General features: G+C 36.9%; 1 protein-coding gene and 2 non-coding genes across 3 annotated transcripts; 2 read left to right on the forward strand and 1 right to left on the reverse strand.

The window, feature by feature from the left end:
- The first annotated feature begins 13,938 nt into the window (after positions 1-13,938).
- Positions 13,939-14,045, forward strand: LOC120262584. Its single transcript, XR_005536850.1, has one exon. It is a non-coding gene; the product is annotated as a small nucleolar RNA R71 (small nucleolar RNA).
- Positions 14,046-17,765: 3,720 nt separating this feature from the next.
- Positions 17,766-19,038, forward strand: LOC120262216. The gene is made up of 2 exons (XM_039270294.1): positions 17,766-17,834; positions 18,703-19,038. The coding sequence occupies exons 1-2, from the start codon at positions 17,766-17,768 to the stop codon at positions 19,036-19,038; spliced, it is 405 nt and encodes a 134-aa protein (XP_039126228.1).
- Positions 19,039-29,009: 9,971 nt separating this feature from the next.
- LOC120262643 lies at positions 29,010-29,116 on the reverse strand. The gene has a single exon (XR_005536904.1). It is a non-coding gene; the product is annotated as a small nucleolar RNA R71 (small nucleolar RNA).
- Between the last annotated feature and the right edge of the window lie 38,080 nt (positions 29,117-67,196).

Below are 67,196 nucleotides of genomic sequence, written 5' to 3' on the forward strand. Positions count from 1 at the left end.
ATAGTTACACATGCATTGCTATATATATAATATAAATGGGGCTTGGATGGTGAATCAAAGATCGATTCAAACAAGCAATGATTTATTCCAAATAATTTAACCCTATTTTTCTCCTTAACTAATTTATTTCAATCTCCAACCAAACATTACTCAGTACTAAAATTACTTACAAAATAAAATATAAATTTCTCATGCTATATGAGAGTCAAATTTATCTATTTTGGCACTCTATGTTTTATTTAATAAATAACATAATTCATCCATTTCATTTTATTTCAAATCCAACATCTTGTCGTGCTCATTCCATTCTTTTTCTTCGAATACATGAATACATGTGTTTGAGCCACACTCAAATGAAGAAAAAGCAATATAAAAACAAATTATCCTTGATTGAAGGTGTGTGTGTGTATGTTATATATACAGGCAGTAACTTTTGTGAGGGATGGTGAAACATATTAGACATGAAATGGCAGGGAATTTCATAATGTGGGTCTTGGCATGGCCATGAAAGCCACTGTGTGGTGCTCTCTAACATGCCAAGCATGCATGTATCTCATTATTCATATTATACTATATTATATTTATATTTAATATATTATATATATTTGAACAATTTGATAGTTTGAAATGGATGGGAAGAAAAGAGATGATGAGGAGGAAGCTTGTGGTGGGTTGTCATTCAAATAGATTAGAGTGAGACAAGTATGTTCATGTTGTTTGTTATTTAATCGTTGGAATATTCACATATATAATTTTGGCAACCATGTGATGAAGCTTCCAAGCATCTTCTTTGTTTCTTTTCAACCTCCTCGATTGAATCCTTTCTCAACTCAAAACTACGCCTTCACGTTGTGTTGCCTCTCACTAAAACAATGCTAACAACATAGCTATGTCACAGATGATAATTCCATGCTTCACAATAATAAGTAAAAATAGAAAAACACTAAAACTATTCAATGTGAAAGGAAAAACTATGAGGCATAACAAATAATGAAATAATGAACCCATTATTAATAAAATAAGCAACTACAATATTTAATCACTTATGGGCTTAAGACTCGACAACTGAAATAAAATACAAATATCATTGCCCTTGAACACCAACAAATCAACCTCAAATAAAGCCTATTTTGATACAAGCTTATCTCTCAATCTCTCTCAATTTTGGAATGACGAGTCACTAATTTTTACTTTGCGAGAACCTCCTTTCTTTTTTTTTTTCTTGTTGGGTTAAAAAAATCTAGTAAGAATTCGACAAAAAATTGTAATATTTTTATTTTAACTGTTGATAAATCATATCCATTTGGCCAAGTAGTGAGAATGAATCTTAGCCATTTAATAATAACGTACTATATATGGTTTTGGACCCATGAGTAAATCATATACCCAACACCCTGCAATAGGAGTAGGAGAATTAGTATTTTATTTATCTATCAACTCAAATATTGAAGGTTTAATAATATGATTGCTAGCCACATTTATTAAAAAATTTATTTTAGACACATACCGGTAAGTTTGAAAATTTACACAAATTACATTGGTCTATTAAAGAGGAAACCGGTAATATGAAAAAAAAATTGATTTATTTGTTGATTTTTGTGTATATTATACGTGATCCATTAAAAAAATTAGGGTTAGGGTCAGGCAGATTAGGGTTAGGTTTCACTCCTTCATGATTATATATGTTTATGTTGATTTGTGTTAGTGACTTATCTAAAAGAATAAAAAAGTAAGAAGGAACCAAGAAACATGATTATCTTTAAACTTTTTTTTAATGATGAGTTGATTGAATAGGAAAAATGGCTTTTTTTCTTTGGGAGGTAAATCATAGTTAGATGCTTAATTTTATATTAATTATTAAGTTTGAGATTAGCATGGGACATAGTGCTGTTTTATTATATTGATGATCAAATATGCAAAAGAGATGGTCACATGCTTGAACACATTTGATTTGATTAACAAGCTTGCCATGCAAATTAACAAGACATGAAACTTTTTTTTTAATAAAAAAATATATTTTTTGAAGTTAATTCTATTTGAGACAGTTAAATCTTGGACTACAAACATTTTATTTAATTAAATAAAAATGTATTAATAACCAAAAAAATATCTCCAAATTGATTTGCATCAATTATCTAATTGATTGTAATAAGTTATAATTTGTCTATAATTTGTCTAAAGGTTATTAATCATATGACCGTGCATATAAACATATATTTGAATGGAACTAATGTAAAGGTTCTAATCAAATTATTAATGTCTAATTTGGTGAAAACAACAAAAGAAAACATTTGCAAAGAGGGCCCTTGTGGGCATGTTATCTTCATGGTTTTATTTATTTAGTTATTTATTTAATTATTTTAGAAGTGTTTGATGTGATGGGAGCAAGGTAGTTTGATATTGTTGTTTGGTAGCATATGAAATCATATAATAAGTTTGGTGCATCAAGAGCCATTCCATGTGAATGTCTACAAGAATATAATAAATATGTTTTTATGAGTGTGTTTGGATTGAAGGAAAATTAATGGAGAAAATGAAAAGAGAAAGAGGGTGGAAAATGTTTTCTTGTGTTTGTGTTTGCTTGAATGAAAGACAATAAGATTAGTGCCTATAACTTTTTTTTTTTTCTTTTTCTTCATTTTTCTTATACATATTATTTTTAATGATTTTTCCATCCTTTATTTCATTAAAAAAAATTTGGAGTCAATTAAAAACGCGGCTTTATTTCCTGAAATATTTTATATATTTTTTCAGAAAATTGAAATTATACATATATATATACGGTTGTAAATATTAAATAATGTATTTGTGTTTATACTTCACAAGGCCTATATTTTTTCATCTATAATTTATTATTAAAGACGAGTTAAAATGAGTGAAAACAAAAGCATGAAGCATGCAAAATATGTTGGAATTGAGTTGGCCCAAGCCCATAGATAAAGCTGGGCCGGGCGTATATCTTATGCAACAAGACCACTGTCCACTTTGTTTGCGGTCTATTTAAAAAATAATAATTTTTTAAATCTCCAAAAGGCTATTTTTAAATTTTTATAACTTCTAGGTCATGAATTTTCAATGATTTAGCATTTAAATATGTATTTTACGACGGGCTGTTTTAAAAAAAGTTTGTTTTTGATACAATTAATTATGCCAAAAAAAAAAAAAAAATTTAAAAATAAAAAAAATTGACTCATGTATATGATTATGGTCGGATAAATTTAGTTCATCTAGAAATTTCTGAATTTGGGTCAATTACCCAATCCATACCCGCTAGAAATATATATATATATATATATATATATATAGACTTTTATTTTACCTTTTTTTTGTAAAAAAAAAATTACTTGAATACACTACAAAAATTTATTATCTAGGGATTAAAATATTGTAGTAGTAGGAGGGAAACAAACTTGGAGAAAAGAAAAGTTTCCAAATAAATCATACGTAAATCCTTTGTATGTTTAGTTATAAATCAGTGTAAAAATTTGGGATACATATATAATCTCATGTGCATATGAAATATCATTAATAAATCATGAATGATTTTTTAAAAAGAGTTTCATAGTAATTATTTTCAATATAAATAATTATTTTTGTTCATCCGAGCATATAGAAATATTTTCTATTTAATTTATTTAGAGAGAATTTCAGATACCACCCTTACAATTAATTAATTGGTATTTATTTTTTTCTTTAAATTGAAATGCATGTTCAAGTCCTACCCACGTACCACAATTTGAAGAGTTACAAGTTCTCAAGAGTATTCAATTTAAAAACTCTCAGGATGTATTATATAAATCAGTGAACAAGTCCAATTCAAGCTATCTAAAAACAAAAAAAATAAAATAATAAAGAAGCTCCAAAATTAAAATATAATATTTGAAAGTTGCATGAATATGTACTATAACAATTTAAAACCTTCATGCATAGTCATGAAGTCAAAGGATTCTATCACTCCATTCAATGAGTTTATCTCTGAGATACCGGAAGGGACAACGGTCGGTGGTGCTTGTTCTAAGTGTATTTGTTGTTGTTGGTTCGGTGTTCGTTGTTGTTGTAGTGGTTGTTGTTGTAGTCATGGTAGTTATTGATGGAGGTGATTGTTGTTGTGGTGTTTCTTGCTGTCGTTGTTCATCTCGTCGCTCCATGTTAAGAATAGCGATGACGATGGCAATAGTAATATTTGTGCTTGACATGATTCTATCTGCATGGAGGACAAAATAGCACTGTATCAAATATATATTATAATTTGAATTTGATTTGATTTGTCTTAATAAATTTATGGTTTATCCACTATATTAAAAAAAAATTGATTTGATTTGATTACTAATGATATTAATTTAATTTTAATCCAAATTGAATAGATTAATCCATGACTTTATTATTACAGTCTTATATTAATTCTGATGGTGACTGGTTGAAATTTTGGATTGAGTAAAAAACCCGACCCATACTAATCTACTCAAGCATATATATATATATATATATATAACATTCATTTTAAAAAATTATTTGAATGCATGTTGAACAAAAGCGCACATCCTTGGTACGCGCAATACTAGCACGAATCTTAACGAACAGTCAAAGATGGGCTCAGAAGTTGTCAAGCACATCCACCTTTCATATATACATATAATAGTATTAGTATATTCACAGTGATCGATTTAGATAGTTAACTATGCCCGCAAAGGCTTTTCGTGGCAGTGAATGTTGAAATTGTGAGAACATACAATGTATAAGCATATCATATTCTTACATAATAATTAGTAAACCATACATGAAAATTAGCGAAACAATAATACTTACCTCCAACTAGAGCTATTAGACCAAAGAACAACAAAAACTAAGACCTCAAGTTCTCTCTTGTCAATGGTTGTTGTTTATATAGAAAATTTTCATTCCTAATCCTATTAGAAATTTGGCATTCTACTTCGAATTAAAATCAAAACAAAAAATAAATAAATAAAAAGAATGATGATGATGAATCATATTCTCCTATTCCAAATAGGAGTAAAAAGAGGGACAGAAGGGGGCATTATCCTATTTCAAATAAAAGTAGGGGCTAAGTAAAAATAATAATAATAATATAAAAAGAGGAGAGAGAATATATGTATATGTATATTTGAAGATATATATATATATATGTCGTTTGAAATTTTAAATATATATATATATTTATATAATAATGAATAAAATATAATAATAAAAAGAAGGAGGGAAATTCAAATATATATGAAAAATATATAAAGAAGGAAGAGATTATAGATAAGATTGGAAATTTTGAATTCAAAATTTAAAAAAAAATCTCCGGGGAGTTGGAGATTCTTGAGGATTTCAAGGAAAAAAAAACAAGGGATTTGGAAAAGAAAAAAAAAGACAAGAAAAAAAAGAGGGGAGACTGAGAGAAAACAGAGAGGAGGAGAAGAAGAAGAGGAGAAGAAAGAAGAAGAAGACAAAAGGAGCTTGACAGATAAAAAAAGGGAGAAGAACGATTGGATTCGAAAAAAAGAGAGAGGTAATATTACTATATATACAATTTGGTATGCATTTAAAAAAAAATTCACTCACATGCATGCAACCATGACACAAAGTTAGCATGCATTTTCTCTCTCTCGTTCATGTTCTCTTTCTTTCTCAAATATATATATATATATATATATAATTTAGGGGAAATTACTGTTTACCCCTCAAGAATTTCAAAACTTCCCAAATATCCCCTGTGAGTTTTGAATACCTCAGACATCCCTTCATTTATTGTTTCACTTCCTTTTTGCCCCTGCATTATGAAATTTTATCATTGCCCTTAAATCTTTTTGCATACATTTTTTCATTCTTTTTGCATTCCATTTTGCATATACTCATTTCTTAAACAAAGAACTCATTTTTTAAACAGAGAGTTCATTTCTTAAACAGAGAGCACAGAAACCTCATTTCTTAAACAGAAAACTCATTTCTTAAACAGAAACTTCATTTTTTTAAACAACAAAATCATTTTTTAAACAGAACATTGATATTTAAACAGAAAAACCAATATTTACATGACAAATTAATCATGGGTATAAAAACTAATTAATCTTGGCCACTCGTACATATTTAAATAGAAACAATGATATTTAAGCACTTTTTTAAACGTAAACGCAATATATTAAACAGAAGCATCGATAGTTAAACAAAGACAACCAAGCATAAAGACTATCGTTCTTTATTATATGGAGTTAACGATATTTACATTAAAAATTTAATAAGTTTGTGGAAAAAAATTTAATTTAGCATGATTACATTATAATTACAAACAAAAGAATTTAGGTTAGCATGAAGAGTAATACATGTACTCATTTCTTAAATAGAGAACTCATTTCTTAAACAAAGAACTCATTTCTTAAACAGAGAGTTCATTTCTTAAACAGAAAGCTCATTTTTTTAAACAGAAACCTCATTTCTTAAACAGAAAACTCATTTCTTAAACAGAAACCTAACAGAAATCTCATTTCTTAAACAGAAAACTCATTTTTCAAACAACAAACTCATTTTTTAAACAAAAACATTGATATTTAAATAGAAAAACTAATATTTATGTGACAAATTAATCCTGAGTATAAAAACCAATTAATCTTGGCCACTAGTACATATTTAAATAGAAACAACGATATTTAAGCGCTTTTTTAAATGTAAACGCAATATATTAAACAGAAATATCTATAGTTAAACAAAGACAAACAAGCATAAAGATGGTCGTTCTTTATTATATGGAGATAACGATATTTACATTAAAAATTTAATAAGTTTGTGGGAAAAAATTTAAGTTAGCATGATTACATTATAACTACAAACAAAAAAAATTAGGTTAGCATGAAGAGTAATGCATGTACTCATTTCTTAAACAGAAAACTTATTTTTTAAACAGAACCTCATATTTTAAATAGAAACATCATATTTTAAACAGAAACCTCATGTTTTAAATAGAAACTCATTGCACCCAAGGGCATTATAGTCAAACCCTGTCACACTTGCCACAACTTCCCACGCAAGGGACAATTTCGTCCAAAAAAAATCCAAATTAACTCTATCAATCACTGTTAGATGCTTGGGGGGGTTTAAAAAATCATTGTATTCAAAAGAAAGGGGTTTTTATGGATATTCAAATTTAGGGGGAGAATATGTGCATATTGCAAACTTTGGGGGTGTTTTTAGCAATTTCCACTATAATTTATCCATGCATGTAAAGAGAAATACATGCACATACATTAGCATGGATTTTTTTATGCATTTAATGAGAAACACATGCACAAGTACATGTACTGGCATGGATTTTGTTTTCTCTCTCGTTCATGCTTTCTCTCTCTCTAAAAAAAGAATATAATTTCTTTTCATAGATGCACGTACATACATTAACATGAACTTTTTTCTCTAAAATATATATATATATATATACACATATATAATTTCTTTTTCATGCATTTAAAGAGAAATACATGCACGTGCATGCATGAGCATGAACCCCCTTCTCTCTCTCGTTCGTGCTCTTTTTCTCTCTTTCCCATTTCATCAAATACCTTGAGATTTAGTCCTCGTCTCCTGGCTTCAACGGGCTACTTTTCCTGCCGTGCCGAGTCCTCCGTCATGACTCATCGCTTCGCCACCGCTCGTCACCGTGTTTCAAACCTTAGACCTCATCGCTCCGATTTCTCTCTCTAATACTACTTCCCTTCATCTTAATCCGATCTTGAAGCTGTTTCTCTCGGTTGTTTGTTCTCCGGTTGTATTCTTTGGGTGGCTGGTGATGTCTAGTGGCGTTTCTACCGTGTATATTCATGTGATCGATGATGTTGTGAGTAAAGTTCGCGAAGAGTTTCGTTAATTCAAGTGCTGATGAATCGGTGTTGATCGAGCTCCAAGCGTTGTGAGAGATGAAGATGGTGCATTGCAGGGTTCTGTCTGGGATGATAAAGCGAAAATCAATTCCCAGGTTTGGTGGTGCTATTATCTGTTAAAGCATGATTGAAGGTATGGTGACACAGGCTCACTGGCACGAACTGCAAGAGGATGGTGTTGTGCATGTGCCTATTCATAAACAAGGATGGGTATATAAGTGTTATTTGTACTGTGTGTATGTTTGAGTTCAGAGAAGGGGTGTTGAAAAGTCTTGTAGTATGGTAAGCATTGACCGTGCTTTATGTCTGTGTGTATGCTTGTGTCTGGCTAATAGGGTTGGTAGGTAATCTCAGGAATGGCCAATAGTTATGGTCATTCTGTGTGTGCCCAATGGGGTACTCGCTATGTGTTACTTTTTGTCTGGCAATTACTTTTTGGAAGATAAAAAGGTGTGGGTCTGAATGCTGATGAATATAGAGCATCCTTTGAAAATTCCTCTTCCACTAAACTCATTACTTATTTGTTGTTTCCTAAGAGGCATTTCTACAAACAGTTGTAGTTCTGCTAATATTGTGAGGTTGTTCTTCATCTTTGTTCTTTCATTCTGGTATCAGAGCATCTGATATGGCGGCCAACAACATTTCGGTCATACTCTCGCAACCTTCTGTACTGGTGTTCAAGGGTCACGACTATGGGAGGTGGAATCTTCGAATGAAGACGGGTTCCAGTCTTAAGAATTGTGGGACCTTGTGGAGAAAGGTGTGGCTGAGACCAAAGATGAAGCAACTGACATGAAGAAGAAGAAGAAAGACGCCAAGGCACTGAGCATCATCCAGCAGGCTATGGATGAGCCCATTTTGGATCGGATTGCTGAGGTAGAGTCAGCCCATGCAGCATGGGAGGTGATTCGAAAACAATATCAAGGGAGCACCAAGGTGGCGTCGGTTAGGAAGCAGTCTCTTAGACAAAACTTCAAGACCCTTCAGATGGATGATAGTGAGAGCATCCAGGATTATTGCTCGAGGGTGGTGTCCATAGTGAATCAAATCCGTGGACTAGGATATAAGCTTGGTGAAGAAGAGGTGATGGCTAAAGTGTTGAGGAGTCTGGATCCAAAATTCGATTTTATTACAGTTGCAATAAGAGTCGAAGGACATAACAACGCTCACATTGGATGAGTTGAGTGGGTCACTACAAGCTCATGAACTTCGAGTGAATCGAATTGGAGTAAAGATTGGTGAAAGAGCATTATACATAATGGGTGAGGCCACTGGTTCCTCGTATAAGAAAGGGGCAACCTCCAATTCTGGGAATACATGGGGTGAGACTAGAGGTCGTGGAAGACCATTTGCTCGAAGTAGAGGAAGAGGTAGAGCTGGTCGTGGTAGGGGCTTCGAAAATAAAAGCAACGTTCAGTGTTTTCATTGCAAGAAGTTTGGGCATGTGAAGGCTGAGTGTTGGGCAAGAGAGAAGCAACCAGAGAGAGGTGTCACTCTCATTGCTGAAGAAAAGGAGGCCAATAATTTATTCATGGCAAGTAGCAGCTCAGAAGATGCAGCAACATTGGTCTGGCTTGTTGATTCGGGATGTTCGAATCACATGACCGGAGATAGAAGCTTGTTCAGTTGTTTGGATGAATCACAGAAGGTAAGCGTAAGGCTAGGCAATGGTAAAGAAATGTTGGTGCATGGAGTGGGCACTGTTAGCATTAACACTCAAGGTGGAGAACAAAAGCAACTTCAGGGTGTCCAATTCGTTCTAGGTTTGGTTCACAATTTGCTTAGTGTTGGACAATTACTCACTAAGGGTTATACTGTTGTATTTAATCATGATAAATGTATCATTAGTGATAATCAAAACATAAATCCTGTTATCACAATTCAAAGGACAAGAAACAATATGTTTCCATTGAATGTTACAAGCATTGGAAGACTAAATATAGCTGTAACAAGCCAGACAGCAGCAGAACTATGGCATCTTCGCCTTGGACACCTGAACTACATAAGCATGCAACTCATGGCTCAGAAAAGGATGGCAGTTGGCCTACCAATGTTGAAGCAAGACAGTGATTGTATGGAGTGTGTGCTGGTAAAACAGTCAAGAAACAGCTTTCCTATTGGAGTGGCCCGAAGAGCAATGACCAGTTTTCAACTGGTGTATATGGACCTATGTGGTCCCATGAGTGTAAACTCTTTAGGTGCTAACAAGTACTTCTATTTAATTGTTGATGACTACAGCAGGTGGTGCTGGGTATACTTTCTCAAAAGCAAGGCAGAAGCATTTCAAAACTTTGTGAAATTTCATGCAATGGTGGAGAGGCAAACAGGAAGAAAATGAGCAATCACGGGGGATGGGGGGCGAATTTACCTCTACGGAATTCCAGAAATACTGTGAAAGTCTTGGAATCAGAAGAGAGTTCACAGCATCGTATACACCGCAGCAAAATAGTGTAGTAGAACGCAAGAACAGGATGGTGGTAGAGATGGCGCGAAGCTTGCTCAAAAGTGGACATCTTCCAGTTAAATTCTAGGAAAAAGCTGTATCAACGGTAGTGTACCTGATCAATCGTGCCCCTACTCAGGCATTGCAAAACAAGACTCCCTATGAGGCTTTTTATGGTGTCAAACCATCTGTAAGTCATCTTAAGGTGTTTGGGTGCATTGCATTTGCACTCATTTCAGCTCATAAACTTCATAAGCTTGATGAGAAATTTGAAAAGTGTGTATTCATTGGGCATGCATCAGAATCAAAAGCTTACAGATTGTATAACCCAGTTTCTTGCAAGGTTATAGTGAGCAGGGACATGGTGTTTCACGAAGGCTCTAGGTGGAGCTGGGATGCTTTACATGGAAAAGAGCTGGTGGTCGGAGTTCAGGATGATTGTGAAGAATCTGAAGCGGTTCTACATGATACTGAAGATGCTGGGAATGCTGCAAAAAAAGCTGATGAAAGTTCAAGGCATTCGGGGCCAATCTTGGTGAACGAGAATGTTGAAGTTGCGCCTACTGACGGGTCGCCACCTAGGAAGACCAGGCTACTTGCAGACATCTACAACACCTGTACCTTTGCATTGAATGTAGGTGACCCAATTGAGTACAAGGAAGCAGTCAAGTTCAAAGAATGGCAGGAAGCCATGGATGCTGAAATTAATTCAATTAAGAGCAATGATACATGTGAGTTATGTGAGTTACCAAGTGGGAAGAGAGCAGTGGGCCTTAAGTGGATTTTTAAGACCAAGGTGAATACAGAAGGGCATATAGTAAAGCTTAAAGCAAGAGTTGTGGCAAAAGGGTATTCTCAACAACATGGTATAGACTATGATGAGGTGTTCTCACCAGTGGCTCGGTTGGAGACAGTGAGGCTCATACTTGCTCTTGCTGCTCATTCAGGATGGGAAGTGTTTCATCTTGATGTTAAATCGGCTTTCTTGAATGGAGAAATTCAAGAAGAGGTGTTTATTAATCAGCCAGAAGGATATGAAATTGAAGGAGAAGAACACATAGTCTATAGGTTGAAGAAGGCACTTTATGGGCTGAAGTAGGCACCCAGGGTATGGTACTTTAAAATTGATCAAAACTTCAAGAAGAGTAGATTCAGCAGGAGTGAGAGTGAGTATACTCTCTATAGGAAGGAAGGAAAGAATGGAAAAGTTCTTTTGATCAGTCTCTATGTTGATGATATCGTGTATACCAGTTCTTCTTCCAGTCTACTAGAAGAATTCAAGAAAGAAATGATGGGAACCTTCAGTATGACTGACTTAGGAAAGATGAGTTACTTCCTAGGATTGGAAGTAAGGCAAGGTTCAAGTGGTATATTCATTAGTCAAAGAAAGTATATTGAAGACCTGTTGAAGTTTATGAGCATGGAGCATTGCAAACTCGTGATGACTCCAATAGCTGTGAATGAAACATTCCAAGGTGGTGATGACTCCAATGGCTGTGAAAGAATTAACGTCATGAGCCTGATGTACCTTTTCACTTACCTTACGGGGGCTCGAATAATTTGAAATTGCCCCCGGTAATCTTTGAATTGTTGGTGTTTCTTCCCAGTAAATCCAAGGACATCAATGAATGGATTTCACATTTTCATGAATGACAGGAGGCGAAGATTGTACCTTCTTTTCTTGGGGTGTTGGATGAGAATGACTGCTACCTTTCTTCTTCTTTCCCCGGACCTCCCTCCAAATTTTTTTTAACATTGAATCTTTTTTCTCTTTTTCTTTGGCATTGGTACACATAATTTTCTCCTTTAGCTTCTTCAAATTAGAACTTGGAAGAGGAAAGTGATGTTCCTCTTGATCTTCATCTTCTAGCTCTCCCAAGTATTCATCCAATGGGTTTAATGATAGCACCTCCTGCACACAATCAGAAATTAAAAGTTCAGTTTCATCAACAAAATAAAGCATGTCATCATGGTCTAAAGAGTGTTTCATGGCCGCTGGTAGAGTGTATACTGCTTCTTCCTCTCCAACCGTTAGTGTTAATTTCCCTCCTTTAAGATCAATTAGGGCACCAGAGGTAGTGAGGAATGGCCGACCAAGAATCAACAGTGTCTCCACATCTTCATCAATATCCATGATGATAAAATCCACAGGAAACACAAATTTGTCCACCCAGACAATCACATCTTCTACAATCCCACGAGGCTTCCTTGTTGATCGATCCACCAATTGTAGAATCATTCTCATGGGTCTAAGTTCATCAAGGCCAAGCTTCAAAAACATGGTATAGGGCATAACATTAATGCTTGCCCCCGAGTCCGCTAGTGCATTTTCTTGAACTCCACCCTCAAGTACACATGGAATTATGAAGCTTCTCGGATCTTTCAATTTTTGTGGGAGCTTCTTCTCCAAAATGGCTGAGCAATTTCCCGTGAGTGCAACTGTGCCCTCTTCTTCCAATTTTCTCTTGTTTGTTAGCAATTCTTTTAGAAACTTGGCATACTTGGGCATTTGAGTCAAAGCTTCCACTATTGGGATATTTATGTGGAGTTTCTTGAAAATGTTGATAAATTTTCTGAATTGAGCATCCTTCTTATCTTGCTTCAATCTAGCTGGATATGGAATTGGAGGTTTATATTCAGACTGCTTTGATGAACCCTTTGGTGGAATTTCCTTATTTTCACTTTGCTTGCTTTTCTCAATAACTTTCTCCACTATGTTAGGGTCTTCCACTTCGGCTACCCTAGTTTCCTTGACACTTGGGTCAACTCCGACCCTTGTCTCAACCTGTTTCCCGCTTCTAAGGGCGATGGCCTTCAAGTGCACTCTTGGGTTCTCCTCTGTGTTGCTAGGAAGACTGCCTGAAGGTCGCTCAGAATTTGCTTTAGCAAGCTGCCCCACTTGGTGCTCAAGGGATTGTACAAAAGCTTGGAGGTTCTGCAAAATTGAGCTTATCTCATGGAACTGTCCGGCGTGTTAAGCAAGCTGAGCATTCACCTTACTAAACTGAGTATCCATACTGCTAGTTATGCTGTTGAACCTTGATTCAGTGTTAATCATGAACTTGGCGAGCACATTTTTAGTAGTGAATCTTTTCTCCAATATTGGTTGTTGCATTTGGGAACCTTATTGAGGTGGTGCAGCTTTCTGTTGTTGCCCCTGATTCCATGAAAAGTTTGGGTGGTACTTCCACCCCGGATTATAAGTTGCGATGTAGGGATTCCCTTGTGGCCTTTGTCCCCCCAATATAATCAACATTCTCAGTTGGGGCGACGGAGGAACTAGAAATAGGACATTGGGCGACTCCATGCCCTCCACCATAAGTGCTACAACTCATCACCGACTCTGACTTCGAGCTACTACCCATGAGCATATCTAGCTTTAGAGACAACACATCAACCTTCACGGCAAGAGCATCATTAGCACTGACTTCATAAATTCTAGCCCCCTTTTGTGGTGCACCTCTTGAGGCCCAATGAGACTCATTGCTTGCCATTGATTCATGTAGTTGCTCGGCTTCGTCAGGGTACTTGTTGCTAAGAGATCCACCCATTGCGGCATCAATTAATTGACGAGTTGCATAGTTCAACCCGTTGTTGATGACTTGAACCCGCATCCAAGAAGCAAAGCCATGATGGGGGCATCGTTGAAGAAGGTCTTTGAATCTCTCATAAGCTTTAAATAGTGTCTCCGACTCTCCTAGTTTGAATGCCGAAATTTCTTGCCTTAGCTTCACCGCTTTGCTAGGAGGAAAATACCTTCCCAAAATTTTTTCCACCATATCTTTCCATGTTTTGATCGATCCCGGCGGTAAGGATGTGAGCCACCAGTATGCTTCATCTCTCAAACTAAAAGGGAATAATCGCAGCCAGATCACATCGTCTGTCATCCCGTTTATCTTGAAGGTAGAACAGATTTGAAGAAAACGGGAAAGATGATCATGGGCATCTTCATTTTCAAGGCCATTAAATTAGACTGAATTTTGGATCATGCCGATGGTGCTTGCCTTGATCTCAAAATTGTTTGTGGCGATGGAAGGCGCTTGGACACTAAATTCTTCGCCCGTGAATTACTGCCTTTCACATTTGGATAAAGTACATCTTTCTTCAGCCATGATTACCGATTCTGTGTCCTCAATTTCAATGTTTCTTTCACTAATGCTTTCACCCACTTCTCTAAGTCCTCGACGCAAGGTTCTCTCAATTTCACTGTCTGGTGTAACTAGGTTTGATGGATTTACTCGTGTCATGCACAATACCTTGCAAAGTCAATAAAGATAAAGAAAGTTAAGCTAAAAAAGAAGTAAAACAAAAGAAAAGAATAAATAAAAGAAACAAAAAATGGTTAGAGCAATAAGCTAGAAGTTTCCTAGAATTCCTTAATGTCCCCGTCAAAGGCGCCAAAAACTTGATTGCTCACCCGCAAGTGTACGGGGTCGCCAAGTAATACCTATTACTCCTCCATCACTTACTTTCTAACCTTAAATATTAAGCATGGTATACTACTCTAATACATGCAAGCATGTAAATAAAACACAAGTATAACAATTCCAAGGCAAGCAAGAAAATCACAAGAGCAATGATGATAAGAATAGGCCTAAGGATGAGGATTCCCAAGAGGGGTCATCATGATGTATGGATGCATAAGAATAAAATAGCAAGGGTGGTTTAGACCGACGGACCTCAACATTAGTTCAACCCCAATTTCTCAGCTGTTAAACCCTAATCCCATACGAATGATGACAAGGATCTCTCCCTAATCATATTCCTACGATTGCATTAAGTAAATGGAGATCACACGATAAGGATACACTTAACCTAAGTTTATCCTCATAGTTCGAAGGGGCTACCTACATCCAATTTCGCGGTATGTTGATCAAAGATTACCCCTTTTAGCTCATTAAAGATCTAGTACATGCGAGTAGGTCACGTCAACATGTACAACTCAAACAAGAGCTAAGGATATCTCCAACTAACAGTTCTAGGCATGAAAAATAATAAACCAAACCATAAATCATACCAATGCATTCCAAATATAAGTGTAGCATCCAAAATACATGATGAACCCCCAAGGTTCACCTACATCTGGTGGCCTTGGGGGTCTAGTGCGCCATCATACAAACAAGTATGTCAAACTCAACAAAAACAAGAAATAAATGCATAAATGACACTCCCTAGTCCGAATGATGATGAAGAAGAACAATGCCGGCCGAATGACGCTTCCTCTAGCCCAAGGAATGCCGAATGCTCCTTCTCCTTTGATGATGAAGCTCTCCTCTTGAAATTCAAGCTCTTGATATCCTCCAAGATGATGTCCAAACTCCACCAAGATGATGTCCAAACTCCACCAAGATGATGTCTTCTGTTCTCTTCTTTTTCCCAAGTGTAGGCTGCCAAGAACTCTTTGAATGGCCTCCCAAAAAATCCCCCATGTACCCCCACAACATCTCTCAAAATGGCCTCCATTCGGGTGGTATACTGGCTCAATGAGGACCTCATTGAGGTGATGTACTGGCTAAAAGAGTACCTCATTGAGGCCGTTCGGGGTAGGCATAAGTGCACTCAAGCTCTCATAACAGTATCCATACTGGCTCAATGAGCACCTCATTGAGCCAGTATGCCTTCAAACAATCTATCCTCTTCTATGGCTACAATATTTATCCCAGGCTCATTCGATGGCAGCATTGGTGCCGTATGCCATGTTTTAATTTTTGACTTGAAAACTCTCCAAGTGCTATAGTGGCAGCTATAGTGATCTTGCTATAGTGTCGATGCTACTGTACCACTGCAACAGTACTCCAGTTACAATATTTTGCTACAGTAAATACGCTACAGTACCGTGGCCTGGTTTTCTTCTCTTTTTCACCAAAATTATATCTTCGTGTCCTCCGTGGCGTTTTCGTGCTCTGCAAAGCAAATAATACACGATGAAGCTCAGAACGGGCATCAATTCTTATAAAAACACATGCTAGAAGTATAGAATACATATATTGAAATACGTACATTTAGACACTTATCACACTAACACCATGGTTATTCATGAACAAAAGGTTTCCACAATAGAGATCACTTTGGTGACGATGCTGCTTCTACCAATTGCAATAAATACTCATGAAAGTTTATAAAAGCAACTCTATGTTGTTATTTTCCTAATGATTATTAAAACAACTTTATATTATGAACAAAAATTAAATTTATAATAATTAAACTAAAATCTGAATATTATCCTAATTCAAAATCAAAGCAATATAAATTATTAATTACTCTCATGTGCTTTGATTTTGATAATTATCATGATTAACTTAATTTAAAAAAATAAATCTAAACATGTATTCAAATCTGTCAACATGTGTGATTTATAAATCAATCCATCTATACTTGAATTGTTATGAAGTAATTAATATATATAATATATACATAAGGCCAACCACTATCTCAAAATCCGTGGGCATATATGCATGATGTATAAATCAATGCAGCACAATCACAGAAACAATATTATCTTAATATCAGATTAAATAAACTTAATCACAATGAAATTCAATCCAATCATGCATGATTTCGATCTATGTTATAATTCAAAAACAACAACATGACACGGTTTTCAATCTATTAGATTTACACAAATTATGGATGAACGGATAAATCAGCACTTGGATTTCTCTTCGATTAATACACACACACAGATATATATATATATATATATATCAATTAAACATCCAATAAATACCAATATATATATATATATATACATATTAACATGAAAAATCTCAACCTGAAGCATGCATAACAAAATCACAAACACCCACACATACACACACACACACACATATGCATACATATTAATCAATAAATTCAAAATTTAATCAAAATAAATCCTAAGCAATTCCAAAACAAAATGACTTTGGTACCACTTGATGGATCTAATGGGTATAAATACTGTGAAAACCTTGGATCTTCTTATTTGGAGATTGCTTAGGAACAAAAAAAGTGACGGAAACATACCTAAACTTGAATCCATTAATAATGATGAAGATGATTGAGCCTTGTGATTCTTCTAACATATCACATGCAGAGGAGAGGAGATGGAAACCTTGATTCAGAAAGCCCTAATTCTGAATCTCAGATCATTGCATGGTTAGTCAGGGATCACACCTTATTTATAAAAAATCATTATGGGCCAATCACAAGTCTGCCCATCATAGATTTGACGATTTTACCCCAAAAATTCTACACATCATATCCCCTATCTCGGTTCCTTTCTAATGTTGAAGGATAAGTTAGTTCGTGCACCAATTGTGAAGGCTCTGAATTGGGAGTGACCCTTTGAGCTTATGTGCGATGCTAGTGACTTGGTAGTTGAGGCAGTACTGGGGCAAAGATATAATAAGCAATTCCATCCAATTAATTATGCTAGCAAAACTTTGAATCCTGCCTAGGGGAATTACACCACGATGAAGAAAGAGCTTTTGGCTATTGTCTACGCCTCTGACAAGTTCAGACCCTACCTTGTCCATTGGAAGGTAATTGTGTACACCGATCACGCGGCTATTAGGTATCTTCTTTCAAAGGCAGATGCCAAACAATGGTTAATCAAATGGATTCTCCTCGTACAAGAGTTTAATCTTGAGATTCGAGACAAGAAAGAATAAAAAAATGTGGTGGCTGATCATTTATCATGCTTGGTACACACTAAAGAAGATAGTGGCATATCTCAATCAATTATCGATGCTTTTCTAGATGAGCATCTTTATTTGATCCAAAGGGGGCCGACAACAGACAACGAATGCCCTTGGTTTGCCGATGTTGCAAATTATTTGGTTGGACAAATTATCCCTTCGCAGTTCTCCTACCAACAATGGAAGAAATTCTTGTCGAATATTAAATATTACTTATGGGAGGACCCATTCTTATACAAACTTTGTGCTGGTTTGGTTGTGCGATGATGTGTTTCTCATGCTGAGGGATGAAAGATCTTGGGGAATTTCCACTCTGGCACAGTGGGGGGCCATTTCAGTGCAAATCACACTGCCAAAAAGGTTTTAGAGGTAGGATTTTTTTTGGCCTTCACTCTTCAATGATGATCGGAGGTTTGTCACATCATGTGATCAATGCCAAAGAAGTGGGAATTTGTCTAAACTAGATGAAATGAAACAGTGTGAAGTTTTTTTATGTTTGGGGCATTGATTTTATGAGTCATTTCCTGAACTCTAATGGTAACATATATGTTTTGGTTGCTGTTTATTATGTATCTAAGTGGGTTGTAGCTTAGGCCCTCCCAACAAATGATGCATGGGTGGTTATCAAATTTTAAAAAAAAATTATTTTCTCGTTTCGGCACTCCAAGAGCCATTATCAACAATAAGGACACTCATGTTTTGTAATTCTCAGTTTGAAAAGGTGATGAAGAGATATGGAGTAACCCATCGCGTCGCCATTGCATATCACCCTCAAACCAATGGTCAAGTTGAAGTTACCAATGGGGAATTAAAACTCATTATTGAGAAGACAGTTCATCAGGGCAGGAGTGATTGGTTGAAATGGTTAGATGATGCTCTTTGGGCCTACCGAATAGCATATAAGACATCGACTGGGCATACTCCCTATCGTCTTGTCTATGGTAAAGCATGCCACCTACTTGTTGAACTAGAACATCAAGCATATAGGGCTATCAAGTTGTTGAATTTGAATACACAGGAAATGCAGAGGAAAAGGAATTTCAATTGAATGAATTGGAAAAGCATAGGTTGAATGCATATGAGAATGCATGTGCGTATATGGAGAAAATAAGAAGGACCCATGATACTCCTCTTAGGAAATAAAAACAATTTCAGGTAGGGGAACAAGTTTTTCTTTTCGATTCCAGGCTAAAGCTCTTCCCTGGGAACTTAAATCACGTTAGTCAGGACCTTACACAGTTACTCAAGTATTTCCTCAAGATGAGGTCAAAATTTCTCATCCCACCAAGGGAACATTCAAGGTCAATGGCCACAGGCTAAAACATTACATCATCAGAGAGGATACACTTCAATCATCAGGGTGTGGAGCATTATCCTTGCACAATCCACCCAGTTAGGTAGGTACATCAAGCTAGTAACGTTAAACAAGCACTTCTTGGAAGGCAACCGAAGTCTCAATTCCCTTTATTTCTTTTAACTCTTGTTGCCTGTGCGTTCCTTTTGGGTTTCCTTGTTTTTGTGTAGTTATTATCTCATGTTGTGGCTATTTTTCACTAGTTTTATGCTCTCTTGATTTGTCCTTGTTCTGTTTAGTATCCTATTGGTTTTCAGGATAAGCACATGCATAGCATACCTTTGCTTGCCCACTGAATTTCACTAGTGCCAGTTTTTAGAGATTTTCAAGCTTAACACGGGCTGAGCACGAGCGTGTCATGAGCGTCAGCAAGTTGAGTATGATTGGTACACGCTCGTGTTCACCATTTTGTAATTTCGATCCATGTCCTAAAATTTTCAGGGGGTGTCTCATGCTGATATCACGGTCGTGTTTCCTAAGGGTTTTCCCCTCCAATTCTCATGTCCTATACACGATTGTGTTGTGGCCATGCCCATGTGGCTATTTGCATTTACCACATTCATTCTCGGGACGCGAGCCGTACCGATCACACTGACCGTCACCGACTCGTGTCCAGTCATCTAACCCTCCCTTTTATATTCTCTCATATCCTCTCTCTCCTTCTTGGATACATGAGCTGCCTTTCTTTGCAACCTCAGCACTGACCTTCCTCCCTCTCTAGTCATCCTCTGACCTTCTTCATAGCTTTCATACCCAACGATAAGGCCCTCGGGCTCTATCTCCGTCCTTGTAGGATATTTAGGGTTCTTGTTTGTAAGTGTTATGATGTTTGGTCATCATGGTTTCCACCAGGGCCCTTTGCATTGTTGTTTAGAGCCATTGTGATTGTCAGAATGATTTTGGCTCTACAGGTGCTTGGAAAATTTTGTTGAGCACGATCATGTTCTTTGCCGTTGTTCATGTTCAAGTTGTCTGACTAAGCATGACCTGCATTCTGTTTGCACGCTCGTGTCCGCTATTATGACATGCTTTTCCTACTCCTTACACACTTGTGTTCCACTTGCTTCTTTTTCCTGTGTAGTACTAACTCCACCCATTTTGCATTGCAGATTATGCCAAAATCTAGCAGTTCCTCGGGGCCCGTAAAGCACAAATGTCAGCTCTTTCTGGCGTCCCAAATTCACCAAGAAAGACTCACCTACCTGTTACATAATAAATTTGGATCATGACATACTATCGATTGGGAGGTACTGCAGTTGTGCAACCTACACATAGATGTCGAGCTTTTACTTAATGTTGGCTCTAGGCAACAGGTCTTGACTCTGACTGAGCCCTCCTATCATGAGCCCACTCTGGAATTTCTCTCCATTTTCAAGTGCATTCCTTGTGTCAATCATTGGGACAACCTCATGCCATCCAGTTCATGCTTGGAGGGCAAGCCTATCAGCTGAGTTACACAGAGTTTGCTTTGACCCTCAGCCTATACACTAATGATTACACTCTCACAGAGGAGTACCACAGTTTGACTTCTTTTTATCCACTTATGGAGCCCCCTCACATCCGTTGGAGGTGTTTGAGTGACTGTAATCATCTTTTTCGTCTGAGTATTACCTCTGCTACAGCACTAAGATCGTGTGCTCTTCATTTTATCCATGCCTTACTGAGCGGCACTTTATCGACCAGAATCGCTGTACTAGTAACATTTCTTTAGCCGAGTTTGAGTACCTATTGAGCATGCAGGCCCGAGTTCCTCTCCATATGGTGTTCATTGTTGCTTTCACTCTACAGAATCAGGCCGTTGATACTCGCAAGCATACCATCTTTGCGGGCCTATTAGTCACTCACTTTATTCAAAGCATGAGCCTCTTAAGGTGTGTGCATCATTCAACCCTGTGGGAGGTCAGTCTTCCTTCACACTTCGCAGCCTACAGAAGATGGGCATTGTTACCCCATAGTAGCCCGTGGATTTTGATGTTCCTTAGGAGGATGAGTTATTACTCCAGATTAAGGATCCTGGCATTGTTTGGCTAGGGATGAGCCTCTAGCGTCTTGCTGATCACTTAGTAGTCAGTTCCTCTATTTCTATTGGTGGTGTTATGTAGTCAGAGGGCGATTCTATTTAATGGCCATAGCATGTGTTTCTTTTTGTTGGACTTGTTTCGGTTGTCTCATCATGTTATGTAGTCAAAGTCCCCTACTACATTTTGGTTTGGTTATCTTATTATTACTATTATTGTAGTTTCTATTAGTCTTTCTTATCTTTTATATATTTTCATATTTTGGGAGCTTTGTTCGTGTCCTCCATTGTTTTCAGGAATTGTGTGGATGCTTGGAGTTGAGTAGCACACATGTTGAGAGCGGCAACATCACTCTCCGTGTTTTGTAAAGTTTTTCTAACCCTATCCACTTTATATTGTCTCAAGTTTGTTTTCCATGTTCATCATCCTACATTGAGGACAATGTATCATTCAAGTGTGGGGGAGGGTTTCATGCTTGCTTTGTTAGAGATGAGTGTTTAACTGATGATGGTCTATGATCGATGACATGTCGTGCCTCTTAACCTTAGGGAAACACTTGTGTGTTAGTTAATTATTTGAGATCCATATTGTAGTCTCGCTCTTACTTCAAAGGCTCACGTTTATCACTCAACCGTGGTTGTTGTGGAGCCACATGTTTCCTTTAAAAAAAGACTAGAAAATTGGATCCCATGTGGGATGCCTTACAGGTCATTTCTTAATTCATTGTGAAAAGATGGTAGAAAGAGCTATCACCCTGGAAGAGTGAAAGCTACTCTCGAGTAGTCAAATTTTGGGCATTACAAGTGTACATTTCATGACCTACCGAGAGAAGGCTACCTCTAGGGTGTATGAAGCTACTACCCATTATGAATAGTCAATTGTAGGTTTATGTTTACCTACTTGAAACATGAGAACTGTGGGGCACTTAATTTAAGGTTTGCACACACATATCCTTAGAAGTAAGAGTGTAGCCATGCTTTGAGTATCCTTATTGTTCCTAACCCTTGTTGCTTTTCTTTTGTTTAAGAAGCCCAAGTTTGTCTTAAGATCAGAGGTGATGCACTCATCCTTCTTTTCAATTGAGTGATGTGAGATTGCTTGAGGACAAGAAATGATTCAAATATGGGGCATTTGATGAGTGCAATGCATATCATGTTTTCTTACCCTCAATTTATACTTTTACTTGTCTTTTAGCACATCTTGGTATATATTTGGTGCTATTTTGGGTATGTTTGTTAATGATGCAGGAATTGGGGAGCTCAATTTAATTTGGAGTGAATCAAGTCATTGAATGATAGAAATTAGAAGAAATGCTAAGTATTCATGCTCAACACGGGCAGAGCATAGTCATGCTCTGTCCCCCTAAAATTTGCCAGCCTGGTGCGAACCAAGTGAAGAAACTTGCAGGGGAGTGATACCAGGGTGAAAACAGTCAAAGCACAATCATGTCCATCCTCTTGAATCTCTCAGGCTAGAATTGCTATTCTTCTCAGCGAGGAGAGTACGTGTAGGAGGCTCCTAGCACCATCATGCTTATGGAAACATGTGTCAAGCGTAACCTTGCTTCCTCCCACTGAAAATCCCAAGCGAACAATTAATCAATTCACTCAAAAGTGGTACATGGAAACACAATTTAAGCATTATCATGCTTAGACAGTGTTGAGCTCGAAGACAGCCCTTTTAACTCCAGTTTTTAGGGTTTGCTCTCATCTTTGTTTGGGGACTCAACTCTCTACCTGGAGGACAATGAAAAGGGTGAAGATCAGGCCTCACCACACACTCAAAGGGGATTATCTTGAGTCAAAGGGGTTATGCCTTCTTTCTCTTGCTCTTCATTTATGTCTTTCTTGTTGTACCCATCCATGAGGGGCTAATCGTCCACGATGCCCTGTGGTGTTGAACTATGTAGTTTTGTATGCTTTGATTACTTGATTATTAATGATTGCAGAGTTCCTTGTATTTCTTGTGTTTAATCTTGTGTTTGCTTATCTTGATGGCTTTAATTGCACAGTTGCCTTGGTAATTTAGTTATCTTGGCATAACTTGGTGTGCTTGAGGTCCATAGACGCAACATTGCTTTAGGGCACACACTTGAATCTTGGAATGTACCTGGTAATCATTGGGAATGGGAAAAGTAAAGAATGGAGTTGTGTTAATATTACCCTTTTACGCGTCTTGTAAAGAAATGATATTTATTTGACATAATTTTATTTATAAAATAATTGAAATATAATTGTTTATGTTATTGTTATTGATTAATGCTAATTTGAAAATTAATTTGAAATAACTAACTTCATGGCTTACTTAAACTTTTTAATTAGTTATATTAAATTTTATATTACGATTATTAGTTGAATTAATTAAAATATTTTGGTCCTATATATATTATTATTTCTATATTATGATTATTAGCGAATAGCTTCTCATGTGTAAGTTCATGCTTTAGGAAGCATCCATTTTTCACATGTTATTGAAGATTAAGTAAATGGAAGCCTTCAAGGGCTGTCACTAACAAACACAAGAGCAAATAATTCTAGCTTGACAATGTTTAGTGAGGCTATAACTATTTTTTCTTTGACGAAAGCTCTATGTTGCAAAATATACATGTATTTAAAATTCAAGGAAGAATGAATTACAATACACTGATCATTGTATAATTTACTCAATCATTCTACTCATTCTAACATCTCATCTAGACAATTTAAAGACCAAGTAGAAGATGCTAAAAAAAAGCACCATTTTCAGATAGGCCAATCTTATAACGCAATGCAAGATCCGACCTTGATACACAATCTAATCTTTGCACTGGGAAAAATCATGACTTTTTCCATCCATTGATTTATCAAACAGAGCAATACATTATGCCTTTCCATTTGCAAACCAAATGAAAGTAGGTATCAAGATCTACATTATGAGAGACAGAAAAATACCATCAAGGGTTGTTTGGATTGGCTTTTAGAAAGCCCAGAAGTGCTTAAATTATAAAAAAAACACTTCTTGGATAAAAAAAAAACATGTTTGTATTAGCTTTTCTACAGACATAGAAGCTGGTAAAAATACTGAAAAACATTTTTAAGAATCTAGCCATGTGGTGCTTCTAGAAAAAGAACTTCTCAAAAGCTGTTTTGGGCTTGTTAAATTTCTAAGTTACCCTTATGAAATAGAGGAATAACTATGTTTTTATACTTTTTGTTTCCCTAATTTTCTCCTAATTTCCACTTGACAGAAGAAAGTCTCGGGATCCCAATAATAATAATAATAATAATAATAATAATAATAATAAACATTATTATTATTAATATTATTATTATTATTATAGTAATAATAATAATAATAATAATGGCCCATTTGGTGGATATGATAAGGAAGATAGGATATGATATACTATCATATCCTATCGTTATCCTTTGTTTGGTGTGTCAATTGGATATGATAGTCTTATCCTATTGACCCACTTTATCCTACCGGCCACATGATAATTAATCCTATGGGGGATTTAGGATAGAAACATGTAGGATATGATAAAAAATTAAATTTACATTTTTGCCCAATTATTTGGTTTCTCTCTCTCATCTAGGGTTTCATTGTATCTCTTTTTTATCTTTTAAACCCAATGCTTCGGACAAGAAGCTCTCGTCAACAACTAGATATGACACTAATTTCAATATTTTAAGTAGGGTTTTTCACATCTGGAGTGGTTAATAGGTTTCTCCATCGATCTCATGAGCAAGTTATTTTTCATCTAAATCTTTTTTTTATGATGTGTTATTTTTAGTTTCTCTAATAATATGAATTTTTTTAAATTGATTTTGTTATGATCTATTTATTTTCTATTAATGAGTTTGTTACTCTAGTTTTATGCTATATTGATAACTTTGTGTTTGATTCTCTCCAAGGAAATAGGTATGAACTATAATTTTTGCAAGTTAGTGATATTGCAATCTATATATTCGTTGATATTATTTAAAGGTTATCTATTTTTTTAAAAGTTTAATAGAAATAATAACTATACAGATAAGTAAATAATTAAGGAAAAAATTCAAAAATAGTCTATTTAAAAAAATTATATATAAATATATTATAAAGGGTAATTTTGTCTATTTACATACCATTTATATCATATCTCGTCATTATCTGGTCCACTTTAAACATAAAATAGGATAACAAAATGCTATCTAATGGTTTATCCGGTTCACATCAAACATAAGATAGGATTTGAGCTTATCATGCCCATATCCTTTCCAATCCCTATCTAGTCCTCATATCATATTTGTCCATATCATATCCTGTCCACCAAATAGACCCTAATAGCAATAATAATAGTAGTAGTAGTAGTAGTAGTAGTAGTAGTAGTAGTAGTAATAATAATAATAATAATAATAATAATAGTAATTGTAATTATAATTATTATCATAATACATTTAGTTATTATTATTATTATTACTATTATCATTAGTGTTGTCATTATCATTATCAATAGCAAAGTATAATAGTAACTCAATGAAAACTCAATGAATGCCCATTATCATTATCCTGTCCACCTCTAAAAGTCCTTTTAAAAATCCACATCCAAACAACTTCACACATTAAAAGTACTTTTGCATTAGCTTATACAAACATGAAAATACAGAAAAGAATTTAACTTACTCTAAAAAGCACTTTTTTCAATATTGCTTCTACAAATAAAAAAAAAAACAGTTTTTTTAAAAGCCAATCCAAACAAGTCCTCTGAACGGCGTTTGAAGACGAAACTCTCCATTTGGAAGTTACAGTTCTTTTTCCTGAGATGAACATTGGTTGCGAGCATCATTTGGATGTCCAGCTCCATCATCTTTAGCATTATCGCTGCCAAGGCTGCTACTTGAACTAGGGGCTCTTCTCTTCTCCGCCTTGAGTTTTTTTTTCTTTTCATAAGAGTAAAAAAGTAATTTCAAAGGGCGTAATGGCTATTCCCCCACCATGGAGGAATGAAATATAACTCCCTTTAGGGTTATGGTGACTTATAGGGAGAACCATTACTTCTCTAAAATGCCATCCAAACAAGGGCATGAAGTTATGTAAGCAATGGTTCCACTTTGTAGGCGAATCATTACTGCCATCCAAATAACCCCTTAGTTTATTTAGAGAGAATTTCAGATACCACCATTAGAATAAATTAATTGGTATTTGATAAGTGCTTGTGTATTAGTAATACGAAGTATTCTTTTCTTACATTGAGCACTACTTTTCTCAGATTTTATCTCTGATACATGTGTATTTGTGTTACTTTTGTGCATGTAGGGTTGTGGAGACAATAGTGGAAGAAATTAGCCAAAAGTAGATCATAGATGCACTCTGTTGATGAAATCTTAGAGTGAACAAACGCGAAGACACAAGTTGTCTCAAAGACACGTGATTGTGTGCCAACCTTCATTGTGCTCAAGCAAATACATGGTTTGGAGGGGCATAAAGGCAGTCACATTTGTGTGTTCTGACTTGTGCAATGCTAGCAAGATTTTTGTCAATGTGACTTTTATTGAAGACGCAATGCGATCTACCGCATGAGTATGTGCCCATTCATGTGGCCTCGATGAAGAATGCAGATTCAGGAGTATTTTGGTGGAGCACTGTAGATAAGCACTATAGCAGTTTCTGTTCACAGCTCGCAGAAACTGAATAACTGGAGATTCACACGAGCATGTGGAAATTCCACATGCCCGTGTGGATGCCTGATTCTAACCCTATTTAAGTCACGATTTGAGGAGTTTTGAAGATCTTTTTCTTATCTTTTCCCCAACTTTGGAGGCGTTAGCGGCTAGGGTTTAGAGAGGCTTTGGCAAGGTTTTTGGAGTGGTTCTACTGCCTTCAACACCGCATTCCTTCGGAAGATAGTTATTGGAGGAGCTTTCATCGGCATCGATTCGACGTGTGCCCTAGGCGTGACGAGGGAACCCTTAGAGAAGACAAGGCTACTCCACAAGACTATCGACACAGAACATGAAGGGGTTTTGCTTATGGATTGCATGCTTTTACATTCGATTTCATTATTGATTGTATTATGCTCCTTGGAGAGCTAAACCCCTAGTGGGTGCTTGGACTTGTAAACCCTAAGATGTGTTTGTTTCATTGACCTTTTATTATGCTTCCTCAACTGATGTCTTTAACTAAGTTCCAATCTTGAATGCTTATTGAATTGATTTTCCCTTAGAGTGACACTAGGGTTGAGAATCTACATTTTTAATTCTTGTGAGTGAGTGACACACCATGAGAGTTAGACAAAGTAAGATTGGAGATGGTCAAGAGGGTGAGTCGAGAGGTAGCAGAATGTCCACTTTCCTTTCCGGTGTGATTTATCCTACCTCTATGCTCCAAGAGTTTTTTGCGGTCATAAAAGAGTGAAGTTCTAAGAGAGAAACTGCGCTAATGCTTAGTTGTGCAAGCAACAGAGTAAAGAGTTGAAGTAATCTTTAGTGTTGGTGCTTAATTGTGACTAGGGGTCTTTCGCCTGGACCAAAGGGTTAGATCTATATTAGGGAATAGGGTTTATCACTTGGAGTCCCTAGAGCTTCAAGCATCTTTACACAGTGTGAGGTGTTGAAATTGAGCTATTTCTCCCCCGGGCATAGTGTAGGGTTAGTCACGGTTGACCTTAAGTTTGGGACTGTGTGTTTTAGGATTTCCCCAACTCATTAGACGTCAGTTAGGAGACATAATGATTGGTATTGCACTTAAATTAATAGTTCTAGGGTGAGCAATGTCTGGGTGCCCCATTTTCTATCCATTGCCTTTCCTCTCATTTTATTGCATCTCTCTTTCTTATTTTCTTTATTTCTTTTCCCATTGATATTGTTCACACTATTTTTGAATCATCATCATCATCATAATTAAATAGCAATTCTAGTGTTTCTGATTACTATTTCCTGTGGATATGACTACCCACTCACCAGGGTAATTATTACTTTGACAACCCGTGCACTTGCGGTACACACGCAAGGGATGTGTCAAGTTTTTGGCGCCATTGCCGGGTAATAGGCGTTTTAGAAACACTTTGCACTTTGTTATCTTAGCTATTCATCACTTATTCTATTTCACATTTTCTTATTCTTCCATCATTCTAATTTGTTTTTCTTTCTTTGGTTTTAGACCAGGTTATGACCTGAGATATTCTTTCGACATTGGTTGAAGGTGATCCTGAACTTGAACGAACACTTCATAGAAGGGGTAAAGAACCTGTGTAAGAATAGAATCATCCAACTAAAATAGTGGTTAAAGAATCAGAAAACATGGCCGAATAAGAGGGGCAACACACTTTCAGATTTTATTAAACTGACTATTCATGGGACACAATTGAGCATTGTTAGGCCACCAATAGTAGCCCAGAATTTTGAGTTGAATCCGGCTTTCATTTAAATGGTCCAACAATCTGCACAATTCAATGGGCTAGCCGATGAAGACCCAACCATTCATATTGAGAACTTCCGTGAAGTATGCGACATGTTGAAGATCAATGGGATTTCTGATGATGCAGTTCGCTTGAGAGCTTTCCCATTCTCATTGAAAGGAAAAGCCAAATAGTGTCTCCATTCATTGCCAAGAGCTTCATTCACAACATGGAATGAAATGGTCGAAGCTTTCCTCACAAGGTACTTCCTTCTGGGAAAATCGGCAAAGCTTCGTAATGAGATATCTTCATTTGTTCAGATGGAGCTTAAATCCTTGTTTGAGACTTAGGAATGATTCAAGGACATCTTGTGGAAGTGTCCACAATATGGGTTCCCCAAATGAATGGTCATTTACATATTTTATAACGGGTTAAACTCAAGCACCAAACAACTTCTTGATGCCTCCGCGTAAGGAACAATGGGAAATAAGACCCTCGAAGAAGCCCAGAAATTGATTGAAGAAGTGGGTTTGAATAGCTACCAATGGAATGCAAGAGGAAAGAAGAAAGTGGTCGGCCTCCATGAGATTGATGCGGTTACATCTTTGGCGGCCCAAGTTGAGTTATTAAGCAAGAAGTTAGACACTCTAACTTCTCCTATATTGGCAGCCGTAACAAGTTATAACGGATGTGGAGAAGGACATGCTCCATCCGATTATCTGATTGCCATTGGCGGTATATCCTCAGTGGAGCAAGTTGACTTTGTAGAGAATGCAATGAGAGGCCAAGGGAATCCATATAGTAACACCTATAATCCAGGGTGGAGGAGCTATCCGAATCTTTCATGGAGTGCCCATGGGTAACAAAAGGCCTTGGCACCACCGAGTTTCCAACAACAACAAGCCCCGAACATAGATAATCAAGTTTCAGGTTTAGGGACCTGGATGACTGATCAAGAGAAAGCTTTGACCAAATACATCCAATCATCCAATACAATGTTTCAGTTGATTAAAGCTACACTTCGCAACCACACCGCATCATTGCACAATTTGGAGAATCAAGTGGGGCAAATTGCGAAACCATTATCAGAGAGGCCTCAAGGGAGCTTATAAAGTAACATAGAAACCAACCAGAGAGAACATGTTAAGGTGATCAGTTTGAGAAGTGGTTGTGAAGTTGAGGGTAGGCTCCCGAGTGAGAAGACCAACGTTGAAGGGCACGAGATTGTGGAGGTTGAGGAAAAAGCAAAAGAAAAGGTGGTGGCACCCCTACCCTACAAACCAAGAATTCCTTACCCTTTGAGATTGAAGAATGACCAAAATGATGAGAAATACAAGAAGTTCTTGGGTCTATTCAAGAAGTTCCACATAAACATCCCATTTGTGGAAGTGTTGTCTCAAATGCTTCGTTATGCAAAGTTTCTCAATTACCTCTTGACCAACAAGAGGAAGTTGAAGGAGAGTGCATCTGTGATCTTAGATGCTTCATGTTTGGCAGTGTTGCAAAAGAATATGCTGAACAAGAAGTAGGACCCCGGAAGCTTTATCATTCTATGCAACATTGGCAATTTGGGTAAAGAGAAAGAATAGGCGGACTCAAGGGCTAGTATCAATGTCATGCCTTACACATTCTTCCAAAAGCTAGGCTTGGTAGAGCCTAGGCCCACTCGGATGACACTTCAATAAGCAGACCGAACAGTTAGACATCCGAGGGGCATCATTGAAGACGTACTTGCAAAAGTTGACAAATACATATTTCCTGTGAACTTTGTAGTATTGGACGTTGATGAGGATGCTGATGTTCCTTTGATACTTGGGAGGCTGTTCTTACGCACTTCCAAGGCTCTTATTGACATGGACAGCGGGGAGTTGACCCTACGAGTAGGTGATGACAAGTTGACATACCGCCTCGCCGAAGCCACGAGACATTCTCTCGACTTTAATAATACTCTATATTTTCTTGACATTACTGATGAGTTGATTGATGAATATGTGCAGGAAATGATGTGTCAAGACTCGTTTGAGGGCTTGCTAGATCAAGAAGTGGAGAATGAAGAAGTTTTGACACTTGGTCTAGCGGACAAGTTGCAACCTACCCCAGGGATCATAAAGAGGATGATCCAAAAGATGAAGTGAGCAAGGAGACGTCATAAGAAGTGCCCTAAGGCTAATGCGGATGTGCAATCACGGAGTAAGTGAGACGAACCCTTGTGTGGTAATAATCTTAATAACTCCCCATCTACCTTGAAAAGATTATGTTCATCATGTTTTCAGGTTGTTGGTAAGAGGGAAACCTTCATCCATGAGCCCCGTGAGGTAAGGTTAGGTACATTAAGCTTAGTGACATAAAACAAGCGCTTCTTGGGAGGCAACCCAAGTCTTTAGCATTTTTCTAGGTTTTAGTTTTGTATTTGTATGAATAAGGCTTGAGTATTGGTGTCTTGATTTTTTACATGCTATTGCTGTGTTTTTCCTCATGGATCATTGGTGTTTCCTTGTGTTTAATTGTGATTGGCGAAGTTTCTTGGTCGTTTGAGCGTGTTTTTCATGATTCTCTGGTCAATTTTTCATAGGATAGGCAGGCTCTGTGTGTATGAGTGTGCAGAAATTTTCTACAGAGTCTGTAATTTTTTCTCATCCAGAGAAGATACAAGGCCGTGTGGAATTTCCATACGGGTGTGTATTTCCGTTCAGAGCTCATCCTGAGAGGACACAGGGGTGTGTGTACGCCCCTATGGACGGCCTTGTGACGGTCACACTCCCGTGTGTAATTTCCACATGGGCATGTGTTTCTCTGCAGAGTTCTCAAAAGCTATCCCGAGAAGACACAGGGGTGTGTGTCATCCCTTGTGGATGACCCTGTGAATTCCACACCGGCGTGGGTAATTTCCACACGCCCATGTGAAACTCTATAGAGGCTTCTCCTATATCCCGAGTGCACACAGGGGCGTGTGGGTGCCCTTGTGAGTACCCTTGTCAAGATCCACAGCCGTGTGGAATTTCCACACGGGCATGTGAAACACTTAGCCAAATTTTTCGGGTGTATAGAGAAGCCACAGGAACGTGGTGCCTCTGACATTCGGGCACACGGGCATGTGTTATTTCCACATGCCCATGTGAGTGCATTCAGAGGCAGGATGTGGAATCTCGAGAGCACACAGGGGCGTGTGGGTGTCCCTGCGAAGCTCTCCTGTGGAGTCACACGGGCGTTCGTAATTTCCACACGCGCTATGTGGATGTACAGAACACCTAAAGGCATGGCTTTTCTTTAAAACCTATTCAGGTTTCTTCATTTTTTATTCCCAAACTCTCAGAGAGCGCATCCTCTCATTCTCTCGACTTCTCACCTTCGATTGAGAGGGATTTCATTCGAGTTTTCTGGCCATTTTCAAGTTTTTCATTCTCATTTTGTTGGTAAGCCCTCATTTTCTTTTTCTTCGTCAATCTTGATTTATTTTGATTTGATTTGGTGATTGCTACTTCGTTCACATGTTAAATAGATCGTGCGTGCTTTAGAATGAATTTAGAAACTAATTTATGATGTATTTTTGGATTTTAGCATGGTCGCCATGCGGCTTTCACGCCCCGTGGATCAACACGGGCGTGTGGAATTCTGCAATATTAATGTGTGAGTTTATTTGATCAATTTCTTGTCAATTCTTGAAGACATGGCCCCCAGGACAAAGAAGCAAGCATGCAAGCGTCCTTGTAAGGATTCCCCAGAGATCGAGCTCATGGAATTTGTGATTCCCGAGCATCAGGCTTGTTTTGAGAGATTGGCGAAGCTTAAGTTTGGACAGACTCGTTTTCCTGACGTGGGTGCTTTGAGAGAGGTCCAGCTTGAAGATGACATGGCCGATGAGGTTGAGGAGCTCCTTACCATGGGCAGTTGGTACAAATTGTTGTCTATTCGTGAGCCTGCCATTCGTATGCTGACATTGCAGGTGTTAGCATCCTTTGAGTTCGACCGGTCTTATAGCAGCTTTGACAGTATCAATGCCATATAGTTCAAAGCATTTGGGCAGTATCACACTATGAGCATCACAAAATTTTTAGTCAGACTGGGTTTATATGATGAGACGTTTACAGACACTGAGGAATACGATCAACTATGGGCCGATTATCCGGTAGTTTGATACCTCAGAGAGCATACAAGATACTATGTGGTCAGGGCCAGTATGAGCCGGGACTGTCCAAAGCTACTTGCCTTTCTCAGCCAGCATACAGGTATATCCACGATGTTCTTAGCCGATCGGTAAATGGGCATGGTGATGGCATAGGGTACTGAGCAGACATGAGCTATTGTACTTATACTCCATGGTATAGAGCGAGCCAATTCATCTTGGGCACATCTTGGCCAAGTACTTGCACCACCAAGGCTAGTATGACAGAGTTGAAGTCATTTTCTTAGGCCTGTATATTATGAGACTCATTATGGGTATGGGACTCCTGGATGCGATCATGGGGCTGAGAACATTGTAGTACTAGCACCCCTCGGCTTGGATACTATGCGACTGATGGGTATGTTCAGGAGGTATCAAGACGGGGTGTATGTGATGAACATGCCCCCACCGGAGCAAGTCAAGGCCAAGAGAGATGCAGCCGAGGGCTCACAGCCAAAGCTAGAGCCACAACATTAGCAGGTGCAGACAGAGGTACCACCCACAGCACAGGAGCCACCTCCAGTACAGATATTTTCACCGACTCAAGCCCATGATCGCTTTGAGAGGCTCGAGAGTGCGGTGGGGTACTATAGTCTGATTTAGCTAAGGTTCGCGCCACACAGGCTGCGAACCACACGGAGGTGATGGCGCTTCTTGATATTTTACAACAGTTACTCGAACGAGACGTGACCTCACCATTTGTGATGAGACCCCTCACCCATCAGGCATTACCAGCACTACCGTTACCACCAGCAGCAGCACCAGCATCTTCACTAGCTCCACCCACTTCACTAGCAGAAGCAGCAAAGCAGACAACAACAGACATCGATGCTTGATCCACCTTTACTTTAGTTTTTTAATGATTTTTATATCTTTATTTCTACATTATATTTTGGACTTGTATCACTCAGAAAGGATCCTCCTTCTGAGTTTATCTTTTATTTTTAGTTTTCTCGAGTTGTATTTCATTTTCATATCTTTATATACTCGAGTTTATTTTGTTTTGTTGAGCTTCACTGAACCCCCTTGTGTATATGTGTAGATGGTCTTGTGAGTATGGAAATTGAGGACTAGTCATGAACATGGTCAATGTGACATTCACATGACCGTGTGTGCTCCACAACCCATTGGAACTCAACTCTCAATGAATATAGCTCCATCAAACATACCATTAGGAGTTTAGGGGAGTATTGTTTCAATTGCCCACCTACACATATGTTTTTGATTGCTTTATAATTTATTGAGCTTGCATGCGTACATTGAGGGCAATGTACATCTTAAGTGTTGGGGAGAGTTCACATTACACATGTTCTATACTTATGCTTTTATTGATCATGCTCATATAGCCAATGGTATTTCACCTTAGTTTCAATGTTTGTATTCTTAAGCTTAGGAGAATTTTTAACATTGAATGTTCTCATGCTCTAGTTTCGACTTGAATTTTTAGGAATTTTTGCCCGATTGACACTTGTTGCACTACTCATTCATTAAACCTTGTGGAAACTCAAGTTCAATGTTTAAGGGACTAGTGTAGTTTGTTTTTATTTTTTATTTTTTGCTTTACTTTCTTCAAAAAATGAAAAAAAAAGTATGTTTGTTTTGCTTGTGCATTGGGGGTGGACACAGCTACCACCTATGAAGTATGGAGCTACTCTTATAAGTCGGATACTAGTTATGCCCTAATGAGAGAAAGAGCTATCTCATGGGATGAGTGAAAGCTACTACCCTGGTAGAAAGAGCTACCACCTCGAAAGTGTGAAAGCCACCTTAGCGGCCGCTTCGGAAAGGGCTACCTTAGAGGATGTGTGAAGCTACTACCATCTCTTTTCTTTTCTTTCTTGGTGTACATAAATAAGTCCTTTATACTTAGAGCTTTGAGGAGTATACAGTGGATTGACTTGAGTGAGTTTACACACACTTACACTATATCTGGTTTGTTATCCTATTTTATTCTACTTTTTAGCTAGAGCATTGATTTTTCGTATTCAGTGTTGAAATTTTACCTTGCTTATAGAATGCTTGCCTTGCATGCTTTGGTAAACCTAAGGCCAAGCACTTTTAATTTTTCTTCTTATGTGATTTAATGCTTTATTTTGCTTGAGGACAAGCAAAAGCTTAAGTGTGGGGGAGTTTGATTAGTGCTTGTGTATTAGCAATACAAAGTATTCTTTTCTTATATTGAGCACTACTTTTCTCAGATTTTAATGCTCATACATGTGTATTTGTGTTACTTTTGTGCATGTAGGGTTGTGGAGACAATAGTGGAAGAAAGAAACCACAAGTAAATCATGGATGCACTCTGTTGATGGAATCTTGGAGTGAACAAACGTGAAGACACAAGTTGTGCTCAAAGACACGTGATTTTGTGCCAACCTCCATTGTGCTCAAGCAAATACATGGTTTGGTGGGGCACAAAGGCAGTCACATTCGCATGTTCTGACTTGTGTAATGGTAGCAAGATTTTCGTCAATGTGACTTTTATTGAAGACGCAACGTGATCTACCACATGAGTGTGTGCCCGTTCATGTGGCCTCGATGAAGAATGTGGATTCGGGAGCATTTTGGCAAAGTACTACAGCTAAGCACGGTAGCAGTTACTGTTCACAGCTCGTAGAAAATTAATTCCTGGAGATTCACATGAGCGTGTGGAAATTCCACATTCTCGTGTGGATTCCCGATTCCATCCCCCTTTAAATCATGATTTATTGCATTTTGAAGGATCTTTTTCTCATCTTTTCCCCAACTTTGGAGGTATTTGTGACTCGGGTTTAGAGAGGCTTTGGCAAGGTTTTTGGAGTGGTTCTACAGCCTTCAACACCACTTTTCTTCAGAAGATAATTATTGGGGGAGCTTTCATCAGTATTGATTCGGCGAGGTGTGCCCTAGGTTTGATGAGGGAACTCTTGGAGAAGACGAGTCTACTCCACAAGACTATCAGCACCAAGAATGAGGGGGTTTTACTTATGGATTGCTTGTTTTTACATTTGATTTCATTACTGATTTTATTGTGCTCCATGGAGAGCTAAACCCCTAGTGGGTGCTTGGACTTGTAAACCCTAGGATGTGTTTGTTTCATTGACCTTTTATTATGTTTCCTTAATTGATGTCTTTAATTGAGTTCCAATATTGAATGCTTGTTGAATTGATTTTCCCTTAGAGTGACACTAGGGTTGAGAATCTACATTGGTAATTCTTGTGAGTGAGTGACACACCATAAGAGTTAGACAAAGCAAGATTGGAGAGGGTCGAGAGGGTGAGTCGAGAGGTAGCGGAACGTCCCCTTTCTCTTCTGGTGTGATTTATCCTACCTCCATGTTCCAAGAGTTCTTTGCGGTCACAATAGAGTGAAGTGCTAAGAGAGGAACTCCACTGGGGTTTAGTTACGCAAGCAACATAGTAAAGCATTGAAGTAATCCTTAGTGCTTGGGCTTAATTGTGACTAGGGGTCTTTTGCCTGGACCAAAGGGTTAGATCTATATTAGGGAATAATTTTTATCACTTAGTGTCCCTAGAGCTTTAAACAGCTTTACACAGTGTGAGGTGTTGAGATTGAGCAATTTCTCCGCAGGGGTATTGTGTAGGGTTAGTCACGGTTGACCTTAAGTTTAGGACCATGTCTTTTAGGATTTCCCCAAATTATTAGATGTCAGTTAGGAGACATAATGATTGGTTTTGCTCTTGAAACAATAGTTCTAGGGTGAGCAATGTTCAAGTGGCTCACTTTCTATCAATTGCTTTTTCTCTCATTTTATTATGTCTCTCTTTCTTGTTTTCTTTATTTCTTTTAACATTGATATTGTTCACACCATCTTTGAATCATTATCATCATAGTTATATAGCAATTCTAGTGTTTCTGATCACTATTCCCTATGTATACGACTACCCACTCACTAGGGTTATTATTACTTCGACAACCCGTGCACTTGCGGTAGACACCCAAGGGGTGTGTTAGTATTTAATTTTTTCTTGAATTCAAATGAATGTTCAAATCCTACCCAAGTACTACAATTTAAAGAGTCACAAATTTCTCATAATAGCATTCAATTTAAAAAGTCATATGGTGCATAATACACATCAGTGAACAAATCCAATATAATTTATCTTAAATAAAAAAAATAAGTAAACAAACTCAAAAATTAAAATATAATTTTAAAAAATTGCATAAATATATACTATAACTGTTACTTTTGGTGGGTTTATTGTGCATTAGAATTCACTCAATATCTCATGCAAACATTTACACACCCACACAAACCAAAGAGAAAGGAGACACCAAATTGGTAACCTAGTTTAGCATAACACTTATCTACATCTGGGGGGCCAAGCTCAAAGATAAAACTCCACTAAATTAAGGGAATAAAAATGAGTACAACTTTCACATTAATCCTCTCAAAGGTAAACAAGACCCCTCTTTAGATTGCTCGATGCCCACCCTCACTCACCGTCACACTTGGGTTTCTCCGATGGCTCATCCCAAATCTCAGAGCAGTGTCTCTTATATAAACATCTCAACATCCCAAATATGGCATGTTCCTCTTTTAGAATCTCGGAGACTCCTAATTTGGACTCCTTTCAAACTTAGATGTTGCAAGTCCTGTTTTAACCGAGCTTGAAACTTGTTACACCTGCTGACATTGACTGAGTCGAAGCTTCCATTGCAATGCGATATGCAAATGCCTCCAATCCTTCTGATTGTGTCTAGTCGATGTTGTCGAATCTTTCCAATCTCAACCTACTAGCAACTAGCTCACCTCCTCATATCCTTATCAACTGTACTATCACAAGGATCACAACCCATATAGCATGCCTCTATCATACCATAGATAGTTTTCAAAGATCTTCAAATCTTCTTCTAAACGTGATCTCCAAAACATCTATGTTTAGTCTTCAGGTCTTCCCAAATTTATCTTCATTCATCCAAGGTTGTTTCTTTAATCATCATGTTTACAAACTTAATTTTTATTCATCCATGTTTGGTCTTCATAATATCTAGTTTCCAAACTTGATCTCCTTTTATCCAAGTTTTGTTCTTCATGATCTTGTCTCTAATCTTTTCCATATATAGTTGTGTCTTTAATTAGCTCCACCCATATTTAGATTCCCTCCAAATCTAATGCCAAATATAAAGCCTAGCCCTAACAATAACAATCTAAAATCTTCAGTCATGAAGTTAAGGGATTTTCTAACTACTTTTAAGAGTTTATCTATGAGATATTGGAAAGGACAACGGCTAATGGTGTTTGTTGTTATGGTGGTGTTTATTGATAGTTGTGATCGTTGTTGTAATATTCTTGTTGTCATTGTTTATCTTGTTTCTCCATGTTAAGAATAGTGATGGTGAAGATAATAGCAATGTTTTTGCTTGACATAATTATATCTATATGGAGTGAAAAATAGCATTGTATTAGTAGCATATATTAATTTGAATTGATTTCTAATGATATTAATTTAATTTTAATTTAAATTAAATAAAATAATCCATAACTTTATTATTACAATTTTATATTAATTCTTACGATAGGGGTTGAAATTTTTTATGTGAGTAAAAAACCCTACCCACGGCAATCTACTAAAGCAAATATGTAATTTTCATTCAAAAAAATTACTTGAATGCATGTGAAACATAAGAACATGTCCATGGTATGCACAATGCTAGCATGAATCTTAATAGATAGGCAAAGATGGGCTAAGAAGTTGTCAAACACATCCACCTTTCGGGCATGTATCTTTTATATGATAAGAATGATATGATAGGAAAGACTATCATATCCTATTATTATCTTTTGTTGGGTGAGCCAATTGGATATGATAGTCTTATCTATTGAACCACTTTATCCTACCGGTCACATGATAACTAATCCTATGGGGTGTATCAGGATAGAAACGGGTAGAATAAGATAAAAAATTTAAATTTACTTTTTTAACCTTTCATTGGTCTCTTTCATTAAGGGTTTGATTATATGCCTTTGATCTTTGAACCCAAAGATTGGGACGAGAAGCCTGTCAACAATTAGGTATGACACCAATTTCACTATTTTAAGTAGCCTTTCTTGCATCTGAATCTATTAAAGTGTTTCTCTGTTGATCTCGTGCTTGAACATATTGTTTTTCATCTAAATCTCTCCTTCGATCATGTCTTACTTTTAGTTTCTCTAGTCAAATGATCTTTTTAAAATTGATTTTGATGTTATTTATTTATTTTGCTACATGTATAGATTTCGGGTTATTATAAAGGGTAATTTTATCTATTTATATACAAAACATATCATATCCTACCATTATCTGGTCCACTTCAAACGTAAAATAGATTAACGAAATACTATCCAATGGCTTATCTAGTGCGCATCAAACATAGCATAGAATATGAGCTTATCATGAACATATCCTTTCCGACTCGTATCTAGTCCTCAAATCCAAGCCACCAATATCCTATCATGTCCACCAAATGGAGACTTAATACTTTTAATATATATATATATATATATGAGGATGCATCCTCTGTCAACGTTCACAGATACGTAATCTGTGAACGTTGATATGGGCCGTTGGATTTCAATCCAACGGCTGCACACTGTTCTGTGAACAGTAACACTGTGCACTATTCATAAGCACAGTAAAAAGTGGGATGCACAGTATTTTGATCTGAACCGTCCAATCAATCTCAGCACAGTAACTGAATCAATCACAACCATCCAACCCTATAAAAAGTACTGTACATCATCTGCGGACGACTCTACGAACGTCCGCAGATGATGTTTAGCCTATATATATATATATATACTAGCATGGGTGACTGTGCATACACACTTTATTGAGATGCAATTGTTTAAAAAAATTAAAATAAATAAAATAAAATCACTGGAAAAGGGAAAAATTAACCAAAAGCTAATATTATATATATACATAATTTTTTTTGGGGGTGTTGTTTTGTATATAACTCTCTCTCACAATCAAAATACATACTGATATATAAATCTGCATAAATATTGGTATTTATTTGTTATAGATATGTATATATTCGGGTGTTGGTTTGTATATAACTCTCTTTCTCTATATATGTACACACACACATATATATATATATATATATATATTAGTATTTGTTTATTTTTATTGTTTTTTAAAGGTTTTTTGAGTTTTCCAAAAATAATATATATATATATATATATTGGATTGTTTGTTTGTATACAATAATATCTATGCCATTGGCAGGGGTAGAGCTAGAAAAGGTTTTTAGGGCGCCAAATAAAAAAAGTTAGTATTTAATTTTCACACAAACTAATTTAATTCATTGAAGTTGCATCAATAGTTCATCTCTTTGATTATGAGGTCTCAATATTAGAGAAAGGAGTTTCAACTTTATAGATGGATGATGATTAGCCTTCTGTAGTTTTTTTTTTTGTTTTTTGTAAAATATACATCAATTGTTGATCTCTTAGACCTATTATAATTTGTGAATAAAAACTAAAAAAATTAATGATCCATATAAAAAGTCACATGCTTTCAATTATCAATACAAATTAAAGGAAAAAAAAACTTACATGATAAAATAATTTCTTATATTTGAACAAATAAAAAAAATTACTCGCAAGCAAAAGTTTGGGATGCCAGGATGATTTAATGACCATTAGGTTTTAGGTGAATTTTATAGCAAAAATCAACCATCCGCATGACATCTGGATAATCAATACAAGTTTTATTTTAAATTATTTAATTAGTTTATGTGGATTCTTATTAGAAATAATTACGCTTAAATTTTTTTAATTATTTTCCTTATTTTTTAAGAATTTTATTGTAGATACATAATTTTTTTTGTAATTTATATAATTTTATATGATTTGTAAAATGTTGGGTAGGGGAGCATTTTTGCCAAACGTTCTTTACCAATAGTGCCATCCTCCCTACAGGCTGTCTATATGGGTGGGTTGTCCCTTGCTGCTACGTTTTGTTAGGTGCTATTGAAAAAAAAGGAAATTAAGTGGTTGGCTTGGGCAGCAGGTAGGTTACACGTTCCACTATGCTAAGATGTGAGATGCAGGTGGTGGTGATCATTCGGGGTATGCTCTAGCACCCTTAACGGGCACTCTAGAACCCACCAATGCTCGTGAAAACCTAGATAGGCCGGTTCGCTTGAGTTACTCAACCGCCCTTTTGCCTGGTGCTCATGATGCGCTATGGAACTTCCACCCTACCGGGGGACCAAGTAGGGAATAGCTAGCTGCATAGGAGCCCACTCAGTGTCAGTGGCTTCATACTGCACTAGAGTGATCCAATATGTGGTTCCGCATGTTCCACCACTTTGTTCATTTCCAATACTAATAGTGAAACACCATGAGTAGCAGGATGTTGAGGTATGGAATTCAAAGTGAAATTCTTGATTTGCCCATTCCTAGTCATCATGGGAAAGAAAGGTAGAATGAAATAATAAAGAGATTATTCCCCTAGAGCTTGTCCAATACCACCAGTACTTAAAATACATCTCCTTCACCCATGCACGTCTACCTAGCGCTGCCACCTTATATGCAAATGAAGCACTATTAGCAGCAATCAATATGTCACTAAGAGATGATTGATGCAGTTAGTGCCCTTGATTGATTGTTGCATATAGAATGATCATGGAGCCTCGGAACCATGACATCTAACAGTAGCATCTCCTTGTGTGCAAGAGACTTCTATGCTGACCATTATTCTCAACTCTGTGTTGAAAAAAAGCTTAGTTGCTTTTTCCTTATTATTCTTTGCCAACCAACCACTTGCTACCAAGCAAGCGGTTAACTGTAGCACTTTCAAAGTAGAAGAGTTGTCTCTTAGAAGTGGTGGTGTAAAATAAGAAACACCCTCTTTGTCTTGAAAGAAAGTAAGTGTAGCAAAGAGTATACATTATATACGTAAGCAGCGTAATAAGCTGACCTTTTCCGAAAGTCCCCAATTTAATTGAAAATGAAAGAAAAATGTCATGAATGTCGGTGTACGTCGAAGAAGAGAACATATAACTGATTGAATAAAGTGGCAAGAAAAAGAAGTCTTGGTCCCATGCACCATGCTAGTTGCATGCTCTTATCATATAGGCTCCCCACATTGAATAACATTGGGCTATTTACCTTCGCTAAAGATAGTGAAGACCTCCTTGCTGACCCCTCTCCTCCTTCCAATGGACAACAAGGCCTAAAATGTCTGGCACTTTTCCTACAACAAGCATAAAGGAAGGATTGGATGCCGTTGGGGCACTTCAGGAATGGAATCTTTCTCAAGCGATAGGACCAAGCGATCTATATTGCAATGGGGCACTTCAGGATAGTTGGTGATCACTCCCCAATACTCATTTAGGTACTCTGCCTCTGGCAATTAGTTTTTGGGTTAAAAGTTTTTTTTAAGTGACATAATTTAGGTACGTCCCTAAATTACTATTTTCTAGGGACGTTTAATCACAGTCATTGGATCATCATCCAATAGTTGTTTTGTTAATATAAATATTGTACACCTTTTACTATTTATGAATATTGTGCGATACTGTAGAACACATTTTGATACTGTTCATGATGATTATTGCCGTCGGATGGTAATCCTATGGCTACTATGGATGTCCCTAGAATACTCATCCTCTATATTTATTGTATTTTTAAGATGCATTATATATATTGTTTCTAAAGTTTTCTTGGGTTAATTCCACGTGCTTAACTAATATCAGCTTTTCTCCATACCATCAGATAGCCTTAGTTCTTACTTCATCATCAAAGCCTGATCTATGGCATGTCCATAATAGGGTTTTTACAAAAACACTTCACAGTATGGTGGAAAGGGGATAATACAAGAGCTCTTACTGGCAAACCACTAGCACCTTTAAGACTTGAGTTAAACTTTCTGATAAGTTGGTGTTATCAAATTTTCATCATTTTCCTCCATAATGCGTTATTCTCCACAATTGCGTAAATCCAATAGATGATGTGAAATCAATAAACATGGGACATTTTCTATTAATATGTTGATCAACTCTTCAAATTCTTATGTTAAAATAAATGTTGACAGCCTCCAAAAGAGATCTACACTTAATTTACTTTTACAAAGTTGAAAAAAATAATATCAGTAAGATGTCGTAAATACCAACGAACATGACCATATTGTCGACGGAAAGCATCACGAACAATGTTGAAATTACCTTTGAAGCTATATATTTGAGATGATGCATATAAGGAGAGTAGGATCTAATATTACGTGTACATTATTTAAAACCTTTAATCAATTTTCTCTATTCTCACCTTCAACAATGGCAAATGCATAAGGAAATATGTGGTATTTAGCATATGTTCATGTTGCCATTGTTATATAGATTGTTAAATTTAAATAAATGTAACTTTTATGCCAAAAGATGTTACCTTTCAAAAGCATCAATTGAGTGTAATTAAATTAATAAATATGTTTTGAAAAAGTATTGTGATTTGTCAATGATACTATTAAACTAAAAAGATGTGACACTTCACATACATCTTTTGAGGGTTAAGGTTCATTAAGTGGAAAGTTGGTACTCTTCAAAAGAGTCTTTTGGTGGCTATAATATTAGCTACTTCCAGCTATTTGATATAAAGAAGAAGAAGAAGAAGAAGAAGAAGAAGAAGAAGAAGAAGAAGAAGAAGAAGTTATTTGTATTCAAACAATATTGCCTTCAACTTTCTTTCCAAAATAGTGAGATTTATGACAAATCACGTTTTTCCTAAGTCATGATCTTTGGTTGTATCCTGGGAGAGATTGCATATAAGCTTCTTAGGTAATCTTTATGATAGGGCAAGTAAATCTCTCTAGGGACAGCGGAAACGTGCCTTTGAAATAGTCTTGCTTATTCAATTCCTTTAGTTTGTGTGATAAGTTAGAACACCTACCCTACATATTCCTAACAAATTTAGAGAGATTTATGATTTCTTTGGTGTTTTACTATGGCATCAGAAACGAACGCTGTCATTAGAGTCATGAATCAAGACTTTGTTAACTTGAGAGGTTTAATGTAGCTAATTTCACAAGATGGAAGGATAAGATATCATTCTTGCTTTTAGTGTTGAACATTGTCTATGTTCTTGATCCTATAACGCCACCCCTTGTTGGACCAAAGGAGAATGCAAGTATAGAAGAAAAGTCAACTTTTGAGAGTAAGAAGAAATGAATAGATGATGAATTTGCATGTCATGGGCACATCCTCAATACTCTTTCTGATCAACTTTGTGATCTTTATTTGTCAGTCCAATCTCTAGTTGAAATTTGGAAGGCTCTAGAAGAAAAATATAACAACAAGAGACAGGGTGAAGATATGTTTCTTATGTTAAAGTTTTTTTTAATTTAACTTAGTTTATAGTGTTCTTATTTTGGATCAAGTACATGAATTGCAAATGCTTGTGAATCGGCTCTACGATCTCAAAATAGTAATTCTAGAATTAATCTAAGTGGGGGTGATTATATTGAAATTTCCCCTAGTTGAAATGTAATTCTAGAATTACTCAAAATAGTAATTCTAGAATTATTCTACGATCTCAAAAGGTTATTGGATATGGCAAAAGAGGTCACTGTTGATAAATTATAAAGGCACATTTGCATAGAAGAGGAGACTTGGAAGAGAGATGCGGTGCATGTTTTGAATAGATCTAAAGTGAACTATGTTGAAAATGATAGTAAAAATCGAAAGGGAAAACATAAAATCTGTGATGATAATATCCAAAAGAAAAAGATTTGCAAGTGTTATAATTGTAATAAAAGAGACATTATGCTAAAGAATGTCAGTTCCCTATGAGGTACTATCTAAGGATTTTGGTTAAATAGTAACTAATATACAAGAAAGTAATGATCTTGTGTCTATGATCACGAATGGTATGGAGAATCTTCGTATTGGAATGGTTACCAAACTAAACATGTTGGCTATAGTGAAGTCTAATGCATGGTGGCCAGGAAGTTATAAAGAAGTTGCTAGTCAAGAAGTGCTTATGTGAAATGGAAATTCAGCCAAGGTACTTGGAGTTGGAACACTTGCGATCTTCATTTCACATTTGGTAAGAAGCTTTCTCATATGAATGTTCTTCATGTTCTGGAAGTTAAAAAGATCATGTATCTATTAGTCTACTGTGTAAAAGAGGATTCAAAATTGTGCTAGAGTCCAATAAAGTTGTAATTCTTAAGGGGAACATGTATGTTGCTAAAGGTTATTGTACTGATTGCATGTTTAAGATAAGTATTAATAAAGTAACTAGTTCTACTTATATTATGGATTCTTGTGATGTTTGGCATGCTAGATTAGGTCATTTAAAATTCAATTCCATAAAATACATGCGTAAAATTGGCTATATTTCTATCAATGATTTTGATGTGAAAAACAAATGTGAAATTTGTATTCAATCCAAAGTTACTAGAAAACCCTTTCCTAAGTTAGAACGAAAATTTAAAATTTTAGAAGATATTCACTCTGAAATATGTGAACTCATTGATGTCCTTACTAGAGGAGGAAAAAGATATTTTATTACAATTATTGATGATTTTTCTAGGTTTACATATACTTATTTGTTAAGATATAAAGACGGAGCGTTTAGTGCATTCGAACTCTATAAGACTAAAGTTGAAAATATACATGAAAAAATATTGAGAGCTGATCGGGGTGGTGAGTACTTCTCAAATGACTTTAACATGTTTTGTTAAGAATATAGTATCATACATGAATGTTCTACTCCATATACACCACAACAAAATTGTGTAGCAAAAAGAAAAAAATCATAGTTTAGTTGATATGATTAATTCATTGTAACTAAATGCCAAATTATCATTAAATTTATGGGGTGAAGCACCCTTGACTTCGTGTTACATCTTTAATCGTATCCCTTTTAAAACGTTAAAGGTTTCTCCATATGAAATTTGGAAAGGGAGAAAACTTTATCTTACTTATTTCAAAGTGTGGGGGTGTGTTATTAACATTTGTTTGATAATAAAAGAACCAAATTAGGGCCTAGAGAGATGAAGGGTATTTTTTTTAAAGGATATGCTTCGAACTCGAAAGCCTACTTAATATTAGATTTAGTGTCTAATACAGTAGTTGAAACTTATGATGTTGAGTTCGTTGAAAATAAATTTCTTAATAACTCAATATCAAATGATGCAACCCCCACATGAGTAATTGAAATAAATGAGGCAAATATTTCTAATAAAAACATAGATGAGGAAATAATTACAGAACCTAGAAGAAGTAAACGAGTTAGAAAAGAAAAGGATTTTAGTCCTGACTTAATTTGTGGCTTATGTCGAGTTCACCTATATTATGGAAGGAACTAGTGATTATGTAATTAATGAAATTCCTATCATACTAAGTGTTGCTCGTGACCCACAAACATATAAAGCAGTGATGGCTTCTAGGGATTCCGCTTTTTAAGGGAAGAAATAAATGATGAAATGAATTCAATTTTGTCAAATAATACATGGGTTTTAGTGGATCTACCTCCATAGTCTAAGGCAATTGGTTATAATTGGGTATCTAGAAGAAAATATAGTATAGACGAAACATTACAAACCTTCAAAACTCGGTTAGTAGCTAAAGAATTTAAGGAGAAGAAAGGTAAATATTATTTTGATACCTATTCTCCAGTTGCTCGTCTGTCCTTTATTCAAGTTCTTATGGCTATAACTTCTATTTATAAGCTACATATGCATCAAATGAACGTTAAAACTACATTTTTGAATGGTGATCTCAATGAGGAAATATACATGAAACAGTCTGAAGGATTCATTTAAATCTTTGTACGAACTAAAACAACCACCTTAACAATGGCTTGAAAAGTTTGATTTTAAATTCTAAAACATAGTTTTAGACATAACAGTGCTGATAAGTGTATTTATTTTAAATTCATTGAAAATTATAGTGTTATAATTTGATTATATGTTGATGACCTATTAATTTTTCTTATGAATTTGGAAGGTGTTAGTGATACTAAAAGGTATCTAACTTATTAATTCAAAATGAAGGATTTAGGTGAGGTAGATACGATTCGTGGAATTAAAGTATGAAGAAATGATGGGGTATTGTATTGAGTCAAAGTCATTACATTGGAAAGAATCTAGATAAGTTCAAGCATCTTAAATTTAAGGAATGTAAAATTCCTTATCATTCTCAAGTTAAATTAGTTGAGAATCCTAATGGAACTATTGCACAGTTGGAATACGCTAGTGCCATAGGATGTCTCATGTATGCCTCACACTATACAAGTCTAGATATAGCATTTGCTATATGTAAATTAGCTAGATTTACAAGTAACCCTAGTTCTGAGCGTTGGAATGGAATAACTAGAGTGTTTGGATATTTTAAACGAACTAGTAACTTAAGTTTGCATTATAGTAATTTCCCAAGTGTGCTCGAAGGTTATATAGATACAAGTTGGATCACTAGTGTAAGTGATCAAAGTTTGACTTCTGGATGGACTTCTACCATAGTTGGTGGTGCTATTAGTTGAGCATCCAAGAAACAAACTTGTATCTCATATTCAACAATGGAGGTTATGTGATAAGTGCTTGAGTAGACATATTTTTCTATATGTTTTACATGCATTGAGCATCATTTTTACCATGGTTTATTTCTCATATTGTGTATTATGTGTTCTTTTGTGCAACGAGGTTGTGAATGCCTTGAAGAGTAAAAAAGAAGCAAAGATAGGCTATAAAGACACAATGTTGGGAATTCTTGTTCAATTCAAAGACCAAGACATGAGAGAAGTTCATGAACGTGGAGATGTGTGCCAACTTCTAAGGAGATTCAAGCCAATTTATATGAAGAGTGCACTTTGTATACATGTTTTCATTCTATAAATTCATCATTTTGCTTGTTCTCAAGTTTACTTTTATACACGAGCAGTGCTTTTACAGGTATTTTTGTTATATGTGCAGAAATAGGGGGTTCAATACATTTTGGAGTGAATTCGGAAAGAAACAAGAAGATATTCAAAAGGAGTTCAAGTACTCAAGCTTGACACGAGCTGGACACACTCGTGTCATACCCTCCGAAGTTCTCAGCCCAATGTTGATCCAGCAAGAATTCTGTGTAGAAGGACACTTTCAAGCTTGACATGGTCAGGACATGACCATGTCTATGCCTACGAATATCCCAGGCCAAGGGTGATTTTAGTGAAGAATTTTTGACACGCCCTAGTTGCCCCTGACACGATCGTGTCACAACATTGCAAGTCAGGATATGATCGTGTCCCTTCCACGTAACTTTCCAGGAAAAGGCACTCCTTTTCACTCAACTTTCTCCTGACATGACACGGTCTGGACACGATCATTCGCAGACCGTGTCGATCTAGAAATCCTTCTTTATAACTCCAGTTCTTATGGTTTCCTCTTCATCTTAGTTCGGGGATCTTCTTCTTCACCGGGAGGACTTTGATGAGAGCGAAGATCAAACATATCCACACCTTCTAAGGCATAAAGAAGCAAGTTGGAGGCACAAGGAAAGTGGTGCTAGCACAAGGAGCTCGACATTGGAGGCAAATCTCAAGGAGAAGGGAGTCATGTCTTCTTTCTTTAGATCTAGTGTATTCTTCTCCATGTTGTACCCACCCATGAGGGGCTAGCCGGCTACAATGCCCTGGGGTGGAACTTTACTACTTTGTATTCTTAAACACTATTACTCTTCCTGATTTATGGAGTTCTTTTGGTTCTTGTGTTTAATCTTGTGTTGGAGTAACTTGATGTGTTTGATTTGCACAGTTTCTTAGGTAAAACTCGATGCGTGGATTACCTTAGTTGTAGTTGCCTTGTGTGATTGCAAAATTTGATGCTCATGAAACCATAGTTACCTTGGAAAAACTTGGTCTATTTGAGAACCATAGATTCTACATTGCTTTTGAGCACACACTAGAACCCAAGAATGTGCTTAGTAAACCTTGAGAGTTTATGAGCATTGCTGAGTGCAAAGGGAATAACCTGGGCATTGTTCTCTTCTGTTGGCACTTAATTCAATTTCCTTTTATCTCCATCTATTCACTTTTCCTTTTCTCTTTAATTGCTCTTTCATTTATTTAATCCCATCACCTATTCATTTATCACTATAGATCAGTGTTAAGTGAGTATTTTTAGTCCATTCCTTGTGGTTCGACAACCCTACCCCTTATGGGGTATCACTATATTACTTGTGTGCGACGCATGCACTTGCGGAGAACACATTAAGTTTTTGGTGTTGTTGCTAGGAACTGGCAAGTATTAAGAAAGCTTATAAATTGGTGTTCTAGTTTATTTATATTGTGCATACTTGTAATTATCTTTCTTACCTTTTTAGGTTTGCAGTGACAGCTGTAACCTGCTAGTTGACATCAACTTTTAGTTTTCTCCTACTTGAACTAATCTTTTTGTATATATTTTGATTTTTACAGCTATTCGTGATGGATGATCTTTTAAATGCTCTGAGGAAATATCAAAATGCTAGTGATACGATTGACTGCCATGATCCCCCTAGTGTGTGTCATGGATTATCTGAAATGATTTCAAATTTTTGTGAGTAGACAGCACAATGGTGGAAATTCATGCATGACGAGACCAGTAGTGCAAGAGAAGTTGTTCAGTATTTGCCCACATTAGTCGAATCCGAACTTGACCGGCTATTCACAGAGTTCACGGATGACAAGACTAATTTGGAAGACAGTCTTTTCGCAAATTCTTGCAACCAAAACGTGTTTGCTATTAGTACAAATCCGGTAAGGATTGACTCAAGTGACATAATCATTGAACCAACAGAACAACCAACTGCATGGATGGAGCTTAACCAACTTCCCGCTCATCTGGAATATGCATTCTTGAACGGGGACCCATTCTCACCTATTATCATCTATTCGGCACTTGATGCATATGAAAAGGTTAGATTGGTGGAAACATTACAAGACCACAAAGGGACTATTGCTTGGAGAATTTCAGATATAAAGGGGATTAATCCTTCATTTTGTACACACAAAATCTTGATGGAAGATAATATCACGCCCAAAATTCAGCCTCAGCAGAGATTAAATCCGAACATGATGAAGGTAGTCGAAAAAGAGGTGAAGAAGCTCCTAGAAGCAGGAATAATTTACCTAATTTTGACAGTCCTTGGGTGAGTCCCACTCAAGTTGTACCAAAGAAAGGTGGAATCAAAGTAATTACGAATGACCACAATGAGTTGATACCTACTCGTACAGTCACGAGATGGCGTGTTTGCATTGATTATCTGAAGTTGAATGATGCTATCCTCAAGGATCATTTCCTTCTACCTTTTATTGATCAGATGTTAGAACCATTGGCTAGACATCAATATTATTGCTTTTTTTACAGAATGTCCGGATACCTTTAGATTCCAGTCACTCCTGAAGTTTAAGAGAAAACTATATTAACTTGCCCCTTTGGTACTTTTGCTTATAGAAGGATGCCCTTTGGTTTATGCAATGCCCCTACAACATTCCAGAGGTGTATGATGTCAATTTTCGATGAATTCATTGAAGACTTTCTGGAAGTATTTATGGATGACTTCTCAGTTTATGGGGACTCTTTTGATTGGTGTTTCGAGAACCTGAGGCGTGTCCTTATCAGGTGCGAGGAAACAAATTTGGTATTGAACTGGGAGAAATGCCACTTCATGGTGAAGGAAGGAATCATCTTAGGGCACAAAATTTCTCATGAAGGGATAGAGGTGGACAAGGCCAAACTTGATGCTTTTGGGAAACTTCCCCATCCTAAATCTACCAAGGATGTCCAGAGTTTTCTTGGCCATGTAGGTTTTTATCGGAGATTCATTCGTGACTTTTCAAAAATATCAAAACCATTGACAAAGCTTTTGGAAAAGGACACACTATTCAATTTTGATCAAGACTGCCTACTTGCTTATCAAACCCTGAAGGAAAAACTGCTCAATGCGTAGTTGTAAGGTCTCCTGATTGGGAACACCCCTTTGAACTCATGTGTGATGCTAGTGCTAGGATAGTGACATGGAAAGCAATTCCACCCAATTTATTATGCAAGCAAGACACTGACATCAGGTCAAGGAAATTACACCACCACAAAAAAAAGAATTACTTGCTATTGTCTATGCCTTTGACAAATTCCGATCATACTTGGTTTTGTCTAAAGTCAAGGTGTATATAGATTATTCTGCAATCAGATACCTTTTCACCAAGACTGATTAGATGGATTCTCCTGCTGCAAGAGTTTGATATAGAAATCCGAGATAAGAAAGGGTCTGAGAATGTGGTGGCTGATCATCTTTCTCATCTATCTTACACTGAAGACAATGTTGAGTAGTGCAGAAACATCAAAGATGTTTTCCTAGATGAACATCTGCTTGCAATCTACTTAGTTGTTGCTCAAGATTCTGATTACCCCTGGTTTACCGACCTCGCGAACTACCTGACCGAAAGATTCATCCCTTCCAATTTTTCTTTTCTGCAAAAAAGGAAATTGCTATTAGACGCTAAATATTATTTTTGGGAGGACCCTTTCTTATATAAATTCTGTTTTAACCAAGTGATGCGGCGTTGTGTTTCACATGTTGAGGGATGGGAAATTTTGAGGCATTGCCATGATGGACCTATGGGAGGCCATTTCAGTGCAAATCGCACTGTTGGAAAAGTCTTGGAATTAGGTTTTTTCTGGCCGACTTTTTTTGCTGATGCCCAAAATTTTGTCAGAACCTATGACCAATGCCAACGGAGCGGAAACTTGTCCAAGCTCGATGAAATGAGACAAACTCCTATTCAGCAATGCGAGGTATTTGATGTTTGGGAGATTGATTTATGGGACCCTTCCCTACCTCGAATGGAAACCAATTTGTATTGGTGGCTGTCGATTATGTTTCTAAGTGGGCATAAGCACATGCACTCTCATCAAATGATGCTTACATGGTTGTGAAGTTTTTGAAGAAATTGTTTTCCCGATTTGGTGCACCCAAAGCTATCATAAGTGACAGAGGAACCCATTTCTGTAATGCCCAATTCGAGAAGGTGATGAAAAAATTTGGGGTACATCATCGCATTGCTACTGCATACCACCCTTAAACAAGTGGTCAGGTTGAAGTCACAAATCGTGAATTAAAAATGATTCTGGAGATGCCTGCAGATTACAACAGACGTGACTAGTCGGAATGGTTGGATGATGCACTTTGGGCCTACTGAATGTCATGTAAAACCTTTACCGGGCTCACACCGTTTCGGCTAGTTTATAGGAAGGTGTGCATTTACCCGTGGAGCTAGAGCATAAGTCATATTGGGCAATCAAGTTCTTAAATTTGAATATGGACGATGCACAGAAAAAATGGAAGTATCAACTATCTGAGCTAGAAGAACATTGACTTAATGCCTATGAAAACTCATGGCTATATAAAGAGAAAATCAGCGAATTCACGATCAACGAATCAGAGATAATAAATAGTTTCATGCAGGAGATTCTATTCTTTTATTCAATTCAAGATTGAAGCTTTTTCCGGGAAAACTTAAATGTCAATGGTCGGGGCCCTATATATTTACACAATCATTTCCCCACTGTGTAGTCGAGATCGTACACGCAGAGAAGGGAACTTTCATGGTTAATGGGCATCGTTTGAGGCATTATGCTACTAGAGATGAAAGTATTTTATCTTTGCTTGGTATGGCTTATTCGCTTCTTGAACCGCCCCTGAACATATGGCAGATACGTCAAGCTAGTGACGTTAAAAAAGCGCTCCTTGGGAGGTAACCCAAGATCTGTGTTTTCTAGTTGTTAATTTGTTTTTGTTCTTCATTTTGTTTCTGGATCACTGTTTTTCATAATTTTGTTATCCATTTTCTCTTATAATTTCATCTCTATCAAGACTTCTTTGATTTGCATTTCTTGTTGATATGTGGTATTTATGGTCGTATACCTTGTTGTGCATTTCTGGATGAAGCGTCTCTATGCTAAAAAATTCCAGGACAGACACGGTCGGCAGACACTCATGCGTGTGCCCCTAATTCTCATTGACCATATATTTTGGTAATTTTTTAGGGCCGACATGGGCCTGACATGATCATGTCAAGGAATGACACACTTTTTGTGCTCCTTGTATGATCGTATCAATGCTGAGTTGAATTATTGTTAATCTTCAAAGATTTTCAGAGGGGTCCGCACACTCAGTGACATAATCGTGGCCAGGTGAGGCACGTTCACCATGCTCCTAGCACGATCGTGTCCCCGTCCCTCCCTTCATTGCTTTAACTGGTCAAGTCTCTGGTCTTACTTTCTCGACCATCCCCTCAAATATTATGTCCATTCCTATCCATTTCACGCATCGTTCGAGTTTTTCTTTCTCATTATAAGGAGCAAGGCGGGGGATGGGGATGAGACATCTTCACCATCTTCGTTCACGTGCTCACCTTTCTCTTCTGTTCTCATTCCCCTATACTCTTATCACCTCATCTTCGATGGTGGTAATCCTTCTCCTCCTATTCTCAACGATGATTGGGTTCCTTCTCTTCTAGGATTGCTTTCTCATTTGTGGGCTTGGGCATCCTTTCGGTCTAGCGTTGCTCTGCATGACACGGTTGTGTTATCTCACATGATTTGCCTTTTGATGATCTAACTTTCTTTATTAATTTCTGAGGTGGAAGAGTACAGATATTGATTCATCATCGAGGGCGCCCATCATCAATCAGTCCACTAACATCGTCTGCCAGACAACATTTGCTTCTCCACTTCAACAAGAATGTTACACTCATTTCTCCACTCACACATTCGGCACCCTCCGTTCCCTTGATTGGGGTGTATTGCAGACTACCAGACTCCATATCAAGGATGAGTAGTTATTGAATGTCGACACTTTACACAAATTGTTGACCATTGAGAGGCTTGCTTTTCATGATTTCATGCTTAAGTTCCTTGCCTCTTTTGAATCTGGCATTGGTTACAGTGTTTGGGATGCCCCTATGACCATTCGGTTCCAACTTTGAGGACGTGAGTACCACTTGAGCTATACAGATTTGGTAGTGTTCATAGCCTTTATACACATGAGTACACAGTGATGGATGAATATCGTAACCTTCTTTGTTCACCACCATTGGGTGAGAGTAAGCGCACCTGATGAAAACGATTGAGCAATTTTGGGATCCTGTTTTGACCAAGCCTCACCTGCGCCACCATGCATAAGTCACCTGCCCTACAGATTGTTCACACCTTGCTCAATGGCTCCATTATGGGCTGGATTCGTGGTGCCAATTATATTTCCTCTGCTAATTTTAAATACCTACTTAGCTTGGTAGATCGGACCCCTATCACTTAGGTTTTGTTGTTGCCGATGTTTTTCCATCATCAGGCATCTAATGCAAGGGGGCGCATTTTTGTGGGACCATTCATTACCCGACTTCTTCAAGCAATGGGACTTTTGGGTGATATCGACCACATGCCTATTGTTGGGGGCCACAAACCCATCTCCCTCCGTACCTGCAGCATATGGGATTCTATTTTCCCCCGCTTTCAAGTGATGATGCTATTCCCTTGGCCGTCTACTCTCTCTCCTTAACTCCTGTCTCGGCCTTAACCTCTTCGACCATGGCTAGTCCTTCATGTCTTTCGTGGCTAAGATGGAGCCTACAACATATTGGATACCACTGTGACTCATCTCCTGCTCCGCCGACTGATGACAACTCCTGATTTAGTGATCCTTTTATTTCTTTTTATATTTGTTGTTGTTTTATCTTGTTGTTGTTTGCTTTGTAGTTCAGTCCGCCAGGGAAGTCCCCTGAAGTACTGATATTTTGGTTTGTTTACTTTTCCATTTTTTACCTATCTATCATATTACTGATGTTTGCTTCCCTTGTGTCCTCATTTGTATCTCGGGGAATTGGCAGTTGCTTGGAGTTAGCAACATGTGAGAGCAACACCATGACTCTCAATGTTTGCTTTGGAGGAATAACATATGACAATGACACAATTCAATTCTCAATTCAGGGCAGTCGCTTCACCATTCTCCTTACATGTCTCCTCATATCATTGCATGGTTTATTTACATTGAGGACAATGTAATTTTCAAGTGTGGGGGAGGGTTGCATGCTTGTGTGGGTGATGAGTGCCTTGTTCATGATGATCTATGATTAGTTAGTGCGTGATGTTTAAACTCAGGGGGCAAGTGTATGGTAGTAACCATTGTAGAGAAATTATAACTTATTTTTACTTCCTTAACATAAAACTCTTGTTACCTTACCCTACTTGTGGTTCAACATGTCTTGTGTTTAAAAAAAAATTTTTTTTTTGGAAATTCGGATTCCTTATTAGGAATGCCCTACCAATGATTTTCTAAAGTTTACTTGTGTAAAAAAGATGGTAGAAAGAGCAATCACCTTAGATGAGTGAAAGCCACTCTTGAGTAGTCAAATTTTGGGCATCACAAATGTAAATTTGATGACCTACCGGGGGGAAAAGGCTACCTCTAGGGTGTATGAAGCTACTACCCATAGAATTTAGTGTCTTTTGTAAATTTTGTTGACTGTGGGGAACATGAGTAGGTTTTTAAACACACATGCACTAAGTTTTGGAAGTGGAAGTATAGTCATTCTTGTGCATTTATGTTTTTACAAACACCTGCGATTCCCCTCTGTTTAAAACTTTCATCACCTCTGTCCTGAGATAAGAAACGCTGCACTCATCTACTTTGTGATCGTGGGTTTGGTGGTTTCTTTAGGACAAGCAACAATTCAAGTGTGGGAGTATTTGATGAGTGCACTTTGTATACATGTTTTCATACCCTAAATTCATCATTTTGCTTGTTCTCAATTTTACTTTTATACATGAGCAGTGCAATTACGAGTATTTTTGTTATATGTGCAGAAATAGGGGCCTCAATACATTTTGGAGTGAATTTAGGAAGAAAACAAGAAGATATTCAAAAGGAGTTCAAGTACTCAAACTTGACATGAGCTAGATATGCTGGTGTCATACCCTCCGAAGTTCTCAGCCCAATGTTGATCCAGCAAGAATTCTGCGCAGAAGGACACTTTCAAGCTTGACATGGTCAGGACACGACCATGTCAATGCCTTTGAAAATCTCAAGCCAAGGGTGATTTTAGTGAAGAATTGTTGACAAGAGCTGGGTACCCCTGACACGATCATGTCACAGCATTGCACGGTTAGGACACGATCGTGTCCCTTCCATGGAACTTTCTAGGCATAGATGCTCCTTTTCACTCAACTTTCTCCCGACATGACACGATCTGGGCACGATCATGCACAGACCTTGTAGAGCCCGAAATCCCTCTTTATAACTCCAGTTCTTAGGGTTTCCTCTTCATCTTTGTTTGGGGATCTTCTTCTCCACTGGGAGAACATTGATGAGGGCGAAGATCAAGCTTATCCACACCTTCTAAGGAATAAAGGAGCGAGTTGGAGGCACAAGGAAAGTGGTTCTAGTACAAGGAGCTCAACATTGGAGGTAAATCTCAAGGAGAAGGGATTCATGTCTTATTTCTTTAGATCTAGTGTATTCTTCTCCATGTTGTACCCACCCATGAGGGACTAGCTGGCCACGGTGCCCTATGCTGGGAACTTTGCTACTTTGTATTCTTAAATACTTTTACTCTGCATGATTTATGAAATTCTTTTAGTTCTCGTATTTAATCTTGTGTCGGCTTAACTTGATGTGTTTGATTTGCACAGTTGCTTAGGTAAAACTCAATGCATGGATTGCCTTAGTTATAGTTGCCTTATGTGATTGCAAAACTCGATGTGTATGAAACTATAGTTACCTTGGGAAAACTTGGTGTATTTGAGAACCATAGATGCTACATTGCTTTTGAGCACACACTAGAACCCAAGAATGTACCTTATAAACCTTGAGAGTGAGTGAACATTGCCGAGTGCAAAGGGAACATCCCAGGGCATTGTTCTCTTCTGTTGACACTTAATCTAATTGCCTATTATCTCCATCAATTCTTTTTTTCCTTTTCTCTTTTAATTGTTCTTTCATTTATTTAATCCCATCACCACTAGAGATCAGTGTTAAGTGAGTATTTTTAGTCCAATCCCTATGGTTCGACAACCCTACCCCTTACGGGGTACCACTATATTACTTGTGTGCGACCCGTTGCCAGGGACTGGCAACTCTTAGGAACATTAGGATTCTAGTGATCTAGGCATTTATCTTTTTCTGTATAAATATTTTGTTTTTGTTTTGTTACTTAATTCTTTTATTCATCACTTATTTTAGGAAGGTCAAATAATGGACAAACTGTGTGCAACATTGGAAGATACAGACTGGTTTCAAAAATTCTTTGAAACTCCTGCATTTTATGAGGCACCTCCACAGTGTCAAAGTATAATGAGTTTGTGTGATGGGATATCATTGAAGGACTTGGAAGATCCAGAGGTATTTCAAAAAGCCTTGAAAATCTTGCATTATATGAGGCACTTCATCAGAGGTATAGTACCACCAGTAAAGAAGATGGGCTATCACTGTGGAAATTAGAAGATTGGTATTGGGCTTAAAAATTTTCTACAACTCTTCCACCCTATGAAGCACCTCTACTCATAAATCAGAATTTGTTGATTCCATCTGAAAATTCTATCATGGATAGTTGGAAATATTTGAGACAGGAGGATAATTTAAATCAAGATGAAGCTTCTATTCTGGATGAGACATAGGATATGGAAGGATATGAGAGCTACAAAGTTTATATACAAAAATCAATAGAGGCCCTTCATATACCATGTGATCATCTTGAGACTGATGTCCCACAGGTGAAGGAACAAGCCCTTCCAAATGCTCCTATTTTGGTTGAAACTCATGGCACACAAAGAAGTAATTGGTATAATGACTATATTCAAAATTTGATGAAGGCACTTCATGCACCATATGAGTCTTATGAGACTATAACTAATTTAGATCAATTGAGTTGGAGCAAACATCATGAGACTAATGTCCCATAGGTGGAGGAACAGATGCTTATAGAGAAGGGACCTCCCCCGGATGAAGAATATCAAGAGTTGATCACATCTATTTCGGAGCATACACTACCAACAATTCAAGCCGAGGAGCATTGGGAGAAGAAAAAAAATTGAAGAGGTCGAAGGAACATACTTAATTAACTTTGAACAAGTTGCCTCTTTTGACATTGATGAATGGGTTTATAGGAAGAGAGCACTTCAAAGGATTAATTTAAATCTTGCAAAGAGGTTGAAGCAATCTTTACACCTTCCTTCTAAGAAATTGAACAACTCGTGTCCCTGGTAGTTCCCTTGGAGGCCTAAGTATCAATTGATGAAACATTTATCTTTAAAGAGAGCTCAAGTGATGAGGCATAAGGAGGTTGATGGTTGAAGAATTTGAAATATGAAGACAACCCCTTTTGCCTTGCTTCATATTTCGGAGTTTGACCAAGTTGTTCTCAAGGAATTCACCAACAAGTTTACATGCTTCTCATTCTTTGGAATCGACTTTGCAAGCTATAGCCGGAAGGAACATTTTTTTTTTCAAGCTGAAAAATTAGATGAAGTGGCATACTCCACGACTTTGAAACAAAATTCTTGTATGCTTAATGAAGTCATCTTTGTCAAGAAGAAGATGTTGGGAATTCAAGAATTTGTGGATAAGAAAAAGGAGCCATTCAATGACCCACATGTGCATGTACCGCTCCTGGATAATTCTCAACCCAAATTGTTCCCTTGGAGACCTAAATCAAGTTTGTCAAAGCTGATTATATGTATCCCTCCATGGCAAGTAAGTTGGTGCTTTGATGGTAGTAGCTATGCAGCTAGTAGCCGGGGGGAACATACTCTCTTCAAGACTCATTGAGGTAAGTTTAGGTGCATCAAGCTAGTGACATTAAACAAGCTCTTCTTGGGAGATAAGCCAAGATTTGGTTGTTTTTGCCCCTTTTGTTTTCTTAAGTTTAGTGTAGTTGCTTGCTTTGAGTTCTTGAATAATTTCGTGCTACTCTCACTTAATTTAGAGTTTGATACTTGGTATTTCTGGTACTATTCATTTTATATTTGTTTTGTAAATTATTGGGGTTAAATGCCTTGGTTATGGAATTTTTGTACAATTGAGAAAATACAATTCTGAGGGATTTCTAGGATGGACATGGGTGTGTCAGGGGGAGCGACACACTTTCCATTCACCTTACACAATCATGTCTTATCTGTTTTGAATTTTCATCATTCTGCTGAAATTTTTAGTGATGCAAACATGCTTAGGGACATGATCATGTTTACCCTGATTTCTTGCATTTGTGGATTAATTTCTATTGTTTTACTACAGGATATCTTACAAAGGTTGAGAGCTATATCAACGATTCTTGAGCATCACCAATCCTTCTTTTAGTAGTGTTCTTCTTTTATTTCTTATTTTCTTTTTCTTGAGCTTCACTTGTCCCCTTTATGCTTGTAGGAAGTGCGCCATATGGAAACGAGGAACATACATGTTGAGAACGGCCACATTGCTCCCCGTGTTCATGGAATCTCCTAAAACTTCTCCCCAAATTTATTTGTCCTTGATTCATTTCTTCATGCATGCATTTGTATATTGAGGACAATATACCGTTTAAGTGTGGGATAGGGTTTTATTATTGTATTCATTGTGTTGAGGCATGACTTAGGATGATCTATGGTCTTATTTTGTGGAATTTCTAAGTGTAAGGGGACACTAGTTTGTTAGTGTATTTGTATTGAGCTTAATTATTAGCTTCATTCTTATCTTAGAAACCTCTTATTTTTCTCACCTTACCCAAATTGTGGAGACACTTGTATTTAAGAGAGAACTTTAGCTCAATGACATGGTTTCTTGTGTCAAAAACAAAACACTGGAAAGTCGGATCACTTATGGGATACCCTTCTGGTTCTTTGTAAAAACTTTGTAAAAAGATGGTAGAAAGAGCTATCACCTTAGAAGTGTGAAAGCCCCTCTTGAGTAGTCGAATTTTGGGCATTAGAAGTGTACATTTGATGACCTATCGAGAGAAAGGGCTACCTCTAGGGTGTATGAAACTACTACCCATTTAGTAGAGTCTGAAATAAGGTCATTGTTAGCTAAGTTGATCCAACATTACATGAGGAACATAAATTAGGGTAAACACACACACTCTCAGGGAGTACAAGGTGAGAGTGAAACTTATCATTTTTGATCAACTGAACACATACTGACAACTGGTTTCCTATTCCACTTTTGAAATGCCTATATTACTGAGATCAGAGGTCATGCACTCATCTTCTTTCTTATGTGTTGCTGTGTTTTGCTTGAGGACAAGCAAATGTTCAAGTGTTGGGGCATTTGATGAGTGCATTTCATATATACATTTCCATACCCTTTTCATGTATTTATCGTGTCTTCAAGCATTTATTCATTGTGATTTGGTGCTATTTTGGGTATTATAGTATATTTGTGTAGGAAAGCAGGTCTCTGTGCAAAAGAGCTAGATTCGGTGTAATTACAATGCGAAAAGATGAGAATCTATAGTGTTCTCAAGCCTGATATGGTCTCGACACGACCGTGAGCGTTCCACTAATTAGTCTAGACGATTTGTGATGATGAGCACTGTAGCAAAATCATTGTAGCCGAGTTACTATAGTGTTTCACTATAGAACACGTCTGGAGAAGGGACACGGTCTGTGTGCTCCTAGCATGATCGTGTTGAGCCTGACACACTCGTGTCACAGGGTGTGTCAGGCCTCAAAATAGGCTTTTCGGTGATTCTGCTTTTCAGTGATTTTTAGGGCAAGTGACACCCCCGTGTTCACGGCGTGTCATGCTTGAAATTTGCTTTTTAAGCCGGTGGAGCGGAGCTAAGCCGCTGGAACTTCATTGAAGCAACGTCAAAGTGGTTGAGAAGCAAAGAGGGGAGTCTTTCATGGCTTTATTACCTTTTGTTCTCTTTAGTCTTTTATGAATTTGTAAAACTATGAGGGGCTAGCCACTCTCTAGTACCCCAGATTTATGAACTTGGATGCTTATGTGCTTTGTTGATCTACTTGCTTTTAGTATGTCTACATAGTTCTATTGGTTTCTTGTGTTTAATGATGTGTTTGCATAACTTGATGTGTTTGAGGTGCACAAATGCTTTGGTTAAACATGGTGTATGGATGACTATAGTTGTGATTGCTTATTTTGATTGCAAAACTTGATGTGTTTGAGATGCACAATTACCCTAGCAGACCTTGGTGTATTTGAGAACCATAGATGCAACATTGCTTTTAAGCACACACAAGAACCATAGGATATACCTGGTAGGTATTAGGAACAAGCCCATTGCACATTTCTCTAGGGGATTAGTCCGGGGCACTGCTGTAACTCTGTGTATCTCTCCTAGTTTCATTCCAGTCCTTACCTGTCATCTTTTCTACTTTAGGATCTAGTACCGCAGCGAAACAGTGTAGCATTTTACTGTAGCAGTAATGTAGTAGAATTAATATTCACAGGACCGCGTGGAAATTCCTACAGGCCACGTGGGCACGTGAAATATCCACATGGGTGCATGAAGGCACATGACAGCCGTATTTTGTGAATATAAATAGCCGTTTGCACTATTCTTTAACATCTTTTGTGCGGCTCTTGAGGGGTGAGACGTCTAGGGGTTGGAGAGGAAGTTTTAAAAATTTAGAGGGTGCTCTTCACCAAGTTTGATAGTTTCCTTCACCGTTATAGCACTTCGGAAGCCACCGGTGACGTAGCTTCGGAGAAGAATCCTTTAAGACGTTGAACTACCGATCAAGGCCAATCATCATGAATTCAAGGGGGTTTTTCTCTATGGTTTACATTGTTATTCATTGTATTTATCTTTGTTTTGTAACTTGCTCCATGGAGGGCTAAGCCCTAGTAGGTATTTGTGCATGTGAACCCTAGGATCTTGTCTTTTTCTATTGATTTGCTTTATGTTTTCTATTAAATCCGAGTTAATTTGATTTTTAATCTTGTGTTCCCATTTCTTGCATGTTTTATTGATCCTTGTGGTTGATTCCCTATGCATGATTTGTTACTTTGATGAGAGAGTTCTCCATTAGAGTTAGAGCTCCAAGGTTAAATAGGGTTGAGAGGGTGAGTCATGAGATAGTGGAGTGTCCCATTTCTCCACCGATGAGTGTTTCCTATCTCCGTATTCCCTAGACTCTATGAAACCATATTTAGTGTGAGGAGTGAGATTGAGATATTTCTTTGCCGGGACTTTGTAGGGGGTTGGGGATCCTTCACCGAGAAATAGGATTGGATCTATCTTTAGGAATCGATTTCACTCTTAGGTATCCCTAGAGCTTATTACGGTCATATGGGGTGTGAGGTGTTGAGATTAAGTGGTTTCTCCACCGAGTCATTGTAGGGGTGTAAGGTGTTGAGATTAAGTGGTTTCTCTACCGAGTCATTGTAGGGGACTAGTGCTGGTTGCTTGGAGAGAAGGACGGGTTTTTCTTGGATTACCTCGACTCATTAGATTCGGTTTAGAAGCATTTAGCAAGTCTTGAACTTCATGTTAGATCCTAGGGGAAGCACTGCCCAGGTATCTCATCTTTATTGATTGAGATCTTCCTCCACTTTACCCTTGCATATTCATCTCCGGTATTCATGTCTTCACACATTAGAACATCACACCATCCCATTTATCATTAGGCTAGATAGCAGAGAAGCAATTAGTACTAGTAACCATGTTCCCTGTAGATTCGACTACCCACTCACCGGGGTATTTATTACTTCGACACCCGTGCACTTGTGGTTCACACGCAATTCGGATACATGTCACTATGTTTATAGCCTTTGCGGCAGCTAGTAAAGAGGCCAAATGGATTAGCAATCTGTTAATGGAAATAGATTTGAGGCCACAACTAGTGCCTCCAATTTCTATTTTTTTGTGATAGTGAGTTGACTATGTCTCATGGAAATAATATAGTTTATAATGGAAAGTCTATACACATTGGGCTAAGACATGAATATGTCAGACAATTGATTAATGATGGAGCTATAGGCATCATATTCATGAGAACAAATAATAATTTAGCTAATCCATTAACAAAAGCATTGTCTCGAGATAAAATCATTGCAAGTACCAGCAAGATGGGCTTAAACCCTGTTATAATTGATTACAATGGATCGAACCTTATTCTACCACATCACTAGTTTTGAGGTTCAAGGGACACTACAAGAAAGTTGAGCTATAACGACTGAATTTAACGGCTACCTAATGAAAGTAGTTTTTTGGGGAACTTTTTGGAATTTTCTCAATGTTGAATCAATTCTATTTTTGTTAATAAAAAAATACTATTAATATATATATATATATTTGGCATGCACGAAATGTGATGATTGATTACAAGTCCAAACTAACCCAAAATACGACTAAATTTTTTTTTAATTATTAAAATTAATTATTTAAAATATCCATGTTGATTGCTATAAGTGAATATATATACCATTTTATATAAAAGCTATATATCAACATATTTTTTTTCATGGCTTAATTTTTCCATAAGTCACTTAACTATAGTTTTAGTTCATTTTGGTAACCAAATTTCAATCTAAATCAAAATGGTCACTCATCTTCAATTTTATTTCACTAGGCAATCACTTGATTGATTTGGGAACCAAATAGCTAACGTGGCAGTGGGGAAAATCTTCAAGTTTAGCTAGGTGTACAGTCCAAGTAGGAAGGTTGATGTGTCATACAAAAGATGACACAAACTTTTCTGCTGCCACACAAGCTATCTGGTTTCCAAATTAATTGGGTGACTTCCTGGTGAAATAAAATTGAAGATGAGTGACTATTTTGATGCAAATTAATGTTCGGTTACCAAAATGAAATGTAACCATACTTAAGTGACTTATGAAAAAGTTAACCCTATTTTCCATTTAATAATAAGTGATACGTTGTTGTTCTAGTTATTATATTATTTTCATTTTAATATATCTTTTAAATTTAACTTAAAACAAGTAGGGTTTCAATGTGTTTAAGATCCTCTCCAACTCAACTTTTCATCACATTCACCTCCACCCCCATCTTCTTCGTCACCCCCTTCACCAACACTATCACCGCTATCATCAGTTGCTGTCAATCTCACCACCATGGTCCACCTCTGTCATGCCTCAAAACCCTATTCAGAGCATATAGCTTATAACAAACCAACTGAGTCACAGGGTTATAGACTTTACAGAGTATACAATGCAGGGGGGACAAGAGACCAAAAAATACCAAACTACAAAATTCAGATCAAAACAAATGCAAGGACTCAAATTCTACCACAAACAGGGTAACACAGCTAAAGGCAGCCAGCTAGTAGAGACCCCTCCAGTCTACTCTTCCTGATCTAAAAAGGATTTAAAAAAAAATCCATGAGCTCACTAGCCCAATAAGTAATCCAGAAATTCTTTTAAACAACAAGGTTGATAAATCTCGATTTCAGATATTGAGAATAATTCCAAGTAAGTTTAAACATAGTTTAAACAAATATAAAATAAATAAGTCAACAAAGGTATAGTTCCCAAGTAATATCACTGTTAAAAAAAATATATCAGATTTCGAAAATGCAAATTCGAAATAAATGAGCATATTTATCCAAAGCATAGTTAGACTAATCCAGAATTTATAAAAGCGTGATTCAAGTATACCGGATTTCGGAATAACACCATACTCTGAAATTATATTTTAAACAAAATACTAAATATAATGTTCAAATAAAAGAATATTTCTAAATACCTCATTACCGAAATTTAGAACTCAGAAACACCATATCAAAAATCCAAAAACTTCAAGGCAGGGCAAAAGTGTCTTTGCAGAAAATGAAAATCAAAGGGCAAAGCAGACAATAACATATTCTAGTGTATGTCACCAAATTCACTATAGATACCAGAGGTCATTTATTTACCCTCGGTGCCCCGAGCCAGAATAACAGAGATCATTTATTTACCCTTGGTGACTCGAGACTAAATATCAGGTGACAATTAATTATTTCACCGAAAGAGCACGGTGCGAAACTGCAGTCTTATTTTTTTTTTCAGAATTTCTTGTAGACAAGGTCAGGGTTTAACCTCCCCACTAATAGGGTTGTATATCACTCATTTGGAGACCAAAACAATCAGATACAAAATATTTGCAGAGTACAATTTCAGGAAATTTTTAAATTTCACAAGTTCACATATACTCAGAAATACTAATAAATTCGAAGATTTTTCAAGATAACATGTACTTAAAAATATCAAAAAAAAAATTCGAAATCCCACTTTAGGGACAATGAAAAGATAAACAAAAATTAACTATAAAATTAAATAAACAAAATTTAAAACCTTCAAGCATCAACCATTATTCAAAGCAAAAAGAATAGATTAAAATACAGAGTATAAAATCAATGGTAATCAAATAAATCAAATAAGGAAATATTTATACTCCTCAAATAATTAAGCATAGCTAGAAAATAATACGAAATTTCAGAAATTTAAATAAACCTCTTATAAAATTTCATAAATTTTATAATCTCAAAATACGAAATTTTACCAATGGATTTCATACAATACTTATAGCAAATTATTTTGTAGGCTAAATTCAGATTTTTCGACATATCCATAATTCGAATATCAAGAATCACTGAAATAATATTGTAAAGTTTCCAAACATACCCAACTTAATAATTCAAATAATATCAGAAATTTTGCAATTAAAACTTGTCGCAATAATAGGTGTGGATTACTTACTTGCTACTCGTCAAAACTCCAACTCATCTGAACCCCAACTCAAACCTCATCAAAATCCTAGGGACATGAAACCAATTCTAAAGTCTCAATAAATACTCCTAAATGAAGTTCCAACATACATGAAATTCTCAACACAACCATTTAGAAAACAAGATAAGGCACAAGGAAATCCTCATCAAGTGTAACAAAACTAATCATCATAATCCAAGAGTTTCAAAAATACACTCCTCTACTAGGATGTAGTAACATTAAGGCATGCATGTTTCTAAAGGTTCACTACCATGAAAAAGAATTTCGAAGTGAACATGACTAATGAGAACCAAAGATCATGATTCCAAAATAATACAGACATGATAACACCAGTGAGAGTATATGAATATATACATATATGTTTATAGTACAATACTACAACACCAAAAGAAGCCAAATATAAAGAAGATTCCTTTAACACACTCTCAAATTCAATGCTTAAAACTTAAGCATGCCCATACATAAACATTAGCTATAAACCCATGAATGGTCAGAACTTGGGATTTACACATAAGTTTAAGAGTGTAGAAACACTTAAGGTTGCACCACAAATTTTTGAGCATGTGAACAAAAAAGCTAGCATGGAAACCAACCATCATAAGGATATTGGCATCACTTAAACTACCAACCTGAAAACTTAACACTTTCCAACATATATGCAAGAAATGAAAAGACACTAAAATAAGAGCAACAACATGCTAAAGGGCATATAATCAAGTATAAGGAAGACATACTCAGTGAGATGAGTAAGAGGAACTACACCATATCAAGGTGGTAGTCATTACAAAGGAGAAAAGCAGGGTTTCTCTTGAAGATAGGCTTTAAAGAGAGAAGTGGCGACAAACTCAGTGCTATTTTGGTCAAAGCTTTCAACAAATTAACCCAAGTACTCTTTTTATATTCCCCATCTTTAGAAGATCTCTTTCGTTGAAGTTTAACTTCAGGTGATAGTAATACTCATGCGTAAAAAGCATCTCACTTAGATCACCAATGGATTTTCATCTTGAGAGCAAGAAGGTCTTACACTTAGATTAAGACATGAACTCTATCTTCTCACTCTCTTAGAGGACTGCACTCTCTTCTTACTAAAGAGCTCCAACATGCATAACTTTCTCAGTGGGTAGAAAAAAGGGTGGCTATAGCTGGGCTCCAAAACCATGATGGCAACAAAAGTTTAAAACAAAGCTGCATGAATTCACCGTTTACACAATTGGGAAACTACAAAATTTTCCTTGAATCCGTGCTTTGGGCTTGGTCTCAAACAAATAAACGACAAAACAAGACTAGGGCCCACAATCACTCTCCCATAAAAGAGTTTAGTCCTTCTAAACTCTCACACTTGATGATAACAATTGGAGCTACCCTCCGACATCGAGGGTGATTAAAGAAAACCCAGCATTATGATCAAGTTAGAAGAACAACCAATGACCACAAAGACAATAAGTGAAGTAGTAAGACATATCTAGAGAGGTTGCCCTTCACAATACTCACACCGAAAGAAGCTAGAACTTTTGATTCATGTTGCATTTCTCATTAACTCTCTAAACCCATGTCCAAAAATTGTTTGGTAATAAGTGAGGAATCTATCAAAAGAGTCCCATACCTAGGAATTCAAGCATGTAAAAATTTGATGGGGATCAATAAATTCTT

This window comes from Dioscorea cayenensis, chromosome 5, assembly GCF_009730915.1.
Source record: "Dioscorea cayenensis subsp. rotundata cultivar TDr96_F1 chromosome 5, TDr96_F1_v2_PseudoChromosome.rev07_lg8_w22 25.fasta, whole genome shotgun sequence".
Taxonomy (NCBI): domain Eukaryota; kingdom Viridiplantae; phylum Streptophyta; class Magnoliopsida; order Dioscoreales; family Dioscoreaceae; genus Dioscorea; species Dioscorea cayenensis.

Excerpts from the sequence above, each read along its gene's own strand:
- LOC120262216 (XM_039270294.1), top strand. The coding sequence starts at position 17,766 with ATGAAGAAAGAGCTTTTGGCTATTGTCTACGCCTCTGACAAGTTCAGA. Across the intron at positions 17,835-18,702 it reads CCTACCTTGTCCATTGGAAG|TTTGAAAAGGTGATGAAGAG; the intron begins GTAATTGTGTAC and ends TGTAATTCTCAG.